The sequence below is a fragment of the Mus musculus genome, chromosome 6 (genome assembly GCF_000001635.26).
Source record: "Mus musculus strain C57BL/6J chromosome 6, GRCm38.p6 C57BL/6J".
Taxonomy (NCBI): domain Eukaryota; kingdom Metazoa; phylum Chordata; class Mammalia; order Rodentia; family Muridae; genus Mus; species Mus musculus.
This window is the reverse complement of record NC_000072.6, coordinates 71,119,694-71,190,922: the sequence shown is the minus strand read 5'-3', so window position 1 is coordinate 71,190,922 and position 71,229 is coordinate 71,119,694. Positions and strand designations below refer to the sequence as shown.

The 71,229-nt window shown below is 45.3% G+C and overlaps 2 protein-coding genes and 2 long non-coding RNA genes across 5 annotated transcripts; 1 reads left to right on the top strand and 3 right to left on the bottom strand.

The window, feature by feature from the left end:
* Positions 1-32,954: 32,954 nt before the first annotated feature.
* Positions 32,955-36,818, bottom strand: Gm38827. Its single transcript, XR_869168.1, has 3 exons — positions 36,789-36,818; positions 35,596-35,706; positions 32,955-33,329 (listed from the first exon to the last, which is right to left on the bottom strand). It is a non-coding gene; the product is annotated as a predicted gene, 38827 (long non-coding RNA).
* A 416-nt stretch (positions 36,819-37,234) lies between these two features.
* Positions 37,235-42,334, bottom strand: Gm30391. Its single transcript, XR_377755.1, has 3 exons — positions 42,253-42,334; positions 37,791-37,842; positions 37,235-37,384 (listed from the first exon to the last, which is right to left on the bottom strand). It is a non-coding gene; the product is annotated as a predicted gene, 30391 (long non-coding RNA).
* Positions 42,335-46,542: 4,208 nt separating this feature from the next.
* Positions 46,543-62,757, top strand: Thnsl2 (threonine synthase-like 2 (bacterial)). 2 transcript variants are annotated; one of them, NM_178413.5, is made up of 10 exons: positions 46,543-46,632; positions 49,171-49,238; positions 49,469-49,703; positions 50,980-51,174; positions 52,120-52,272; positions 56,612-56,842; positions 58,900-59,048; positions 59,150-59,275; positions 61,560-61,711; positions 62,071-62,757. In NM_178413.5, exons 3-10 carry the CDS (start codon positions 49,481-49,483, stop codon positions 62,291-62,293), a joined length of 1,452 nt encoding a protein of 483 aa, NP_848500.3. In that variant the 5' UTR covers positions 46,543-46,632; positions 49,171-49,238; positions 49,469-49,480; the 3' UTR covers positions 62,294-62,757. The 2 variants fall into 2 exon arrangements, with proteins under 2 accessions (NP_848500.3, NP_001029101.1); NM_001033929.2 differs by lacking the exon at positions 49,171-49,238.
* Positions 62,758-65,921: 3,164 nt separating this feature from the next.
* Rpl34-ps1 (ribosomal protein L34, pseudogene 1) lies at positions 65,922-66,334 on the bottom strand. Its single transcript, NM_001199350.1, has one exon. It carries the CDS (start codon positions 66,311-66,313, stop codon positions 65,960-65,962), a length of 354 nt encoding a protein of 117 aa, NP_001186279.1. The 5' UTR covers positions 66,314-66,334; the 3' UTR covers positions 65,922-65,959.
* Between the last annotated feature and the right edge of the window lie 4,895 nt (positions 66,335-71,229).

The window sequence follows — 71,229 nt, the reverse complement described above, 5'->3', positions numbered from 1 at the left end:
TCCTAGTGTGACTTTCTTTTCCCTTTTCTCTGGCTCAGAAAGAGTTAAGAACCCCCAGCCTCTCTCCTGATCATGAAGGGGCCTGTGAAGAAAAGAACAAAAAGCCTGAGTGAGTAATAAAAGTCCTTCCTTAGTCTCTGCTGCCAAACAGCAGGTGTTAATAGCCAGAAGCCAGCAAGTTTTGGCCACAGAATAGAAAGGTAAAATTTAAGAAAGGTAAATATTACCAAAAGCAAGCAACTTTTGCCCTTGCAAAACCGGAAAACCACCAAGAGCACCTATTGCTATTTTCCTCAGTGTCTAGTGCCGTGGCTGGACCATGGCACTTCTATCATCATTTTACTTTATGTGTATAGATTTTTTGTCTGTGTGAATGTTTTTGCACAATATGCATGTCTGGTGCCCATGGAGGCCAAAAGAGAGCAGCAAATCCCTAGAACTGGAGTTTCAGGCAGTTATGAGCTATGTGAGGGTGCTGGGAATTGAACTGTGGTCCTCTGGAAGAGTTGCTAGTGCTCTTCATTGCTGAACCATCTTGCTTATCCCTCTCTTTCCTTCTTTCTTTCTTTCTTTCTTTCTTTCTTTCTTTCTTTCTTCCTTCCTTAATTAATTAATTAAAATATTATTGATGTGTGTGTGTGTGTACGGTATGAAAATGGGGGCGGCACACACGTCGCTGTGATCATGTGGAGATCAGAAGACAACTTTGTGGAGCCTATTCTCTCCTCCCACCTTTATGTGGGTTCTGGGTATTGAGCTCAGGTTACCAGGTCTGCACGCACCTTTGCTCACTAAACCATCTTGCTGGCCTGTAAATTTCTCTATTAAACACACACACACACACACACACACACACACACACACACACACACACACACGATAAGTGCATTCAACAGACAACCTTTTCTCTATACAGTGACTTCTTAGAACTGTCCTTGTCTAAAATGAGACCTTCTGATCATTGCTTTATGGTCTTCAATGTCTTCTTGACAGCCTGGGGTGATGTGGGAAGGGATTCAAAGAATGTGCGGACTGTTCTAATTAAAGAACACAAAATATATCACTAGCCTGACAGGTAAGGTCCCTATTTTGACTGCAAAAGCAAACACTATTTGTCCTCTGGTGTCTCTCTGTCCCTTGCCCTCTGAGGGTTGAGTGTTAGCCTAATTGGCTTCCAAGTTTGCATAACCCTTCAAGCAATCAGTTTCCAACTTGCCACACCTCCCTTCCCCTCTGAATTCCAGCAGCTGAGCTCTTGGCAGATAGAAGTGCAGCCTTCCTGAGCCTTGGTGGCCACACACAGGCATTCAACAGGCACTCTCTGCAGAAAGACTTCCTGGGGTCTCTGTGCCCAATAACATCCCTATTTACACCCCAACTTTTACTCTGTTCTTTTAACTCTATTATATTAATAGAGATAAAAGGATAAAGAGATGAAGAGTTGACTGAACACTTAGTACTTTCTCTATCTGAACTCTCAAAATAATACTACAAGGTAAGCATTATTTCTTCATTTTTTTTCTGATGAATAAACTATGTACCCGATTATCCACTCAACAAAAGTACCCTGATCTACTGTGTGAAAATTGTGCTGGGATTCTATTTCAAATCTACAAAAAAATTGTGTAGTAAGGACCATGAAGAAAATTAAAGCCCCCTTTTTTTAGATCAAATATAGTTGAAAAAAAAGTCTCAAAATGTAGGGACGATTTGAATTAAGAGTAAGGAAAAATTTCTGGTTGTGAAGGAGTCAGGATATCTTCATGAAGAGATGACAAGTCATTCAGAAGCATAAAAATGCCTGCTGCAGAAGTTATGTGTCAGAGATAGGAAGGCATATAGGAGACTGGAGGAGCTGGAGTGGGGAAGCTGGCATGGGAGCTGGAGACAGGGTCTCAGCAGATGGGAAGGAGGCTGCTCCCCCAGTACAGCGCAGATGCATAGAGACAGATAGGCATTTTTAGTAATGGCGATTATGGATTTGATCTAATTTATGTTAGAAAATATACATCAACTCGCTGTCTTTCATTTGTTTTTTGTTTGTTTGTTTGTTTTTGAGACAGAGTTTTTTTGTGCAGCCCTGGCTGTCCTGTTACTTGCTCTGTAAACCAGACTGGCGTCAAACTCAGAGGTCTGCCTGCCTCTGCCTCCTGAGTGTTGGGATTAAAGGCGTGCACCACCACCAGATATAACTCACTGTCTTATAAATATTATTTAGAATGAAGTCAAGTGTGCTTTGTCTGTTTGGGGCAGTAGAGATTGAACTTGGGGCCTCACATTTGCTAGGAAAGCAAATCTACCACTGAGCTATAGCTCATGTTCCCCTATTAGTGGTGCTGGGACTTGAGCCCATAGCCTTAGACATACATGCTGGCAAACAATCTCTGAGCTACTTCCTTAATCCCAAGAATAAGGAGCATCTTAGAAAAAAACTTGAATTTCCTTCCTTCTACTAGAAGATAGGTTCTTGACATAGATTAGGAATGTAATAATTTAGTCTAGTATAGAAAACACATTTTAATTAGAAGTTGCAAAAGAGCAGATTTCATTGATGAGATGGGTCACTAAAGCATTGAAAGACCAAGAAGAAGAAGGCTTGAGATGGAGTGTGGGATAGTGTCCTTGCTTCTATAGGCTTGCAGGTGGCTGTTGCCTGTAGGTGTGGATGCAATCCACATTGGTTAGGACTTGAATCATAAAAAAGGAAGCAAAGCCAAGGCTGAGAGCCATAGGCAATGACCAGGGTAGGGCATCTGAAGATATGACAGATTCTGGTAACAGGAGATTAGAACATAGGAACAAGCAGGAACCTTGGCCTGGAGAGTTTCTGCAGTCTTAACAGACCTCTTAGAGATCCAGGACAGGTGAGCATGAAGGGATGGCAGGAGTTGGATGCAGCCTCAGAAGTTTCATGTGGTCACCATGGTGATGTTTGTGCCATCTGCTGAGGGGCACAGTGGAAAGAGAAGCAGCCAGCCTCTCTTTCCCCATCTCCTGGAAGGATTTTCCTCTCATATCTCTTATTATAGAGCCGTTGTTTGGATTGCCCTCTTCTTCAACAATACCCAGCTTCACATCTTTTCCTTCTGGTTGTCAAGGTGATTGGTGGTCGGAGGTTCCGTTCTGTTTCCAACCAGAGGCTTTATGGTTCAGGGTATTCAGGCAGGCTCAGTGAGTATTTGAGGAAACAACTTTTCCTCAGCTTCCGTTAGCTTCTGCAGATGATTTTTCCATTGTCAGATATTCCATACCCTTCACATCCCGAGGTCGGGAGCCAAAGAGACATTGAATGGTTAAGAGCACTTACTGCCCTTGAAGGGGACCCGATTTGGTTCCCAGTCTTCATGTTGGGTGGCTCACAACTGCCCGTTACTCCATCTCCAAAAAAATCGGACCCTCTTTTCTGGCCTCTGAGAGCACCTTTGTGTACATGTACACATAGTTAAAAATAAAGCAAATATTACAGAAAATAAAAATCTGAGAGCCTATACCAATGGCCCAACAGAAATAGCAAAAGACAGATGAAAGTTGTTAACAGGTCTGTTTTGACTTTCCTCCCTGCTTCACATCTGTTTTAGGGTATTATTACTATTACTATTATTATTATTATATTTTTTACATTTCAAATGTTATTCCCTTTCCTGGTTTCCCCTCTGCAACCCCCCCCCCAACCTTTCCTCTTCCCCCTGCTTCTATGAGGCTGTTCCTCTACCACCCACCCACTCCCATCTCAATACCCTAGCATTCCCCTATACAGGAGCATTCAGCCTTTACAGGACCAAGGGCTTCCCCTCCCATTGATGCCAGATAAGGTAATCTTCTTTTACATATGCATCTGGAGCCCTGAGTCCCTCCATGTATACTCTTTGGTTGGTGGCTTAGTCCCTGGGAGTTCTGGGAGGTCTGGTTGGTTGATATTTGCAATAAAACACCATGACCAAAAGCAGTGTAGGCAGGGAAGGACTTGTTTGGCTTACACTTCATTAAGGCAGGAAGTCAGGACAGGAAGTCAAACATGGCAGGAACTTGGAAGCTGGAGCTGACACAGAGGCCATGGAGGGATTCTGCTTGCTGACTTGCTCCTCATGGCTTGCTCAGCTTACTTTCTTGTAGAACCCAGGATCATCAGCCCAGAGTTGGGCATCACCTTCAATGGGTTAGGCCATTCCACATCAATTACTAATTAAGAAAATGTTCTACAGCAGTGGTTCTTAACCTGTGGATCACGACCCCTGTGGGGAATCAAACAACCCTTTCACAGATATTTACCTTATAATTTATAACAGTAGCAAAATTACAGTTATGAAGTAGCAATGAAAACAACACAAGGAACTGTGGGAAAGGATTGCAGCACTGGGAAGGTTGAAAGCCACTGCATCCCAGGCTGGCCTACAGCCTGATCTCATGAAGGCACTGGGCAGTTTTTCAAAGGAGGTTCCCTCTTTTCAGATGACTTTAGCTTCTAGGTGACATAAAGCCAGCCAGCAGAGCATCCCTCAACCGATGAGATTCTGTGGGTTCCTAAATGTTTAAAGAGCTAGCAGTTTTGGAAAAGAAGTTCTTACAAATAAAAAGACACAGTTGCTATTCTTTGCTTTTGGCTTACCAGTATCTGATTGGAAAGGTTTTAACTTGTGGGAAATAAACCTACGAATTAGTCAAGGGTCCAGTGTGAAACTAGAGACAGTGTTTGAGGGTTTGTAATAATAGTTTTGTTTGTTTCCTTTTGCCTATTATATATCACTTTCTGAGGGATTTGCATGCCTCATTATCTGTATCTCTGGGGCTTAAGAATGTTGAGGAAGGCATTCAGGTCATGTATGTTAAGTGGCTGATTGGATAGATAAAAGTAAATCAAGCACCACAAACCTTGCTTTCAGGAGCCTCCTGTCAGGATCCTTGACTACCTATGGGAACAACAACAACAACAACAACAACAACAAAAGCCTTACAAAGAGTAAAGATGAAACAGAAATGAGATCTATGAGAAGCCTGGAGTCTACTCAACGGCATCTTTATAAACATTCATGGAAGGGTTGGGGATGCAACTCAGTTGGCAGATTACTTGCCTATTATGCATGGAAACCTGGGTTGTCACTCCAACACAGCATAAAACCAGATACGATGGCACATGCCTATGCCATGGAGGTGGAGGCGAGAGGGTCAGAAATATAAGGTGTCAAACAGCATTTCATAGACACTCTAAAACCCATGCCTTTGGTGTGCAATGTTCTCAAGAAATAGCAGAGACAATACAGAATTCCATGGCATATACAGAACTTACAAAATGTGCATTGCCCAGAGAGGGTGGTGAGACAGATCACACCACTGGCTGATAGGCGTGGGTATGAGGATCGTTTTTTAGTCATGTGGACAGCTCTGGCCCAAATTCTTCATTTCACTGAAGCCTTTGACAATTCCGTTAAATTTCAACCACATTTTATTTGACTGAACTATTCCCTGATAACTTAAGAGGACCAGGGCTGTCAGCCCTCTCAGCCTTTGCTGATAATATCCTGGAACGGAGTTAGTTTTCAAAACCAGGGCAAAGGGAAACCTCAATGTCTTGAGCAAGAACAGCAATGCTGATTCAAAGAGGGAAGCAAACCTTTATTTACAGAGATGTATGCCCTGGCAGGAAGAGCCAACATTCAATGGTGAACTTTATCCTACATGGCAGAGCTTACCAATTTTCACCTATGCCCACAGGAACAGCCAGGATGTGATGACTAACTTTATTGTCCAATATTACCCAGGCTCACTCACATCTAAGCACCTGTTTGGCAGACGAGATGCTGACAATTACCCCATCTTAGCAGAGAGACTCGGCTTTGAGGGAAAGTATGTTGGCTGAGTTCACACCCTCCTGAGGCAGCAGAGAAGACAGACCTTCTGAGAGCTTTCTCCAGAGGCCTCTACTCCCTAACAAGCCTTCATTCCATAGTTTCGTCCTGAACAGAGGGTAACTGTTTGTATTTGAATGAAGGACACTTACCTGGGATTTGGAGATGTCCCTTTTGTCTTAGTTAGGGTTACTATCGCTATGATGAAACACCATGACCAAAAGCAACTTGGGGAAGAAAAGGTTTATTTGGCTTACACTTCCACACTGTTGTCCATCATTGAAGGAAGTCAGGACAGGAACTCAAACAGGCCCAGAACCTGGAGTCAGGAGCTGCACTAGGCATAGCATGTCTACTCCACGACCATCATAGAGTAGACTACTGAAGCCTGCTAGTCTTGCCAGTGAAGCAAGAACTACACAGAGAGAGTTAGATCTATGGCAATGTTAATGTGACCACAACACTCTATATGAGGGTATGGGACCCTCACCTAGGACTCCAGCCAATACACCCTTCTTCTTCTTACATGATCTTGGAGACACTAGAATGTACATACAGGAAGTAGAAGGTAACTCAAAGTGAGACTTTGTGATGCAATTTCCATGAAGTCATTATCAGTGATGGGGTGAGACTTTGTGGTGATGCGAATGTTTGGAGGTCACTCAAGTGTGGTCCCTCACCTATGGCCTGTAAATAATCCCAATAAACTCACTTGTTCACCAACCTGGACTTCACTGTTTTCCAAGTTTTACTCTGGTCTGTTGTTGGTGCCCTATCTAGGGTGAAGAAACATTTGTTCACATTTCCCAAAGAAAAGTGAATTCAGTAAGAAATTTTTGTTGAATTGTAAATATTAAGCCTGGAAGCTTTGAAGTCTTTCTTGTTAGAGCCAATGCGGTTATGAAGGGGCAGAGCTTATGTCCAACTCTCTGAGATGACTCTTTCTCTCAAAATTTCTAAAGGCTCGAAGAGAATGTTCTCACTCTATGCACACTGAATGCTGTGCCCATCTTCCATGTGTGCACTGAGTTATGAAACTAAGTTTGCTTTTGACATTTTTTTTTAGTATTATTGCTACTATGATATGACATAGTAGAGGGGAACAAGTGACAAGTAAGGGGCTACAAGCATGTAGATGTCATAGAATGACCTTAAGGTTGGTTCTTTCTTTCTACGTTTATGTAGGTTCTAGGAGTTGAACTCAGGCTGTGAGTCTTGTACAAGAGTTTTCCCTTCTGAGCCATCGAGTCAGTCCATCTTTGATATTTTTTAAGAATGGCACATTTGCTGGTCAGAATACTTGCCCAGAGATAGCACTTCCACCAAAGAATGGATACCAATTTCTTCTATATTTTCAAGAACAGTAAACTTTATATCCAAGTAGCTTACAAACGACTCTATATCCAAATATCTTCAGAAATTCCTCCCTTTTCCCCTTAAATCTTTCTGCCTTCCCGAATGGCAAGACAGGTCAACAGTGCATGCCCAGTGAGTGACCCGAGTTCAATTCTCAGTTCAAAAGTAAAACCATGTGCAGCGGTGCACATCTGCAATCCCAGAATGCCTCTGGTGAGATGGGAAGCGGGACGGGAAAATTGTCTGGTGCTTCTGAGTCAGTCAGCCTGGAGAATGCCATGCAGCAAGAGAAGCAACAAGAGAGACTGACTGCCTCAGGGGCAAGGTTTCCTTCCGTTGATAGAACCGACTCCGAAAAGCTGCCCTCTGACCTCAACACAGGTGTGTGACACTCCGCATCTCTGTATACTCTAATAATAAATACAAACTTACATGTAAGATAACACCCTGCCTTGCCCCTTTCTCAAGCATGCACATCATTTACTGTGGCTGAGGAGTCCATAGCATCACTCTGCTGGTCCCAAATATGGTTGGTTGGTTTTTAGAGCCTCTCTCTGATTATTCTTTAGGTTGATATAAATATGTATTGAGGAATAGATGAATGGAGAGAAGGGAGCATGTAAAAAGTAAAATTGCATGCAGTGGTGCATATCTGCAATCCGTTTCTGTATGTGTAGCCCCTTCCCCGATTTGCCGTTAACTCTTTTTTTCTTTTTTTGGTTTTTCTGTGTAGCCCTGGTCCAGACTGAGCAAAAGAAGATCAGGGAGTGCAGACTCCTTATTCCCAGAACTGTGCCCAAGTCCCTGCAATGGCTTCCTGGGTACCAAATCTCACTGAGCTGGTGCTCTAAAAGTACCGTGGCCCTTGTTGGCTTCCAGTACTGAGGCTCTAAGGCATAAAGTGCTTTCTGACATTGACTCTGCATTCATGCAGAAGAGACACAAACCTCCTCCCCACCGTTTCCAGACATCACCCTTTTCTCTGACCCTAATGAGCAACTGAAGGGTGTCACAGTCATAGAAAGAGGCTTAAATCCACCTTAGAAGGGAAAATGAATGCAAACAAGATACAAATCAGCAAACCTCCCTGAACTTCATCAGAAAGCATGACCAAGCCCTTCCTTCCAGGGATGGCTCTGTGGAAGAGGTTGGAGTCTGCTGGAGAGATGCCATGAGCATCCTGGGACCTCTCTAGGGAGCTTTGGAAGGTGCCCACTTACCCTGCATCTTGATCTCCGTCTTCTCCATTCAAGTCTCCATCAGCCCCCTGACTTAGGAGACTTCCCTACCACTCAAGCGAGCATATCAAGACTGCCTCTTGTTGGACGCAAGCTGTCATATCTTCAGTGACTCTTGAGAGGGATCTCCATTCTCTGCCCTCACCTGCATCTCCATTCTCCTTCCTAGACTTATGAAATAGGCATCATGAAAAATTGAAAAGTGAAGGATTGCAGCTACATTTAAACATCATAGACTCCTGGATACATAATCCTGGGGGGGATCAACCCTGGCTGCCGTCTGAGGTCTTTGGGAGCATGGATGGAGATCAACCATCGATATTGTTGAAAGGATCAAGACCTGGGGTCCTAGAGGCTAAGAAGCAGTTTCTCTCTCCTGGAGTTGCTGTGCAAAAGTTGAAGATATAGAACAGAGAGCTTGGAGAGTGGCTGACTCATTCAGCTTTTCATATGTCTGGTACCTTAATGGTGAAATGTGGGGCTAAACATAGAAATCAAGTAGCCCAAACTTGCATTCATGGATGACATAAGAGACCGAAGACCTTAAAAGCCTCAGTTTCAATGTTCCAGCCTTCTTGTGTGTTGACGCTGGTATTTGAAATCTGGGGTCTTATCTCCCACCCTAAACCTGTTTCCTACACAGGCTTAGTAATGCCTCACATGCTTGGAGTCACTTCCTAATCCATCTCTCTCTACTCATCATCCATTCAGAGACAATTTCCAGTCTTGCTCCTAAACCAGCAGAGAAAGAGATTTCCTGCATCATCCTTGCCAGTAGTTGCAGTTGTCCCATCTTTTAAAATATAGCATCCACAGGATGTTTATGCAGTGCCTTCCTGAGGTTTTGATTCATATTTCTACAAAGCCTACTGATGCTGCACATGTTCGTGTGTGTGTTTACTGGCCACTCGTGTATCTGTTGTGGGGAAAAGTTTACTCAAATTCTTTCCTTGATTCTAATTTTGTTTTGTTTTTAATTTTGAGTTAGTTATCAGGGGGCCTTCCTATATTCTAGATAGAGTTTTGTTTTATCACATACATGACTTGTAAATACTTTCGTTCATTTTATAAGTTGTCTTTTCATAGTCTCAGTGGCACCATTTTGAGTATAAAAGATTTAATTTCCATTGTTTTCAGTGTTTGTATATTTTTTTGTATTAGTCCAGAAACTACTGCCTAAACCAGTATTTTTATTTTAAAAATGTATTATATACATTTTTGTTTATGTAATTTTTAGTGTGTGTGTGTGAGAGAGAGGTGGGGGGGCTCAGTTGTGGAGATCAGAGGACAACTCGCAGGAATTGGTTTTCCCTCCCATTGTGTGGCCCTGGAGGTCAAACTCAGACACCAGTCTTGGTGGCAAGCACTCTGCTCACTGAGCCATCCTGCCAACCCCAGATCATCAACTTTAAAGGGTACATTCTCCCACTGGTTTTAAATGTCTGTCTTTCTAGTATTTACTATTTTCCTCTTTGTTTCCCTGCCTTTCTTCAGCTGCCTCTTTTTTCCTTTTGGATTGATTACACATTTCATTTCCTTTTTTATCTGCTCTGCCTGTAAATCATCTATGAGTCTTCATTAATCTTGTGATTGCCTTAGAGTTTAGAGTACACATCTTAACTTATCACATACTACCTTTGAATCATAGTGTATATCACATGTGTGGCATAAAAGGTTTGAAGCTGTACATTTCTACTTCTTCCTTTTAGACCTTGATGAAATTGTGGTCACACTTTACCCTTATGTATATACTGCACGGTGACTGATGTTGAAATAGCTAATCATCTTTTAAAGAGATTTAAATAATAATTAAAATGTTATCACATAATTGCCATCTCCTCTGCTGCTCCCTCCCTTGTATGGGGTCAGACTCCCACCTGGCATCATTTTCCTTGTGAAAGGACTCACTCTTTGCTCCTCAACCCATTCCATTCATTGGAAATGGAAAGAATGCTTCCAACCTCAGCTTATAAAGCCAAACTCACCCTCTGATGCCAAAATTCAGTAAAAGCATAGAAAAATTATAAAACCCGTGGATCAATTTTCTTGATGGATATAGATGAAAAAGTTCCTAATAAAAATATTTGCAAACTTACTTCAACGATGTTTTGAAAAGATAGCACACCCTGATAAAATTTACTTCTTCCCAGGGATACCAAGATGGTTCAACAAGGCAAATCAATCAACATACTTGTATTACTTATTTATATACTTAATGACATTATTTACATACTATATGTACTATATAAGAATTAAAGGAGAGATTACATGCTCATCTCAATACATTCAGGAAGGACCTTTGATGGAACTCATTCTATGATCCAATCCTGGAGGAAACTAGAAACCTGGAAGACACAAAGATTGTATTTCAGCGTAACAAAGGCTATAGATGCCAACTCTGAATTGCCAATATTATAACTGAGTAAAGGAAAAGACTGACTTTCCTCTTAAAAATGACACAAGACCTTGGGATATGTCTTACCTCCTGTGTTGAAGAAATGAGTCTGCTCTTGCAGAAAGTGCTTTTGTATCAGGAACATGTATACTAGGCCTTGTTCCTGTCCACAAGCTGAGCCCTGTGTACATAATCTAGACTGTTTTCCTAATTTCTGCACTTTCATATTGTATTTTTGCAAGATAACATATTTGCAAGATGACTAACTTGATCTTTGCCTAAATCCAATGCATGTATAGGAAACTCACAGAGATGATAATGTAAATCTCGAGGGTGAAGGTAAAATACATAGGGGGCAAAAATTAAACCTGTATTTTTAAAAATTGACCAAAATCTATTAGACAACAAGTTAATGTGTGTAATGCTAAAATTTTGAGGGCTTTCAGATTTCTCTAGCTACATTTTCTGAAACCATAAAATTTCCAGGTTGTTTGTTTGTTCGTTCACTCATTTGTTTGTTGGTTCATTCATTTGTTTGTTTGTAATCAGCCCTTTGTACTTTACTGTGTGTTCTTGTCATTGGTATTAACTCCTGGGATACTACTGCCTTTGTGTGTCTTTCCCTTTGAGATATGTGATATGTAAATGTGATAGAGTACAATTTGTTGTAGTTTTGTTAATGTATTTATTTCATTCCTGTTTGCCTTATTTTAATTATTGATACTTAAGTTGTCAAATACTAGACATGCTTTATTTATGATATATTTCAGGTTAGATTTATGTTTATTATATGTGGACGTAAATATAGATTTGGTGTTTTACTTGGGGTAGAGGGTCACTCTCTGAATTCTTATTGGATTCAGTGCAGGGATTCTTAGCTAGAGCAGTAAGTCCAGAGAAAGAACTAAGGGGGTGGGGCACTGGCTCAGTAGGTAAAGTTCTTGCCACTGAAAGCTTGAGGACTGAGCTAAATCTGCAGCATGCACATGAAAGCTAAACACATTGCCATGTGCCTTGAATCCTAGCATGGCGGACTCAATCCCTGGCTTCCTGGTTGGTCAGTCTATCAGATCAGCAAGTTCCAGGTTCAGCGAGAGACCCTGCCTCTAAAAGTAAGCTGGAGAATGACAAGAAGGCACTTGACTTTGACCTTTGGCATCCAATTGCATGCACACACATGCACATACACCAGCACACATGTATAAACCATACACACATAAATATGTACACACGCATAATATAGAGCTGGAGAGATGACTCAGTGGTTAAGAACTTGCTGCTCTTCCAGAGGATACAAGTTCAATTCCTAGCTCCAACACAGCAGCTCACAACTCCAGGTCTAGAGAATCTGACACCCTCTTCTGACCTCCAAGTGCACACATGCAGACATTCAGACAAAACACCCATACACACAAAACAAAACGTTAAAACAAAGAAATACAAAGAAGATACAAGGCCAGACTTGGAAGTAAAAGCCTAATACTAGAACTTGGGAGGACCATAAGTTCAAGGCCAGCCTCTGCTATGTAGTGAGACTCTGTTGTAGCCTCCCTCAGCCTTGAAGCAGGCTGATTCAGACTTTGCTGCCACTGAATATGAGATCATCTGGGCTGTAGCCTTCCACCTAGATGGCTCTATTGTTCTGTCACCTGCAGCTGCTCTTCTCTGAGACTCTGCTACCTGCTGAGAGACCCTTGAGACATTCCGGAGACACATCCTATCCTGTCCTGGGTAGCCATGGACAACAATTCAACCCTGGTGTAAATGTAACCAAGGAGGTGAAAGACCTCCACAGTGGAAGCTATAAAACCTGTAGACTAACAGAGCAAAAGAGAACCAAAGACTAACCCCATAGCTACAGTCACCAGATTCTCAGCAAAGATGTAAAAAACGCTGGGGGGAAAGATGGCCTCTTCAGCAAGAGGTGTCAGAAATCTATGTATAAAACCAAGAGCCCAGCCTCTCACCCTGCCCCTTAACATGCCTTTCAAAATGGGTCATAGAACTTAATGCATGGCTGGAAACTTTGAAACTGCTAAACTCTAGCAGCTAAAGGTAAACAAAGGGGTGTTGGGGATTAGTTCTAATGCTTTGATTTAATCAGGAATCTGTGTGTCCAAACACGGAAGGTCCTTGTCCCCAATTGGTTTTTGATCAATCAATAAAGATGCCAGCAGCCAATGGTTAGGCAGGAGATGAGGCAGGACCTTTAAATTTGCATGGGCTAGGAACTAGGAAAAAGAAGAGTCAAGAGAATTGCCTTGAGTCAGGAAGAATGATGGATATAAGATTTTGAGCTGCGGAGGGAAGATCATTTGAAATGTAGGAGGGAAGGAAAAACAGCCCCCAAAAGGGCTGCCCAAAAGCATCTTAGGCAGCAAAAACCAATGTGCCTCACAGAAGGTAACAGGACAGCAAAGTTAAGGGTAGATTTAGAAGATGTTGAACCAGGAGTACGGGAGAGAAAAGAATGCTAGCCATGGGAAGACTAGATCTGCCCAGCCTTTGAGGAACCAAGCCATTTCAAAAATAAGCTAATGTGTATGTTATTTTCATTTGTGGATCCAAAGAGTTCCTAGGCGGGTGGCTGGAAGTGCATGACCCAATGTATGCCAAAGTGGAATAGGTTAAATTTATGCTACAGAGAGGAACACTTCAATAACTTTGTGAGCATTGCTGCAGTGGCTCAGGAAGCAATAGTGGGAATTGGCAAAATTAATTGCAGAAAATGTGAAATCTTCTGACCTCAAAAGAAGCAACAGTCCCAGGGAGGTGTCAGACTACAGAACATGGAAAGTCTGACAGGAAACTGTTATTTGAAACAAAGAACCAAAACAATAACAAAACTCCAAAAGAACAATCAATTCAGTGAATAAGCGCTCAACTTATTTAAACAGCTTTTAAAAAAATAAAAGAACAAACAACTCATAGAGGAACTTTTCAAATATTAATAGTGAAGATTCAAGTTCAACATCTAGAAAATACAAATTCAAACTATATTGCAACCTTGTCCCAGGAAGAATAGGGCAAAAGAAAACTAAGCAGATGTTAGTAAGGGTTCCAGAGAAAGGAAGCCATTATGTCCTGCTAGTGGGAATGGAAATTCTTAAAACCACTGTGGGAATCAGTTGGTGCTGGAGAGATGATTCAGCTGTTAAGAGCACATCCTAGTCTCTTCCAGAGGACCTGAATTTAATTCCAGCACCCTTGTCTGGTGGCTCACAATTGTCAGTAACACCCTATTCTTGCCTTTATAAGCATTGCTCGCATATCTGTGTGCAAGTGAGCAAACGTGCATGTGTGCATGTACATACACACACCATTTTTTCAAAACATATAAACTCAAACTGAATGTTGAGTTCAACAGACGAATGGATAAAGAAAATAAACCAGAACCTGGGAGATAAACGCAGAAGAGTCGAAAGTCCAGTACCACACAGGGCTCCACGGTGAATTCAGCTTCTAAGGCTACACAAGGCCCCATCTCAAAAAAGAAAAGAAAAAGAAAGAAAAGAGGAAAAGGAAAGAAAAGGGAAGAAGGATCATCATATTAAGTGAACTAAGCTAGATGTAGGAAACAGTATCACATGTTTTCACTCATATATGGAATACAGATTTTTTTTTTTTTAAGGGAAGTGTAAGAGGAAAGCTATTAGAGAAGAAGAAAGAGGCAAGATGGGAAAACAAGAGAGGAGACTGGGGAGCGAATATGAATAAAGCATGCTCTCTGTGTCTCCCCCATCTCTGTCTCTCTGTCTGTCTGTCTGTCTGTCTGTCTGTCTCTCTCTCTCTCTCTCTCTCTCTCTCTCTCTCTCTCTCTCTCTCTGTGTGTGTGTGTGTGTGTGTGTGTGTGTGTGTGTGTGTAGATGGCTCATTAGATAAGAGCAGCTGCTACTCTTACAGAGGACTTGGTTTAGTTCCCAGCACCTATGTCTAGTTTACAACCACCTGTAAGTCTAGTTCCAAGAGATCCAGCGCCCTCTTCTGGCTTCTCAGAGTAGCTGCATGCACATGATGCACATACAGAAAAGCAGGCACACACATTTTTTTTTTTAAAGGAGCATATTTGGGACAAAAATACACAAAAGAACCTTTTACTTCTTAAAGTATAAAGCAGTTATATATGAGTCCTTCCAGTTTTTGTTTGCCTGATACAATCTGTATTTTGTCTCATTTCTGGGAGATCATCTCACTACTGTAGAATTCTAGGTTGTTGATGGTGGTTTTCTCTCATTTCTTTGAAAACAAGCTCTAGGGTTCATGCTGGTGCTGTCCCCAATGTGAAGTCTGCCGGTATCTCCACTGTTCTTTCCATGTAACATGCCATTTTCCTGTTTCTATAAATACTTTTCTCATTATCATTAGTTTTGGACAATTTAATTTATTATGGGCCATGGTACAATTTTCATCTTATTATTTCTCTCATGTTAACAGTTTTAATAAACTCTAGAGGAACTGTTGAATAACTCATTGAGTAAAACTGCCTTCTGTCAAACCTGATGACCTGGGTTCAATACCTGGGCACCACACAGTAGGAGATGGGAGTTGGCTCCTGCGAATTGTCCTTTGACTGCGAGGCGCTTGTGCATGCACACACACATATACACACAAGTAAGTAAGATATAAACAACTAGATGCAAAAAATCAGGTTACTATTTTTCAAAATATTTATTCCTGTTTTAGCCTTTGAAAGCCCCATTCGTAACTCTAGCACACTGCTCAAATCTCAGCTCGCCAATGCTTTGTTTTCTAATTACAAGTTTCTTTGTGTCTGGGTTCATATTTATTTGCCTCTTTGGGTTCATTGGTTTATTATTATTATTATTATTATTATTTTGCAATTTCTAATCTTTGAGTCCCATACAGTTTAATAAAATATTTTTGTGTGTATGTCCATATGCACACATATATGTGTGCACATATATGCCCACAGAGGCCAAAAGGGGACGTCAGTTGCTTTAGATCTGGAGTCACAGGCAGTTGTGAAAAACCCAGTGTGAGTTCTAGAAAGTGAAGTGTCTTAAGTCCTGGGCATCTCTGCAGCCCTCCTCCATTCATCTCTTGGCTCAGGCATTGAGGCATTGCAGTTTTTGTCTCTAGACATTCTGAGAGATGAGAGCCGTAATGCCTCTCAGAATTGTCCTGTCTCTGTGCAACATGTTGAACATATGGATTTTGAGCAGCTGCTTCGATGTCTCTGTCTTCTACCATCTATATCAGCTGTGGGAAAGCAAAACCAGCCACATTTATCCTTATTATGTATTTGTTTTTCTGCTAATTTCTGACCGGATGCATATAAGTATCAACATTGGATAGTGGATACATTTTTGTACTCTCATATATTCTTGGCTTTTATCCTGGGATGCAGCATAAGGCACCTTTGTATCTTGCTTTTAACTTCATAGGCAGGTCTGGGGAAGTGCTTTGCCTAGGGCTGATTACTCACAGGTGTGACTGTTGACCAACCACAAGACTTCTGTATTAGTCTGGGTTCTCTAGAGTCACAGAACTTATGGATTGTCTCTATATAGTAAAGGAATTTGTGGATGACTTACAGTCTGCAGTCCAACTCCCAACAATGGTCAGCAGCAGCTGTGAATGGAAGTCCCAGGATCTAGCAGTTGCTCAGTCCCACACAGCAAGCAGGCGACAGGAGAAAGAGTGTAGAGTAGAGAAAGCGTAGTGTAGTCTGTAGCTACTGTTCTTCCCAGGCCGTAAATGCTCCATCCTCACTTTTGGGCAGCAGCACTGCTCCTGATCTTGTGTGGTACTCTCTAGTTCCTTTGGTTGGTCTTCCTACTAATTAAGGGCACCTTCTGAAGGACTCTACCCATGCAGTGTTCTCCTCTCCAGGACACTGCCCACTCACTCTAACTCATTCTTCCTGGATTCTCATTTTGTCTCAAATCAGAATTCACCATAGTCTGCACAAGTCCTCAAACTGTGCCAAGGGAACTAGAAGCTCCCTTGAGACAATGAGCTAAGCTAAGCCTCAGGTTCTGGTCACTTACTGAAACTCTCAGAGGTCAGTGTTCTACATGACATCATGTCTGGTGGCTTGGAAATTGTTCTCTCATGTATTTTGTGAGTTCTTTGCTTTCATGCACGGAATTTTATTTTGTCTAGAAACAGTAATAGTAGTAGCAGCAGAAGCAACGGTGGTTGCAGCAATAGCACAGGAGTAATGGTAGTGGCAATAATAGTGACGGTGGTAGAAGTAATGGCACAGTAGTAGCAGTGGTAGCAGCAATAGCATGGTAGTAATAGTGGTAGTGATAATAAAGTGGTAGTGGTACAGTAGTAATGATGTTAGTTAGTAATGGCATAGTAGTAACGGTGGTGGTAATGGCATAGTAGTAATGGTGGTAGCAGTAATGGCAGTCATGAGAGTGTTTCCTATTCTCCACTCCTCCTTACATTATCTTCAAATGGCAGCAATTTTATCTCTTCCTTTCCAATTTTCCTCTCCATCATTTCTTTTTCTTGCATTATTATCTGCGGAGCCATGATGCAACAGTTAATGGTGCACTCTTTGTCTTATTCTTAATTTCAAGTTTCCTTAATTTGAGGTGATCTAGGCTTGCAGCCCCTTTGCTTTGTTCCCTTTCACTGAGATCACCAGTTCAACGGACACTGCTTCCTGTGCTCTTTGGCTGCTCCCTAACTTGGCAGATACAACCAGGTTGTAAATATCCATGGTCTTTGTCAAGATAACCTAACTCTTAAGGGAGAGCTCAGCTTTTCTGGGAAGAGGTAGGACAGACAGTCTGCAGGTGTGAGGTTCGAAGGTCTTTAGCCATCTTTGTCAAACCTGAGATGACCTTGCGGTGGAAGTGGCGGCTCTGCTTTGGGATCTTCAGAGGCTTCTGATTAAGTGCTGATTTCAGGCTAGCCCAGTTCCAATCACAGGAGTCACTGCTCCGGTTGCTTCTCTAATCTCAGGGAGATTAATTAATGATCCAAGGCTCCCAGCCAGGTGGCCAATGGTCACAGGGCTACTGAGCCATCTATGGGGGACAGACACACAACCCAGAACAGGGCTCCTGGTCACAGTTCATCATTGCTCCAGCGTGGAGGAGGTAGCCACGCTGTGTGTGTGTGTGTGCGTGCGTGCGTGCTCTCATCCCCAGCCCTAACTTTACCCAGTTAGGCTAGTACATCAGAATCAGTTTGTCACCTGCTCTTAGGCCCTGCCTGTTCTGGTGTAGTTGTTTATGGTATTGTGTAATCACCACTACTGCTGCATGCTATGTTCATGTTTATTTTAACTTTTACAAGCCAAGTACTTTGGAAGATAATAGTGATTCATGAAATTAAAAGCCGTTGAAGGAGGGTAGGTATATTAGCTTGCTAAAATGACCCTCTCACCTTTCTGCCCAGATCTCCTCACTCCTCTACATCTCTACTGTCACTTTACTGGAGACAACAGATACCAGTAACAAAGCGAATAGGTAGCAGGTCCCCAGACCTAGATGGAGGCACCCACAGATCAACTTTTACTTTCCTCGTAGATGGGGCCTTCTGAATGAAAATGGAATGGTTCTCCTTCCTGCCACTTTCTTGCCCACAGTGGCTTTCCCAGCCTCGCTCTCATCACACCCATCCTTTCTCAGACACACCCTGAGCCAGTCACTGGGGCGGTTGGCCTCCACATCCCTCTGGTTTGCCTATGTTTTTCCTTTTGCAAATCCTACTGAAATTTCTCTTTGTCCACACAGTAAGCTCCTATTTGTCCTTCAAGATCGGGCCTGGAGACCTCTGCCTCTGCAGACATTCATGATTTCCCTTGTGCCTGTTCCTGCAAGCAGGTCACATGTGTGAGAACCCAGTGTCACCATCCAGCTGCTGCTCCTGTGATAGTTTCCAGCATCTCTCCTTTTACATTGACAGTCACCTGCTGAGACACCTCGAGTCCCTAGCTAACAGACTTCTTGGTGCCAGGATCTCTCATCTAAAAAGTGAGTTATCTCAAAACGGGCATTGATGACCATACATCCTGTTCCCCATTCCTGTCCCTTACTCTCCCTTGTCCCCAGGAAGGTGTACAGAGACCCCACTTCTGCCACATGAACTCGGATTCCTCTCTTCAGAGTCTCTGCCATGTGTCTGTCCTGGGACTGGGCCCTGAACTCCCCTGTCATGCTGTTGCCTTTCTGTCTTCCTGTCTATGGCAATGATAACTTTTATAATAAACTCCTTACTCCCATTTGAGGGTCCTTCTTGACTCCTCCTCTGAAACCCTCCACATGTATTTCCTCTCTGTGCCAACAGCATCCCTGATTCATCTCCTGCTCACTGAGGATGGAGCTTCACTTGATGAGTGAACTAAACTTTTTCAAAACCTCTATCACCTGCCTATTACCTAATAATAATAATATTACCATTTGGGATCCTGAAACTGCTGCCTAGATTGAGATGTTCTGATAAGGACACATCCTTTGAAAATACCTTTTCTAAGAGACTGCCACCACCAGTCTACAGGACTCTGAAAGAGGAACAACCGAATTGTATAGAAACCTTCAGATCGGACCCTTCTAAGTCTTCTGTAACTTTCTCAACCCAACCCTCCACCCAAATTCAATAAGCAGAGAGCATCCTCAAACTCATGGTTCTCCTGCCTCACCCTTCCCCCACGTGCTTGCATGACAGGCATGCACCAGCATGACTTGTATAGAAATTAGGATTCTAGCCATTTGGTGGTTTTCAGCTATAGGCACACCTATCTTCATTACCTTTCTTCTGTCTTTCTACCCTGGATCATTCTTCTCCATTCTGCATCATCTTTACAACTTATAAGACATTCATGAAAGAGCCTATACTTTTAAATTTAATGTTCATTTAAAAAGAAAAAAGAGAGGGGCTGGAGAGATAGATGGCTCAGCGTTAAGAGCACTGGCTGCTCTTACAGAGGTACTGAGTTCAATTCCCAACAAACACATGTTGGTTCACAACTATCTGTAATGAGACCCAATGCCCTCTTCTGAAGGCAGCTACAGTGTACTCATATAAATAAAATAATAAATAAATCTTGGTTTTTTTAAACATCACAACAGACTCAGCTCTGTTTTCTCCCCTGCTTCCCACCATGCAAGCATCTGTAAGGCAGAGGCCGACCGACACATTCAGCTCCAACTCCCCATCCTCATGGGCAGCATGCTGTAAATGTTTCATGCATATCTGGTCAGTGACTCACATCACAAAATAGTCAGCAGTGGATAGTCACCAGCGGATAGTCACCAGTGGATAGTCAGTCAGCAGTAGATAGTCAGTCAGCAGTGGATAGTCACCAGCAGATAGTCAGCAGTGAATAGTCACCAGTGGATAGTCAGTCAGAAGTGGATAGTCAGCAGTGGACAGTCAGCAGTGGATAGTCAGCAGTGTATAGTCAGTCAGCAGTGGATAGTCAGCAGTGGACAGTCAGCAGTGGATAGTCAGTCAGCAGTGGACAGTCAGCAGTGGATAGTGAGTCAGCAGTGGATAGTCAGTCAGCAGTGGACAGTCAGCAGTGGATAGTCAGTCAGCAGTGGATAGTCAGTGAGCAGTGGACAGTCAGTCAGCAGTGGATAGTCAGTCACCAGTGGACAGTCAGCAGTGGATAGTCAGTCAGCAGTGGACAGTCAGTCAGCAGTGGATAGTCAGTCAGCAGTGGACAGTCAGCAGTGGATAGTCAGTCAGCAGTGGATAGTCAGTCACCAGTGGACAGTCAGCAGTGGATAGTCAGTCACCAGTGGACAGTCAGCAGTGGATAGTCAGTCAGCAGTGGATAGTCACCAGCAGATAGTCAGCAGTGAATAGTCACCAGTGGATAGTCAGTCAGAAGTGGATAGTCAGCAGTGGACAGTCAGCAGTGGATAGTCAGCAGTGGATAGTCAGTCAGCAGTGGATAGTCAGCAGTGGACAGTCAGCAGTGGATAGTCAGTCAGCAGTGGACAGTCAGCAGTGGATAGTGAGTCAGCAGTGGATAGTCAGTCAGCAGTGGACAGTCAGCAGTGGATAGTCAGCAGTGGATAGTCAGTCAGCAGTGGATAGTCAGCAGTGGATAGTCAGTGAGCAGTGGACAGTCAGTCAGCAGTGGATAGTCAGTCACCAGTGGACAGTCAGCAGTGGATAGTCAGTCAGCAGTGGACAGTCAGTCAGCAGTGGATAGTCAGTCAGCAGTGGACAGTCAGCAGTGGATAGTCAGTCAGCAGTGGATAGTCAGTCACCAGTGGACAGTCAGCAGTGGATAGTCAGTCACCAGTGGACAGTCAGCAGTGGATAGTCAGTCAGCAGTGGATAGTCACCAGCAGATAGTCAGCAGTGAATAGTCACCAGTGGATAGTCAGTCAGAAGTGGATAGTCAGCAGTGGACAGTCAGCAGTGGATAGTCAGCAGTGGATAGTCAGTCAGCAGTGGATAGTCAGCAGTGGATAGTCAGTCAGCAGTGGACAGTCAGCAGTGGATAGTCAGTCAGCAGTGGATAGTCAGTGAGCAGTGGACAGTCAGTCAGCAGTGGATAGTCAGTCACCAGTGGACAGTCAGCAGTGGATAGTCAGTCAGCAGTGGACAGTCAGTCAGCAGTGGATAGTCAGTCACCAGTGGACAGTCAGCAGTGGATAGTCAGTCAGCAGTGGATAGTCACCAGCAGATAGTCAGCAGTGAATAGTCACCAGTGGATAGTCAGTCAGCAGTGGATAGTCAGCAGTGGATAGTCAGTCACCAGTGGACAGTCAGCAGTGGATAGTCAGTCAGCAGTGAATAGTCAGCAGTGGATAGTGAGTCAGCAGTGGATAGTCACCAGTGGACAGTCAACAGTGGATAGTCAGCAGTGGACAGTCAGCAGTGTATAGTCAGTCAGCAGTGGATAGTCACCAGTGGACAGTCAGCAGTGGATAGTCAGTCAGCAGTGGACAGTCAGCAGTGGATAGTCAGTCAGCAGTGGATAGTCACCAGTGGACAGTCAGCAGTGGATAGTCAGTCAGCAGTGGATAGTCAGCAGTGGACAGTCAGCAGTGGATAGTCAGTCAGCAGTGGACAGTCAGCAGTGGATAGTCAGTCAGCAGTGGATAGTCAGTCAGCAGTGGACAGTCAGTCAGCAGTGGATAGTCAGTCACCAGTGGACAGTCAGCAGTGGATAGTCAGTCAGCAGTGGACAGTCAGTCAGCAGTGGATAGTCAGTCACCAGTGGACAGTCAGCAGTGGATAGTCAGTCAGCAGTGGACAGTCAGCAGTGGATAGTCAGTCAGCAGTGGATAGTCAGTCAGCAGTGGACAGTCAGCAGTGGATAGTCAGTCAGCAGTGGATAGTCAGTCAGCAGTGGATAGTCAGTCAGCAGTGGACAGTCAGCAGTGGATAGTCAGTCAGCAGTGGATAGTCAGCAGTGGACAGTCAGCAGTGGATAGTCAGTCAGCAGTGGACAGTCAGCAGTGGATAGTCAGTCAGCAGTGGACAGTCAGCAGTGGATAGTCAGTCAGCAGTGGACAGTCAGTCAGCAGTGGATAGTCAGTCACCAGTGGACAGTCAGCAGTGGATAGTCAGTCAGAAGTGGATAGTCAGCAGTGGTGCTTTCCTCCTTGCCCCACCCTGCAGGGATAATCAGCGCCAGGGCAAGGGAAAGAGACAGGAAGAATGAGAGCAAGTCAATCATACTGATCAAGCTCTGAAAACTTTATTCAGGAGTGGCAATATAAGCATAAGCAAGAGGAAGCTCCAAGGGAGGGGGGAAGACCCCGGGGGCTCTCTGAAGGTCAAGTGGCAATCTGCAGCTCCTGGAACCAACGGTCACAGTGTCCTCTTTACCCACAAACATTCTTACTGTTATGACCATAAATGTTCTCTCAGGATTGTTTATGTAAGCTAGAAAATATTCACAAGGGCCATGACTGAGGTCATGGCTCCTGTCACCTCTTCCTGGGAATTAATTATGCAGCTTCCTAATTTCCCTATTGCTTCCTATTCCACTGAAATATATTTGCAATTCAACATTAGTTATTACGTTTGTGTTTACACAGATGTGTGCATGCCTACATCTGCAGTGTGTGTGTGTGTGTGTGTGTGTGCGCGTGCGTAAGTGTGCACATATGGAGACCAGAGCTGGTGACAAGTGTGCTTCTCACCACTCTCCATTTACTTCTTTTGAGACAGGATCTCTCAGTAAATCTGGAGCTCCCACTTTTGGCCAGACTGGCTGGCTGTGCACTCCTGGACTTTCCTTGTCTGCCTGTCCAGCACTAAGGTTACAGAAATAAGCCACTACACTCAGCTTTTATGCTGTGCTGGGGATCTGAACTCAGGGCTTTCCTGCTGGCAGAGCAAGCACTTTTCCCACTGAGCCATTGTCTCTCTCCAGCCCCAGGAACAATCGAATGCTTTTAAACAGCATCTTTGTAATTTTTTTGTACTTCATTTTTGGGGGGCAACAATGGATCACTCTTTAGTAGCAAATCTTCACTCATTGAACTACAAAGCAAAGAAAGTCCCCAAGAAAGACTGGAATTCAGTGGCTTTCAGGATTGGCGAGGTGGTTCACTGGGTACAGGCATTTGCTGCCCAGCTTGACAACCTGAGTGGGATCCCAGGATCCACTGGTGGAGAAAATACCTGATTTCCATGAGTCCTCCTTTGGCTCCCACACACATTTTATGACACACACACAGACACACACACACACGCACACTACACACACACACACATACCACACACATGTGTACACACACACACACACACACACACACACACACACACAGGGTTCGTGCTGGCATTTAACTGTAAGTTCAGCACTATAGAGTCTAAGGTCAGACCAGGTTGGGTTGGACTCCAGAGTGATACTGTCTCAGTCTCTGTGTGCAGACAGACGGCTGTCTGGTCACTTTGCAGAGACAGAGATGGTATTCTGGTGACAAGAAACTTAATCTTTATCTACTACAATGTTGTGTTCAGTTTTAAATAATTCAAGCGTTTTGGGATGTCATAGCCAATAAAATTTCTAGTACACTTTGAAGTTTTTTTCTGTTTCTTCTCTGCTGGGTTTATCTCAGGCACTATTTTGAGAACGACTACACAGTTCTACACGAATTTCATCATCTCCAATTGACTCACCAAAACCAGTTCCCAGGCTGGCCATGAAACACCTGTTGCCAGCATAATTGGCTATGTGATGCCATCTAGTGTCAGTAAATGTAACCACTTCCATTTATTTCAGAACACAAAACAAGAAGGTACATTCCAGATGTCAGTATCAAGCTACAGAAAAGAGCACACTACACGTGACACTACGTTTGGTAGGATGTGCTTGTGCTAAGAGCTAAGGCAGTCAGTCAGGGTCCCATGTGCCCCAACCTTCTTCAAACTCTTCTGCATAGCCAAGAATGATCTTGAGCTTCTAGTTCTCCACCTCCAGAGTGTGCATTACAGGTGTGCCCCAGCACACCCAGTCTATGATATGCCGGGTTCCATGTACACTAGACAAGAACTCTACCCACTGAACTACACCTCCAAGTCTCTTCTGCTATTTTAATCTCCCATTCATTACCTGTAAGTCCAGCAACCTTACTGATTTCTAAAGCAAGAGGAACACTAATACGTCTGGTCAGTGACTCCACTTTGTCTTTTTCGTCTTGACATAACCAGAACAAGATCAAAACTAACACTGAAAGACTCCGAGAGGAGCCCCTCGCTCAGGCCTCAGGACAATAGCGGACACCCAAGAACTCACGACAGACCGAGCTTGTTGCAAACCACATGAGGCTTTATTCGGGGAAAGCCAGAGCTCTGGGGACGACTCATATCCCACGCAGGGGCAGAGGAGTCGACCTCGAGAGAAAAGAGTTCCCAGTTTTTATAGGCCCTCAGGGGGGAAAGGAGAAGGGGGAGATTAGGGGATTTCCAGATCTAAACAATGTCTATTCTCAAGAAATGGGTATGGGAGGGGTACAAGGAAAGAGTCTAATGAAGGTGCAGCAATGGGCACACACCTGGTCAGAACATTGGCAGACACACAGGTTCAAGGAGTGGCCAGAGCATTGTGCACCTCTATTTTTCTAAATCAGTGAAGCTAGTTCTGCTAACACTGACGTCTATCTTGCCAATTTCAGGGCTTCTGTGTCCTTTTACATTCTGCGAGGATCTTTCAACACCTTGCATTGAATTAGCCACATTCAGAATCAAGATTTCTTAAGCAGGAGGCTTCCTTTCCTCACAGGCCTGCCTTGGCTGTAACTGGTTAAAAAGACATCAGCTTTGGGCAGGCCTTCCATACTTGGGCCCCTCTTGTTTTCACCTGAAGTCTTTCCTTTGTCAGCCTCTTTTGCTTTCTTTGCTGACTTCTGCCAAAACATCTCACAGCCATGGTCACACTGGCCATTCCAGACCATCATACTGGTGTCCTCGCCGTCAGCTTTCCCTGTAAAAGGAATGGGGGAGATGGCCTGATAATAAGAAATAAGAGCCGGGCGGTGGTGGCGCACGCCTTTAATCCCAGCACTTGGGAGGCAGAGGCAGGAAGATTTCTGAGTTCGAGGCCAGCCTGTTCTACAAAGTGAGTTCCAGGACAGCTTGGGCTACACAGAGAAACCCTGTCTTGAAACAAACAAACAAACAAAAACAACAAAAACACCCCAGAAAGAAAGAAAGAAAGAAAGAAAGAAAGAAAGAAAGAAAGAAAGAAAGAAAGAAAGAAAGAAAGAAAGAAAGAAAGGAAGGAAGGAAGGAAGGAAGGAAGGAAGGAAGAAAGAAAGGAAGAAAGAAAGAAGGAAAAAGAACACTTGGAACTGAGACCCCAGCAACATTTCTTATGTCATGCTAATGTCAGCAGGATGTGTGTCAGGGGGGAGAGTCCAACCTACCCTGTGATTCTAACATAGTCCAACATTTTATAAACTTCAGACTGTCACTGCTTACATTCTATTTAACAACTCAAACCAGGGTATTGGGCAAAAGCACTTTTAAAAGTTAAGAGAAATTTAAGTACAGCTTAATGTGTGTGCTCTTGGAATGAGGCTAAGAGACATAGTTGGTATAGGTTGTTCTTGAGAGGCTGCTCTGTGCACACGAAGCAGTTGCTTCAGGCAAGCGGGGGTAGGGCGGAAGGCTAATACCTCCCCTTGGGCTTATATTCTCTGACTCTGTTTATCCAGATCCCAAACCTAGGTCCTCTTTCTAGAAGCTTTCAGCATGTGATAAGTTGGGGATCTCTACAATAAAAGTATCATTATTTCGATAGTGAGAGCAGGCCATGCACCTCGCCCTGGCATCCAGGTAGAGCTGACCTTGTTGGTGGAGGCATCTGGAAGCTTTTCCTCATGGCCGGAGTGAAGAAGAGGCAGTCTACCCCTTACCAGCTGCCCCAGGCAGGAAAGCTGGCCTCAGGCAGGAAAGCTGGCCCCGCCCCTTGCCTCAGCAAAGAGGAGGAGGTGGCCCTAGTGGCCCAGGCTCAGGAAAACAGGACTGCTGACCAACTCAGCTACCACCCAGGCCCAGATCAGTGCTTTGAGTTGGCCCACACCAACATCTACACCGTCTGCAGTGATCTGAATATGCTTGGCTCTGGGAAGTGTCACTCTTAGGAGATGTGGCCTTGTTGGAATAGGTGAAGTGTGTCACTGTGTAGGCGGGCTTTGAGGGCTCCTAGTGCTCAAGCTCCGCCCAGTGGAGAAAGAGAGCTATAGTTGGTAAACTGTTAAACCTCACTGTGCTCTCAGGAGGTACACGCACGGCTCTGCACCTGCTCAAGAGCTCTGGATTTGAGACTGAAAAGACACACACACACACACACACACACACCCTTTATATTTAATAAGCCTTAACTTGCTCAGTGGTTGGGCACTTCCAAACCTCCCCACAGCTAGCACACACTCCTCTCTAATATTCCTGAGTTAACATTTTCTGAACCTATATTTTATCTTTGCTGCCCTGTTTCCTTCTGGGCTGCCCTCCTATGGGACCGCTTTCCCTTTGCACCTACACTTCCGTCCTCTTACCCTTCTGCTCCTTCGTGGCATGGCCCTTCCTTTGCCCCTCTCATGGAGGAATCCCTTCTTCTCTCCTGGGTGTTTCTTCCCTGGAAACCTTAAAAATCCTGCCTCTGTCCCTCTGCCCAGCCATTGGCCTCTGGATATTTATTGTTCAATCAAAAACCAATTGAGGACAGGGACCCTCAGCGTCTAGACATGGTTCCTGTGTGATGTTGGGAGCTTAATTAAGACAAAGCATTAGAACCAATCCCCAACAGAGAGCCTCCCCTGAGTGCTTGTAGAAGTGAGTCTTCAGATCAAGATGTAGAACTCTTGACTCCTCCAGCACCATGTCTGCCTAGATGCTGCCATGCTCCCCGACATGATGTAATGGAATAGACTGATCCTCAGAAAGCCAGCCCCAATTAAATGTTTTCCTTTGTAAAAGTTGCCTTGGTCATGGTTTCTCTTCACAGCCATGACACCCAAACTACACACCACCTATAAACTGCTCAAGTGCATGAAGGGACCGGTCATACAGATCCAAAGCCACAGGATCTCCAAGACACAGGGCAACAACAGGATATTGGAGAGTCCTGATGAGGATCCAGTATTTATACTGTAGTAGAAGCCAGAAGCCTTTAACCAGACCCCATAACTCATTGCAATGAACATTTGCAAGCAAAGCTGTTTGGGCAAAAGGGCATACTGTGTGGCACACCAGAGCTTCCACAGTGAGCTTCCTTTCCTTTGGTGGGGGAGGTCGCAGTGGCAGATGAGCAGGATCAGGGTGCATGATGTAAAGCTCACAAAGAATCAATAAAAATATGACGAAAATGACGATGATGATGGTGGTGGTGGTGGTGGTAGTGGTGGTGGTGGTGGTGGTGGTGAGACAAAGTCTTTCTACGTAGCCCTGGCTGCCCTGGAACTCTTTATGTAGACCAGGCTAGCCTCAAATTCACAAAGATCCACTTGCCTATGCCTCCCAAGTTAAAATTATTTTTGTGTATGTTGTGTATGTGTATGTGTGTGTTTATGTATGAGTATAGGTACATGAATGTCACCACGTGTGTGTGAAGGTCAGAGGACGCCCACAGATATTGATTACCACCTTCTATTTTGTGATTGGGTCTCTTGTTCACAGGACATACACCCATAGGTGTAGTGAGAGTTTTGGTTTCTTTGAAAGACACAAAGATATTACAGAAATATGGTTTGAATTGGCTCATTTCCCCGGCAGAGAAATAACCTATCACAGTCTGCCCCATGTTTCTATATTGTTGGTCAGCTAAGAGTAGTTTTGACAGGTTTAAATGTTCAGAAGACTCAAGAAGTGGTGCCAGAAAGATCAGAAGCCTAAAGCTATCCTTGGGCTACATAGTTAGTTCAAGCCCGGCATAAGCTACGCGAGGCTCTGCTTCAAAATGAAATGTCAAAATCAGCAATATCTTATGGCATGTGAAGCATAGTCATTCAAATTCCGGTGCACAAAGATAATTTTTTTTAGTGTTCAGACATCCATTTGTACACTGTGGCTGCTTTTGTGCTGTGAGAGTGGAATGGAATTGTGTGGGGCTGGAAAGCAGAGGGCTGCTCTGCTGAAGGATTGGAACTGTTCCAAGTGGGACACGGTGTGCTACAGGGTGTGCGTGAAATATCCCAAGGGACACGTAACAGTGTCACCTCTAACATGGAGAGGGCAGTCCTTTACCCAGGCCACCTGGGGGCACTCTCCACCTTGGCTACCAAAAGACACCATGCAGGCAGAAATGGCACATCTTGTCCAATGTTGTGTCTGAGAACTGGGTTCATTTGTTATAGCTGCCACTGTTCCACTCCCAGCTACCTCTCCAGTACCACATCTGCCTGCATTCTACCATGCTTCCCGCCATGACAATAATGGACTAAACCTATGAACCCTAAGCCAGTCCCAATTAAAGGTTTTTCTTTATAAGAGTTACAGTGGTCACAGCAATAGAAACTCTAAAACAGGGCACATCCTCATCCAAGTCACTATGTAAATTCTAGTTCTGATTTCTTTCTTACTTGTTTAAAGGTTTATTTTTATTAGGTGTGTGTGTGTGTGTGTGTGTGTGTGTGTGTGTGTGTGTGTGTGTGCGCGCGCGCGCGCTTTAGGAACCCTCTGACATGGGTCCTGGGAATTGAACTCTGGTCTTCTGGAAGAGCAGTGTGTGCTCTTAACAGCTGAACACCTCTCAAATACCCTGAGTTTTTACAAAACTACAGAAACTTGTTCCTTAGACACACACCTCACAAAAGATCACTGTTCCTCAAACTCTACAACATTTGGGAGAATGAGAGAAAGAGCATGAAGAAACTCATTTACAAAGCAGGAGGAAAATCATCTCCAAGGGCTGCTACATGTGAAACTTGAGACAGGGGGAGATGACATGTGGGGCTATCAAATTAGGAGGAGGTGGTTCTCAAACTGTGAGGGGAACCAGAAGCTAAGCATATTGGCTAAAATGTATAACACAGGCTAACTAAAGCTGGAGAGGCTGCCATTGCAGGGACTAGAATCGTAAAGGTCCGTGAGTTAAATCAGCCTGCTCCTTGTTTCTGCATAGTTGGTCAGCTGAGAATGGTTCTGTCACATTTCAAACGTTCAGCAGACTCAGAAGGTGGTGCCAGAAGGATCAGAAGTCCAAGGCCATCCTTCAATACATCGATCAAGCCTGAGTTACATAGTACTGAGTATATTTACTCCCTAGTTCTTTACAGGAAGTTTGCTGATTGCTGATGGAGAGTGGATAACAATGTTAATTAGACATGTCGTTATATGAGAGACAATGAAAAGCTAGCATCGTGACTGCTTTTCCACAGAAGCCACATTTGGATCCCGCCAACAACATTGGGCAGTTCACAGCCACCTGTAACTCCAAGACCAAGGGGTCTGAGACCTTCTTCTGGCTTCCTCTGAAACCTATCCAGGGTATAAACATGCATACAACACACACAGAAACATAGACATACAGAAAGTAATTGGTTTTTTTAGTAATTAGAAAGTGGAATATCGTTTGTTTGACAGTCAGTTCCTGACTTTTAGAGCCTGTCCATTGGTCACTAGTTGCTGCACTCATGGCAGTAGCTCTCCCTGACCCCTGTCCTGAGACACCCTCAGACCCACTGTATAGCCTCTTGCTCCAGCTTCTTGCCTGACAGGGAGAGGGTATGACAGATAATCTATAGAGTGAGCCACACTTGGCATTCCTGTCTAGGACACTGAGTCAGAGGTCTGTACCCAAGGGGAAAATGACCTTCCACATTTGAGCTACTAGAGTGACAGAGATCGTAATTATGATGTCAGAGGATCAGCGTTCACTGAAATCAACAGCACACACACACACACACACACGCACACACACACATACACACACATACAATCAATCAAAAACAGTCTCACTGATGGGAAGTCATCAAGAAGAAATGTTTCCAACACAAAGTTCACTTAATTAATTGTACATAGTAAAGACATGAAATGGAATGTTATCTAATTCTCTTGCTGCTTCTCTTGAAAGCATGGTCAGAAAGTGAGAAAAGAAATCATGAAATATTTTCCTGATGTTGGATATAAAACAAAGTCATTTCCCCAAATGGCTCCAAATGTGTTAGCACACAAGACACCCCAACATTTCTATAGGAGCAGAGGGACACTTATCATTTGCTCTAAATCACTATGCTGGGTCTTTGTCATGTCACTTGCTCGTGCAGTCCCAGAAACCATTGGATAATTTTCTACACCAATGACCACTGTACCAAGACCATCCAAACCATCATCTCAGCTTGTGGAAGACAGCAGTTCCTGCAGCTTACTGGTTAGTGCAGAGGCAGAAGGAAGCCCTGTGGAAATTAATTACAGTAACACCCCAAGTGAGAAGCACAATGAGATAACCTAACTTTGTCTATAATATGCCCCTCTTGAGTGCAGGTGCTTCCTTAATGGGGACAGTTGCTCCAGGAGTCACTGAGGCCCCAGGAGGGGAAATGCAGACCTAATAAAGTCTTCAGACATCTGTGGACAGAGTGATTCTGCATGTAGTCCAAATGAGATGCCAATATCTGTATTACAACACAGACGGAAAAAAGGAAATTTTTACTTGTCATCATTTGTCAGTTTTATATTCTGAGGATTCTCCCTCAGTGATTCTGAGCCATTCCACCATCCAGACAAGGCTCTCTGATGAAGTGCTAACAGGACATACACTGTCAGAAGGTATAAGTTCTTTAATGCACCAGTGTGGAAACTGAGGTGCATTTTATTGGACAGAAACAAGATAGTGGAAGAAAGAAGACAAGTGTTGGCTTTTTCCATGCCTTCCCCAAAGGCAGGAACAGGCGACCAGAATGATGTAAGGAAATTTGGCCTGACTGGTGCTGGACTTGGAGCGGGGGCATTAGATTTTGAGATACTCTTGTTGGTCATGAAAAGCAGAGTTTTGGTGTCCAGTGAGCCCTCATCCTCCCCAACTTCTTTCCCACAAGACAACTGTCAGCAAATGCCCTGTCTCCTAGTTCTCTCTGTCTGGACTTTGGTATCAGCCTCTTTGTTTGTAGCCTCTGCTTTTCTCTCACCCATCTCATCTACACTGAGGTGACAGACTATCATAGATCAGAGCCTGAGGTGTATCACTCCTTGAAAACCCTCTGATGGTTCCTATTGTGCTGGTGGCTGCAGGCACCTGGAAAGATGGAAGCACAGCACTGTCCTGGAAGTGGTGACTGCTCTCAACAGAATTTGTATTTAGCTATCATAAGCTCGCATATTGGGCTTGGACAATGATTCCTTTTACCTAAAGGAACACTAGGGTTGCCAGGCTTGCAAAATTGATCTCTGCTTTACCTTTCCTCCCCTGCCTTCTTTCTCTGGAGGTCACAGAAAGTGTCAGGAGCATCTATGTTCACATTTTATCCCCTTTGTCCCAGCTCCACTTGTCTGTCTCCCTGGGCATCCTCTGGGCTGAGGGAATCCCTTCATTCTGCCTCCTCCTGTCTGTCGGGTGGGCTCTCCATGTTCTCCCTTAGGCTACAGAGCTTAAGGTTTGGTATTTGCCCCTGGTGAGTTTTCACGTTGCAATGGTATAAATGATCTTTACATTCTGAAATAGGAGTGTTTATCAGTAGTACATGACTTGTGGGTTTTTTTTTTATTGTGACTATTTTGTAAGAGACCACAGTTAAGCGACTTTAGACTTGTAGAATACTTGAATTTTTAAAGAATATAGGACTTATAAAGTTGGATTGTATTTTCTATTGTGAGATAAACATGAAACTGGGAACAAGGAGTATCAGTTTATAGTTTTATTTGCTTGTGTGTCAAGTTGACAAAGAGTGAAGTTTTTAATGACAGGGTAGATCCTTCCATTTTGTCTCAGCTGGAGCCATCTTCAGTTTAACCTGAGACTGATCCCATTTCTACCATGCTGTGGAAAGTTTCATGGTAAAGCACCCAAATTTATTCTAGAAATGTGAAATGTCCCAGCTAACTGCATGTGTTTGACTTCTGTTAAACTGCTTGCTTGCTTGCTTTACTTCCTCCTACAGCTGCCAACCAGCGTCCGCTCTCGACCAGCAAGAACTACACGACCACCAGTCCTTCTAACAACAGTTTATTCAGCAAACTTCAGTCTTCATCTCTCTCGCTTCAACTTTCTCTCTCATCTTTTTCTTTCTTCTTTCTTTCTCTCTCTCTCTCTGACCCGGGCCTCTCACTCTTATATACTCTCAGCCCTCATTCACTCACGGCAGGCCACATCACCTCACCAGGCAGCTTCAGCTAATCAGGGCAGCAGGGGCATATCTCCATCAAAATGGATTCACCAGTATCCTGGTGCACCTGCGCAGGTCTCACGATGGTTGTGGCTTATTTTCAGGTGTATGAGGAAGTCAAGTGCAAGTCATAAGACTTAGCTGCAGTCCCTGGCGCCTTCTTGGGACTGCTGCCACACCCGCTCCTCACAGTTTTTCTGTTCTTTGTTTTTAAAAGCTCCCTGTAAAATGCATTCATGGCTGCTCTATGAAAAGTGTTGTGGTGGAACCTCACACATACACACACACACACATCGTGAATCAAGATTACAAGAGACTAGTAGGCGGGACTTCTGGGTCAGGAAGAGGAAGAAGGAACTCAAGAGAAACAAACAGCCCTTTTGGGCGGTGGGAATGAGGGAGGCAGACAGAATATAGGAAACCAGAGGCTGTTGATTTGAGTGGCAGATCCACCAGGATCCACCATTTGAGGATTTAATATAGATCAGTTTGTAGAATTAGGATGCTAGGTTCTGCACCCAGAGATTGTGTTACCTACTGATTCTAAACTAAGATTGTGTGGTGTTTTTCTTCACGCGGAACTCACCTGGGTTCCAGAGAAAGGTACAGCAAGCAGCAGAGCATGGTGTGCGAGAGTATACCCCAGTCAGCTGCAGGAATATGGAAGCACAGGGGCAGAGGTGGCAATGGTCAGCCACAGGAACTTGACGAGCTGGGAGAAGAGCCCAATTTTGGAGCTCTGGAGAGGCAGAGCCAGTGTGGGCGAGATAGGCCCTGGCTAAAAGGAAGGAATGAAGTTTCAGCCTGCCCACAGGGCTGGAGATAGACCCAAGGCTGCCAGCCTGTGCCTAGCTGCCCACCGGGCTGGAGACAGACCTAAGACTGCCAGCCTGTGCCTAGCGAGTGTTAGCATGGGATGCTTATTTAATAGTTCACACAACAAAGTGTTTCTCTCTAGCAGTTGCTAACACTGAATACAAATTCTCAATTCAGATTTTGGTCTCAAAGTGGTCTTTAGGTTTCTACCCTGAAACATTTTGATTATTTTAATTGTCAACACAGTCTAGTACCACCTGGTGGTAAGAGTCTTAGTAAGGGGTCTTCTAGGTCAGCACAGCCTGCCCGCATGTCTGATTTTAACCATGTTAAAGATGGGAAGTCTCAACCCAAAAGTGAGCAACACTGCCCCCTAGGCATTGGATCCTGAATTGCATGGGAGGGGAGAAATGGATCAGAGTACTAGGTATGCATGCATTAATTTCTCGACACCCTTGGCTGTGGATCTGAGCAGCTGTTTCTAGTTCCTGACACTGTGACTGCCCTGCTGTGAAGGACTTTACCCTGGAATTGCAAGCCAAAATAAATCCCTTCCTCTCCACATTGTTTTTAGCTGTGGTGTTTTATCATAGCCACAGAAGTGAAACTAAAACTACCATCAAAGAAAAATAGTAAAAGATAATGAAACCATGACTTTTCTGGTTAATGGCACTAAGCAACAGGGATGGTTAAGTCAGCACAACACCCTGTAATTAGTGAACCACCAGGGTCAGGCAGCAAGAAGACTGGCAGGCGGGTGGGTGTGCGTGTGTGTCCAATGAGGCTGCAGCTGGGCTGAGAGGCCAGCCGGAAAGGATATAAAAGGACTACAGTGCATGAGTTCAAGCCTGAAAGCCTCCTCCTCTCTTCCTGTCCTTCATGTCTTTTCTCATGGGGCCTTCTCTATTCCAAGACAATTCCCTCCCACTTGCCGCATAGTCATCAAAATCGTTAAATGCTGGATAATTGTATGACTCTGCTCAACTGCAGCCTCCTCCTTTACACTTGGAAACTTGCTGGACTTGTTCAAATCCAAGACCATCAATTAGAATAATGTTTCTCAACCTGTGGGTGGCAACCCCTCTAGAAGTCAAAAGGCTTTTTCACAGGGCTTACCTAAAACCATTGGGAAACACAGATATTTACATTATGATTCATAACAGCGGCAAAATTACAGTTATGAAGTAGAAATGAGAAATGATGTGGAAGTCACCACTATATTAAAGGGTTGCAACATTAGGAAGGTTGAGAACCACTGATGCTAGAAGGTTCTAGTTGATCGTGTATCACCATATGATGGCTTGTATCCTGGGTGGACATTGATGCCCCAGAAAGATGATAGCATGAGGAGCTTCAGACTAACAGCGATAGCAGCCAACAGTAGGATGTGCTTTAAAAGCCCAACACCACACTATACTACACTATCCTGCAATACTACAGAGACTGCAGTCTCTGAAGTTTATAGAAGAAACACTTTAGAAGTCCTCTTACCCACACATGCACTCATTGCCAGGACTCTTTAACTGCACTTGCTATGGGAGGGGTCATTGCCTTTGGAGCTCTGACAGCAGAACTTGCTGAGTGTGTTGTTATGGAGAGCCTGACCCCAGCACGGATAGCCATAGCCACTCGGGATGCTTTCCCTGCTCAGCCCTTCTCTAATGGTGCCAATAGCCTTTGCAAGACATAATAGTGGGGATGAAGGGCGTGACTCAGATAGTTGAGTGCTTGCCTATCATGCATAGACCCCAGAAGTCCTGAGACATAGGCCATAAAATGGGTGTGGCGGTACATGCCTATCAACACAACAGGTGGAGTTAGGAGGATCAGAAATTCAAGGTCATTCTTGACCTCATAATGAGTTAAAGAATAGCCCAGACTACATGAGACTGTGTCTTTAAGGGAGGGATGTGAGGTACCTGTGAATCTTCACACATCCAAGCAGAAAATGACAGAAGAGTAAATTTGTTTCTGGGTTAGTACAGTGGAGCTGAGGCAGCTCACCCAGATGCAGCACTGGGATGTTAGCCATTATTTCCTTCTGTTCCGACCACCCCTAAGCTGCAAGTGATCTTGGGACATGCTAGAACATACAGGAAGTAGAGGGTGAATGGAAGGCAAGACTCCATGATGTGGCTTCCATGAGGTCATTACCGATGATGGGGGTGGGGTGGGACTTTGTAGTGATGCTTTATGGGTCACCCAGGTACCTGTAAGTAACCACTTACCCACTGGCTGAAAAACTGGACTTCAGTGAAATCCTTATTTTGTTCTGTCGTTGGTGTCCAATCTGGGGCAAACATGGTTTTTGTACATATCTCCCCAGGGAAACAAGCATACTGTGGGTTATAAATTTGAAGGCCAATGAATCCAATGCAAAGTCTTTCTTGTCACACTCAACAAAGCTGAAGGGGTGGAGCTCCCACCTGCCTTTCTACCATACCTTCTCACACAATTTCAAAGGTTCAAAACAGAATGTTCTAACTAACCACTAACCACACACTAACTACTGTGCCTATGTCCCAGCGTGCCCCAGCTGGGAAACCTTCATCACTGACATTCTCGAAGCATGTGACGATGCAGACGACAAGTCTCTATGGAGCACCCGTATAGCTGCAGCTGCTCCAGAGAACTGACAGCCGGGCCTGCCAGATCCTCAAGAACTATAAGGCCTGGATCTGGATCTGAGTAGCTTAAATCTCTGTTTTGCCTATAAAATATTACCCTTTCTGCCTGCTCAAATATACACTTCATTTCCATATACTGATGTCCATTACAATCCTCAGATATTGCAAATGGGTGCCATTGTGAGTTAGAGAATCTCTCTCTCTCTCTCTCTCTCTCTCTCTCTCTCTCTCTCTCTGTTTTTCTCTCTCTCCCTCTTCCTCCACTCATTACTGATTAGACTGATGTATTTCCTGAAGGATAGATAGATGGACGAGGTTCTCTGATCATCTTGGCAGCTGTCTTAGTTTGGATTTTATTGCTGTGAAGAGACATCATGACTACAGCATTTTTCCCTTTCCATTAATTAATTAATTCATTTACTTTGCATCCTGATCACAGACTCCCTCCTCCCAGTCCCTCCTTCTCACAGCCTTTCCCCCATCTCCCCTTTCCCTTTCCCTTTAAGAATGGGGAGGTCGTCCCTGGGTATCAACCCAGTCTGGCACCTTAAGTCACTATAGAACTATGCACATCCTCTCCCACTAAGGCCAGACAAGGTAGCCCAGTTAGGGAAACAGGATCCACAGACAAACAACAGAGTCAGCGTAAGCCCCTATTCCAGTTGTTTGGGACGTACATGAAAACCAAGCTGTACATCTGCTACATACGTGTGGGAGGCCCAGGTCCAGCCCTTATATGCTATTTGGTTGGGACCACAGCAATTCTTACACAGGAAAGTATTTAATTGGCTTACAGTTCAGAGGTTTAGTCCATTATTGTCAGGGCAGGAGACATGGCAGCATCCAGGCAGACATGTACTGAAGAAGGAGCTGAGAGTTCTATATCTTGATCTGCATGCAACAGGAAAAGATTGTGTCTCACCCTGGGCACAACTTAAGCATAGGAGACCTCCAAAACAAACAAGAGCACACCTACTTCAAGAAGGCCATACCTCCTAACTACACCACTCCCTATGGGCCAAGCATTCACACACTTGAGTCTATGAGGGCCATACCTAATCAAACCTCCACAGCAGCAAAGATGCCCCTGAACTTTCCAATCAACTGCTTTTGGCCCAGACTAAGTCCAGGAAGCCCGAGGGGAGGGGCAAACCCCTTTATTCCCAGAGCCTCAGATCCAACCCAGTCACCTTGGTGGCTTCTGAATCTTACCAGGCTTATGCTGTAGGGTGTGGTACCAAGGACCGGACCCCTGCTGGGTCCCCAGAACTGAGACTGTAAGGCAGCAAGCAAGTGCTTCTTGACATCGGCTCTGCCTCCATACAGAAGTGACACCCAGCTCCCTGCTGCTTGCAGTACACACCACCTGTCTCAGTCAGGGTTTCTATTCCTGCACAAACATTATGACCAAGAAGCAAGTTGTGGAGGAAAGGGTTTATTCGGCTTACACTTCCATCCTGCTGTTCATCACCAAGGAAGTCAGGCCTGGAACTCAAGCAGGTCAGGAAGCAGAAGCTGATGCAGAGGCCATGGAGGGATGTTCTTTACTGGCTTGCTTCCCCTCGCTTGCTCAGCCTGCTCTCTTATAGAACCCAAGACTACCAGCCCAGAGATGGCACCATCCACAGGGGGCCCTCCCGCCTTGATTACTAATTGAGAAAAGGCCCCACAGCTGGATCTCATGGAGGCATTTCCTCAACTGAAGCTCCTTTCTCTGTGACAACTCCAGCCTGTGTCAAGTTGACACAAAACTAGCCAGTACACCACCCTTTCCTCTGAACCCCATGATTACTTACCAGGACCAACTGAGAGGTGTCACACAGTCAAAGAAGGAGACTTGAATCTACCCTAGAGGGGAGAATGAGAGCAAACAGGGAAATTGTCAGCAAGCTTCTATACTTCATCAGAAAGCATGATCCAAGCCATTCCAGGGGTCACCCTGCTAAAGAGGTAGGAGGTAGCTGCTGGAGAAGTGTCATGAGCACCTGGGATCTCGACAGGGCTCTTCCTTCCCCATCCTCCAGTCCCTTTGGAAAGTGCCCACTGGCCCAGCAGATTGGCTACTATCTTCTCCATCCAACTCATCATCAGCCATCAGCCCCCTGACTTAGGAGACTCCCCTACCACTCAAGTGAGCATACTGAGACTGCCTTTCATTTTGTATTCCATTCCCAGACTCAAGCTGCCACATATGGACTACTGCAGCAGATGTCTTCAGTGACTCTTAAGACCAAGTTCCTGTCTTAGTTTTGTTTTCTGATGCTACACTGAAGCAACATTACCAAAAGCAACCTGGGATGGAGAGAGTTTATTTTGTTTACACTTCCACAGTCCAACTCATTACTGAAGGACGTCAGGACAGAAACTCAAGCAGGGCATGAACCTGGAGGCAGGAACTAAAGCAGAGGCCATGGAGGGGTGCTGCTCACTGGCTTTCTTCCCATGGTTTGCTCAGCCTGCAGGCCAGGGGTGCCACCAACCACAGGAAGACCCACAGTAATTGAGAAAATGCACATAGGCTTGGCATTGTCTCAGTTAAGCTTCCCTGTTGAGGGATGTCTTTTGTGCATTGTATATTCGAATGCTGATTTTTGTACCCAGAGATCCAGTCCAGAAATGATATTGTCATTATTATGAGCATTTCCTGACTCCATATTTTGTAAAACATCATTCTCTGTCATATTCTGATTGGTCAGTAAAGAGCTGATCAGCCTATAGCTGGGCAGGAGAAGGCAGTCAGGACTTCCATGCCCAGAGAAAGCCAAAGAGAGAGAGTCTCAGATGGAAGGAAAGAGTAGCCTTCAGGGACCTGGGAGTCACCATGAGCCATGAATGAAGAAGGAGACCAAGGCAAGACAAGATGGCAGGTAACCCACACATGGCTGAAAAGTAGGCTGGGAAGTAGGCCAGGCCAGCTTAGTCGGGTTAGAATAGATCAGAATCTGCCCTGCTTAGTGCCTGAAGCTTTTTAATAAATGGCACAGGTTCCTGTGTCATTGTTTCAGAGACAGAGTGAGCATAGAAAAGCCTAGTACTTTTACAGTTCCTTCTTCCAAAACGACTTGTGTGGAGTAGACATAACACTAGTCAGCACACCCTCCGTTCTCTACCTTCATCTGCACTCACACTGTTCCTAACACACACAGCAACAGGTACCGTGATAAACTGAAAAGACCACATCTACATTTATACACCATGGATTCCTCCACACACAGTCCTGGCTCACACTAGTCTATCTCCTTCACCATTTACATAAGAACCAATTTGGTTTTCTGCCCGTACTACAAATAATTATTAGGCATTTAATGTTTTCTAGCCAGTACTTTGCTCACCGCTTTTAAAAATAAAAATGAGCAGGCCTTCCAGAGACTTCAACTGAGCACACACAGACAGATACAATAAGGCCAGGCACAAATCCTCACATCAAGGCTGGGCAAAGCAACCCAGTAGGAGGGAGTAAAGTGTTCCAAGAGCAGACAAAAGAGATGGAGACACGCCACTCCCATTGTCAGGGGTCCTCCCGAAACACCAAGCTACACAATGATAACACAGGCAGAGGACCTAGTGCAGACCCAAGCAGGCCGTGATTGCTTCCTTGGTCTCTGTGAATCGCCACGAGCTCTGCTTAGTTAATTACACGGGCTGTGGTCTCCCAGTGCGACCCTGCTGGCTCCCACAACTCCACCCCCTTCCCTTACGTGGGGTTTCCTGAGCTCCAAGGAAGGAACCTGATAGAGAACTCCAGCCTGGGTTCTCTTTGCCTACTCTTTGGCTGCGGGTCTCTGCATCCACTCCCATCGGTTGCCAGAAATAACCTCTCTGACTAGGCACTGATCTGACCCACTCCCCAGCTCATCTGCATCCTAAGACTATCTGTATGCAGACAATCAGGGGGCCTGGGACCGAATGCAAATAGCGACACTTTGACTTCCTTTCCAATTTGTATCCACTTGGTCTCCTATAGTCGTCCAATTGCTCGAGCTAGGACTCCAAATACTATCTTGAATAGATATATATAGAGTGGACAGGCTTGTCTTGCCCCTGATTTTAGTGGAATCACTTTGAGTTTCTCTCCATTTAATTTGATGTTGGCTATAGGCTTGGTTGAAATTGCCTTTATTATGTTTAGGTATGCCTTTTGTGTCCCTAATTTCTCCAAGACTTTTTATTATTAAAAAAAAGTGTTGGATGTTTTAAAAGACCCTTTCTGTATCTAATGAGATTATCTTGGTTTTTTTTCCCCAGTTATTTTATATGGTGAACTACATTTTCTCTTTTTCATATATTGGACAATCTCTGCATCTCTGAAATAAAGCCTATTTGATCATGGTGGATGATCTTTTTGATGTGTTCTTGTATTTGGTTTGCAAGTATTTTATTGAGTATTTTATATGTGTATATAGTGTATCTTAGTTACAACTCCCCTCTCCTCATGTGTGTGTGTGCGCGCACACACACACACACACACACACACACACACACACACTCCTTTTGTTTTGCAGGCCTCTATAGGCATCTTATGTTCTCCAGCTGTTGCTCACTCTGGATAATCCTGCTAGGTTTCTATCATACAGGGTTTCTCTGAGGATGAAGTGAAGGGAAATGGTCTGATTAATAAGAAATGAGCCCATTAGTCTCATCAGAAGGAGATACAAGGAATAGATAGCCCTGGAGAGGAGACCCTGAGCTCTGCTTGTTACATTAGTCAAATATGGAAGGTCAACCGACCCGGTGAGAACAAGAATGTTAATCACAATTTATAGGCTGTTGCTTATTCACAATTGCTGCTTAGCAACAAACAGTGGAGGAATAGGGAAAAGTGATAAAAGATGCTACATTTGGGGAGCAAGAAAAACATGAAGTGCATTATTACTGATGAGTGCAAGCCTGGGACCTGGCTAGGAGAGAGGAGACTAGACAGGAAAGAGAGCTCTTAGGGAAAAGTTGTCCATTGCTGCTAATTCTCCTGCTTCTTGGAAAGTATTAGAACTTCTCTGATTTTTAAGTCCCTATGGAAGATTAAAATTCTTTTTAATGTACAAAATCCCATCACCATTCTCCAAAGGATCCCACTCAATCCCCCGCACTCCCCCACCTAAAACCCCAAACTGGAGCTGGCCAAGGAACACCCGTCCCACGCACCTTTGACCTTGTACTGCCATCTGGTGGCAGTTAATGTAGCCACCTCCATTCTTGCCAGCAGAGAAGGTGTATTGCAGGCTGCCGGTCAGTACCACATGAGAGAGAAGAGTGCAGCTCTAGACAGCCCCAGTCAGGGATCAGTGTGATTATTTGTCCCACTTGTAATTTTCTCATTTTCCCTGTTCTATCCTGTTTCTCATACTCCAATGAGCTGGAACGAGGTAGTTAGGGCTTGGAGGGATGACTCAGTGGGTAGCGCCTAATGACCTGAGTTTGACCCCTGGAACCAACTTGGTGGAAGGAGAGACTTTCACCAACACTTCTAAGTGTTGTGCTCTGAGTTGTACATGTGTGCAGGCTTTTACACAAACACACAAATAAATAAATGTAATTAAAAACTAAAAACAAAACAACAATAACAAAACAACTGTTCATGTCTCTAGTGTCACATGACATAGGGTGACAAAGTAAGGACTTTGAGGGTATGCTAAGGCAGAGGAACATCTGATGTCTCCTAGGAAAGACAGGCGGCAGTCTGGGTACATACTTCATTAGACAGAGTAATTGCTTAGTATGCACGAGGCCCTGGGTTCAACCCACAGCACTGCATAACCCAGGTGTAATGGCAAACACTTTTAATCCCAGAACTCAGGAGGCGAAAGTGGGAGAATCAGAGTCCAAGGTCTACATAATGGGTGAAGGCCAGCTTCAGTGAGGGTCACCTTGTCTCAAATAGAAACGGAGTGGCTTATTCTAAAAAGGAGGAAAGTCAAGGTATTCTCCATCATCACAGCAGGTGAGGGCGAAGTGTTTCTACTAAGTGAGACTGGAGAAAGTGCTCAGGGCCACTTGGGCTCTGATAGTTAAGCCTTTGACTACTGAGTGCTGGGATCAGTCCTATTGAGGGGATAAGGGAACTTGGGGTGAACAGGAACTGGGAGTGTACTCACACAGAGTCAAAAATTGAGCCCCTGAGCTGGTTGCTGGAAATGCAGAGACGAAGGGTGATGACATTTCAGTGTGGTGGTTTTTTTCTCTGTGGGAGGGTTTGGGAGAAGGAGGGCAGGTGGGGTTTCCTAGCTTGTACAGGAGATGAACGGGGTTTGCAGGAGTTACCTCGAGATGTTCTGAAATTACAGATTCAACTGTGTGAGCAGGAGACGACTGTTGATGCCGAAAGTTCAGGTTCTGGTTCTGCAGTGCCCCCAAGCCACCCGTTGTGCAGTGGAGGGGGAGGGGTTTGCCTTGACCTTTGAGACTGCAGACATCACCTAGGAACTACACTGGGGAACAATGCAATCAAGACTACCATGGCTGATTAGAAACTGAAAGAAGAGTCCAAGAAATGAGAGACAGAGAAGCAGTGAACCCTGGTCACAGCAGCTTCCCCTCCCCTTTGGTGTCACGCAGATGTCTAGCCTCCTCAAATCACCATGTGAAAGATCTGGGTTCTGCACAGGTTTGCCATTCACTTTGGGAATACAAACAAAATACACTACTTAAATATGCTTAATTTTTTAAAAGACTTAATTATTTAATATATTCATATACATTGTACACTACAGGTGTCTTCAGACACACCAGAAGAGGGCATCAGATCCCATTACAGATGGTTGTGAGCCACCATGTGGTTGCTGGGATTTGAACTCAGGATGTTTGGAAGAGCAGTCAGTGCTCTTAACCACTGAGCCATCGCTCTAGCCCTGTTTAATTATTCTGAATCCTGTGGTTTCTTTCCATACTCTTTTGTTGTCTTGATGCAATTAAAGTTTTTGTTTTGCTTTCTTTTTTAATTATGTGTGTGACCTCAGAACTGAAATCAGTTTTGACAGCCTGTGGGGTGCTATATCTAAATTTACCTGATCGGTTTGGGGCGTGGTTGCCAATAAGGATGCATTGGTTTAGTTCTGTACTCCATTTTTAAATAGAGTTATTTGGTTCTCTGGAGTCTAACTTCTTGAGTTTTTTGTATATTTTGGATATTAGACGTCTATGGGGTGTAGGATTGGTAAAGATCTTTTCCCAATCTGTAGGTTGCTGTTTTGTCCTGATGACAGTGTCCTTTGCCTTACAGAAGCTTTTCAGTTTTTTGAGGTCCCATTTGTCTGTAGTTGATCTTAGAGTCTGAGCCATTGGTGTTCTGTTCAGGAAATTCTGGTGGTTCCTCATAAAATTGAACATAGTACTACCCGAGGACCCAGCTATACCACTCCTGGGCATATACCCAAAAGATGCTCCAACACATAGCAAGGACACATGTTCCACTATGTTCATAGCAGCCTTATTTATGATAGCCAGAAACTGGAAAGAACCCAGATGCCCCTCAACAGAGGAATGGATACAGAAATTGTGGTACATTTACACAATGGAGTACTACTCAGCTATTAAAAACAATGATTTTATGAAATTCTCAGGCAAATGTGTGGAACTAGAAAATATCATCCTGAGTGAGGTAACCCAGACACAAAAGAACACACATGGTAGGTAATCACTGATAAGTGGATATTAGGAAAAAAGCTCAGAATACCCACAATACAACTCACAGACCATATGAAGCTCAAGAAGAAGGAAGACCAAAGTATGGATGCTTCAATCCTACTTAGAAGGGAGAACAATATAATCATGGGAGGTAGAGGGAGGTGGGGACCTGGGGGTTAGAGAGGAGGGGGATGGGAAAACTGGGGCAGGATCAGGTGTGGGAGGAGACTGGGAAGAAGTAAGGAGAGTCAGGAAATTGAATGGAGGTTTGTAGCAGTGGGGGATGGGGAACTGGGATAGCCACTAGAAAGTCCCAGATGCTAGGAAAGCAAGAGGCTCCCAGGACCCAGTGGAGATGACATTAGCTGAAATACCCAACAAAGGGAAGAGAGAACCTGTAGAGACCATATCCAGAGGTTAGGCACAGCCCCGGTTGAGGGATGGGGCCATCCACCCATGTCAAAAATATTAACCCAGAATTGCTCTTGTGTAAAGGAAATGCAGGGACAAAGAGTGAATCAGAGACTGAAGGAAAGGCCATGCAGAGACTGCCCCACCTAGGGATCCATCCCATCTCCAGACACCAACCCCAGACACTATTGCTGATGACAAGAGGCACTTGCTGACAGGAGCCTGGTATAGCTGTCTCCTGAGAGGCTCTGCCAGAGCCTAACCAATACAGTTGCGGATGCAGTTGGAGGGACTGATGGCTCCAGCAGTATATATAGCAGAGGATGGCCTTATCTGGCATCAATGGGAGGGGAGCCCCTTGATTTTGTGGAGGCGTGATGCCCCAGTGTAGGGGAATGCTAGGGCGGTGAGGTGGGAGTGAGAGGATAGGTGGGGGAGCACCCTCATAGAAGCAGGGGGAGGGGGAGAGGTTGGGGGTTTGCAGAGGAGGGACAGGGGAGGGAGATAACATTTGAAATGTAAATAAATAAAATAAACAATAAAAAAGAATGCCTTAGTCAGAATATATTTTTATTTTTTATTATTTTATGTGTATGAGTGTTTTGCCTGCAGGTATGCTTGCATGCCTGATACTGATGGAGGTCGAAACAGGGAGTTAGGTCCCCTTCATCTAAAATTACAGATGGTTGTGAGCTGCCTCGTGGGTGTTGGAAACTGAACTCCAGAAGAGCAACCAGTGTTTTGAACTGCTCCCGTCTCCAGCTCTAGTCTGACTATTTGATATTATTACTGCATTTTAATAAATAGATGGATAGATAGATAGATAGATAGATAGATAGATAGATAGATAGATAAAAGACAAGAAAAATGGAAGAAACTCATTTATGGCTCCAATATAGAATATGAATACTACAGTTTACTGTGCAGCCTGCTCTCAAAGTCCAGCCTTCTTCCTGGAGTTCCTGTCTTGAACACCCCAGAGGCAGTAACCCCTAATGATTAACTTAGTTGTCTCCAGCCTTTAGCTCCTCTCCTTGGTGAGAAGTCAAAGTACACTTCACAGAAGAACTTTGGGCTCCCTCTGGGCCCCAGGGTGGTGCTGTCCTGTAGGCCTGCCTGAGCCAGGCAGGGAGGCTGTCCTTGGATGCGATTTCTTTGGGAACACTGTAACAAACACTGCTGACTTTTGTGAGTCCCAGTTTTCCTGGCTTCTGAATGGTTAAATGCACCTCATGGAAAGTACAGAAACACGTTGGAGAAGGTCCATGGCTGACCTGTATCCCTCAATAGGTTGGTGCCTCTGACCTCTGTCAACTCTATGGCAAGTCCCTGGCCCATTTTGTACTCAGAAGGCCTATCCCATATCCTGAGCAGGGACAGTCTCTCAGTGCCTTCTACCAGGAGACTGAGCTGGCTACTCAGGGGCAGCTTCACACACTGTTGCCTAGTGGATGGCCTGTGTAGGGGAGGACTAGACGGCAGGCAACTTGAATAAGCACAGGCCTCAGGAGGAGGAAGGAGACAGGCAAAGACCAGGCCAAGGCCAGGGCTAAGAATAAATCTTAGACTGTACTTGTCTGGTCCATCTTCAAACCTATGTTTATCTTGGAGCGTGAATGTAAATCCTGGGACATTTGATCATGTTTGGAGAAAAAAATACCCCAAATTCTTGCTTTTTTCCCTCCCTGAAAAATAAATTAGGGCCTGAGACTGCAGCTCCACTGGTAAGGTGCTTGCCGAGCCCACACAAAGTTCTGCTTCGATTCCCAGCATAAGCCGTTGGTAACACAAGTCTGTAATGTCAGCACTCAGGAGATGGAGATGGAAGATCGGGACTTCAAGATCATCCTTTACTGTATAACCAGCTTCCATGAAGAAGGGGGGAGAACATAGAGAAAAGGAAGGGGAGGGGGAAACTGAGTCAGACTTACGCTTCTATAGATAGTATTGTTCTATTAAGAATTTTTTAGCTAAATGATGCACCCATCTGGTGGATTTTAGCACAGGCTCTTGGATTTATGTAAACCAGAATCCTGAAAGCCAAAGGATGGAATGGTGGAAGGCTAAGTCCTTCTTCCCACATTGCCCTCTGATTTCTCATCTAAAAACAAAACAAAGCTTTTAATCCCAGCACTCGGTGGAGGAGTTAGGAAAGGGATGTGCAAAGACAGGCAGATCTCTTTGTGAGTTCAAGGCCAGCCTGCTCTACATACAATCTCCTGAGTGGCCAGAGCTACATAGAGACAGGTCTCTCAATAAGTAAACAAACAAATAAAAACAGAACAAAATGTCACCGTCTTTTATTCTATCGAGTCTCAGCGAAGATCATGAGTCTAAAAGAGAATCCAGAGTCTGAAAGGCACTCATTGAACACAAAGGCTAGTGTTCCGGTGTCTGCCTTGTCCCCCACCCGACCCCCCTACTCCTGTCTTCCAAGCTCTGTCTTCTACCCCTCCCCGAAGTCCCTTCTCCACTCCCCCTCCTCCGCCCTCTGTAGGAGCTCCTCCCCAGCTTTGGCTTTAAACTCAGAACCTCCGGCTCAGGGAAGTCAGAGCTGTGCGCGTCGCCCACTGGACTCGGGTCTCCAGGCAGCTCCGCGCCCCTACGGTAACCTCGCCCAGTTCTCTGCTGCGTGCCCCCCACCCCGCGCTCTCCACGGTGACACGTCAGATTTCTGGCTGCTGTCCTGGTCCCGTAGCTCAGCTTGGCTTCCGGGCCACCGTTTTAAAGCCAGCTGGGGCCTTAGGATGGCAGCAGCCCCAATAGCCCTAGCAGCCCGCGCGGGTGGAGGATTTCTCATGTTTTTCTCCTGCAGCCAGGGTTCGGCAGTGTGGGAGTAACCCGGAAACTCAGGACAGTGCGCTGTGTTCAGAGGGTAGGGATGGGGTCTTAGGGTTCGGCGAGCTCGCCAGCGGGTGTACACCGCCCGCCCTCCCAGGCCTTGCTTTAAACTCCAATCCAGGAGTAGTGATCTACCACTAGGGGCGAGACTCCATGCCTCCCCACCTCCGCTACCGCCGCGCCGAATCCCGCCCCAAAGGCGGGATTACTGTTATTATTTATCGTGGTTATTGCCCTGTCTCCGCTCTGGAATAAAATCCAGAAACGTTCCAAAAAGTAATTATCACAGTAAAGTACAGCGGAGATCTGAGTCCAGAGCCCTGACACAACAGTCTTAAAAAAAAAAAAAAAAAAAAAGTCGTTAGCTGTTTCTTGTAGCTTTTTCTGCGCTGTCCCTTGAAGTGATCTTTCAGAACCGACCGACAGCCCTTAATCCTGTGAGAAGCTTGGGACTGTTTGCTAATCAAGCCATCTTCTTATTCTGGCACATGCTTAGCTCAAGCCGGGCTTTCTTCACCTCTGTGCCTTGTTCATGTCTTTCTTGGGTTGCAGAATCCCCACCTCAGTGCCCGGGTATCATGTGGTCCATTCTACCGAGGACCAAGGACAGGGCTTTGGAAAAATGTTCCTCATAGCTCCACCTGCTTCTGCCCTGTCCCAGCACCCCCAGCCCTTTGATCAGTAGAACTCCCTGGCTGCATTTCCTTTAGTCAGGTCCAGAATCCTTATGCAGCAAGGATTTCAGGGCAGTTTGCTCTAACGTTGTTCACAGCATTCCAGAACTCCCTGCAGTTACTGAAGGCACTGCTAAGCCTTTGACCTCCTGGCCCTGCTTCTGCCTTCTGAGCAGCTGTGCCTATGTCCCATGTCATGGACTCCTATGTGGGCTGATTCCTGTGTCCCAGATTCCTAACGTCATTTCTGTTTATACCCATTGCCCAGCATTACATTATCCACCCTGGTTCTATTTGATAATATTCTTGGTTTCAGGCATGTCTAATGCATGTGACTGAGAATAGCTATGAATAGGGAGGCCCAAAACAAAATTCTAAGCTTACTTAAAACATTATGTGATTTCATGTATCTCTTGCTCTTATAACTTGATGGCACCATTCTGAGGCCTGAACTTTGTAGATAGCAAAGTTATGTTGCAATGTCAAAAGGTGGGACCTGCCTGGTTGATAATTTAGCACAGCCTTGCTTCTAAGCTGAATGCACGTGCATTTGTAGGCAGCAGAGTGGTGTGTGTCAGCTCACTGTGGACCCACAAGTGTCACAGACCTGGAGGAGGAAGCCACAACTTCAGGCCTGGAGGTGGAGCTTAGTGGCAGAGTAATTGCCTAGGATAGGCCTGGGCTCCATTTCCAGGGTCAGGGGAGGCCAAAGGGAAGGAAAGGGAAACTAGGATTCTCGGTCAATGTCAGATTTCCCCTTCTTATGGGCAGGGGTGCAGAAATGCCTAAGTGGTATTGGGAGCTATGTGTAGTCAAGTTGACAGGTTTAACCATGGAAACTATAAACTCTGCTGTAATCTCTGTCCCATTCAAATGATCATAGGGCCCTGAATCCATGCCAGGGAGCCAGAGTTAATTAGCCATGGCTAGAGAGTTTCAAAGACAGTATGTAGGATCCACTGCTAGCCTTCTAAATTAGGCTACAAGATAGGGTAATAGTTATTGGTGATACTGCCCAACCATCGTATGTATAGGACTAAGGAGTTTCTTGGGACATGGGTCTTGCAGTTTAAAAAAAATAATGCATACATGTATGTAATGTATTTTGATCCCTATTCCATGCCCTCTGATTCCTCCCCACTGTTTCCCCTCCCAACTTTATGTGGTCTCTTGCTTAAAAACAAATAAACAAGAAACCCCACTGAGATTATTTAGTACATGGGCATGGGGCCATCTACTGGAGCGTGTGTAGCCTCCGAAAGCCTGAAGAAAACTGACTCCCAGTTATCCATTCATGTGGGTTGTCTCCATTTCCTGGGTATTGTGAGTAGAACATTTATGATGAGTGAGCAAGTATCTCTGTAGTAGGATATAGAGTCCTTTGGGAATGTGGCCAGGAATGGTTTATTTAGATCATATGATAGATCCATGTCAAGCTTTTTGAGGACTCTCCACACAAACTTCTATAGTGTCTAAACCACTTTGCATTCCCACCAATGGTGAATAAATGTTCCCTTCCCCCCACATTCACACCAGCATTTGCCAGTCAGGTGTTCTGGTCTTTTCTTTACCAAGAAGCCTGTCAAAATGGCAGCTACCTGCTATTGATATGATCTTTCTCCATTCCAAGGTTTTCTTTGTTACTGGTAAGAGCTGTGACTCTCTTTGCCCAGCAGACTCCAATACCCACACCTCAAGGTAGGACACTCAGTGGAATTGTCTGTTTGGACCAGAAGGATCATGATTTACACAAGACTTGACAAAGCTGAGTTGAGACTCAGGTTAGGGCTGCCATCACCGTGTCTGAGATACATATCCCAGTGAGTGGTGGCTCCGAGGATAGGTCAGAGGACTCCGTATACTTAGCCTCTTCCTGTGGGGTGCTGGAAGCTTGAAGACCAGCTGCCTCTGAGACTCTCTCTTTGCAGGGCTCCAGGACCATGTGGTACACTAGCACCCGGGGAATGGCCCCACGGGTCAACTTTGAGGGGGCCCTCTTCTCTGGTTATGCACCAGATGGGGGCCTCTATATGCCAGAGGAGCTCCCTAGGCTGGACGAAGAGACCCTGCGTCACTGGAGCACGCTGTCCTATCGCAGCCTGGTGAAGGAGCTGTGTGCTCTCTTCATTGGTCTGGAGCTTATTCCAAGACATGACTTAAATGGTGAGGACACCCCCCAACCCCAACTCAGTGCCACATACTCCCTCCCTGAGTTGCAAGTTCATTACCCAACTCCTAGAAAATCCCTAGTTGCCTTTCTCAAACCTTGTAAGATTATTTCCTGATTTTAGAATTTCAGAAGTAGACTCTTCAGTTCCTTTGCCTTTCCTCCAGTGAGATGAAGACAAAATGACCTACTGAAATTTGATAATTATTTTTTTAGGTCAAGACTAAGGATTTTTCAGTCATCCCAAATGCTTGAGTGTTGATGAATGTCTCCCTCAGTCATCAAGACACCTAGATTACTACCTTGTCTTGCTGGATGTCCTGGGACAGGTTGTCTCAAGCTGTAGGGCTAAATGAATTTCCCTGGAGGATCTCAAATTAAAAGCAGATTTTGGTTCAATAGGTTTGGGTGTGTCTTGGTTATTTTCTATGCTGTGATAAGTCTCCATGATCAAGGCAACTTACGGGGGGAAAAAAGAGTTTATTTGGGGCTTACAGTTTTGGAGGGTTAGAGTCCATGTTCGTTATGGTGAGGAGCATGGCTGTAGGCTATGAAGCAGTAGCTGAGAGCTTACATCTTAATCTACAAGCATAAGGGAGAGACAGACAGACACAGAGAGACAGACAGAGACAGAGAGAGACAGGGAGGGAGATTTCACTGGTAATGGCACTGGCTTTTGAAACTTTCATCTTTGGGGAAGAAAATTAGGAGGTTGAAACGGTTTATTTGTTCTATGACTTGATCTTCTACTGAAATGCATGGTTATAGGGACAGGAGAGATGGCTCAGTGGTTAAGAGCACTGACTGCCCTTCCAGAGGACCTGGGTTAAGTTCCCAGCGTCCACATGGCAGCTCATAACCATCTGCAACTCTAGCTTCAGGTGATCTGGCTCTCTCTTCTGGCCTCTTCAGGCACTGTGCACATATGGTGCTTATGCATATGAGCAGGAAAACACCCGTTCACATAGGGTAAATAAAATTAAAATAAAATAAAAAGACTCAATAAAGAAATATACAAAATGAAAACTAGACATGTTCTAGAGGTAGTTCTGGTGTCTGGGGACTTCTAAAGAGGAATGTCTGAGCAGTTTAATACATGCCCTCCCAGATTTTTCTAGACCCGTGCAATCCTGTTCCTAAGTGTATCATTTAAGATCAGATTTTCTAGGCTTTTTAGTTGACAATGGGAGATAAACATTAAAGATTACAGAGGCAGAAGTAAAACTTGAAGAGCTAATACCATCCCCTTCTGTCCAATCTCTACCCTCACAGATCTGATTGACCGAGCCTTCAGCAGATTCCGCCACAGAAATGTGGTCCATCTATGCAAGCTGAAGAATGGACTGAACATACTGGAGTTGTGGCATGGGGTCACATATGCCTTTAAGGACCTGTCCCTGTCCTGCACAGCACAGTTCCTGCAGTACTTCCTGGAGAAGAAGAAGAAGCATGTCACCATTGTTGTGGGTGGGTGTTGGGAGGGAGCAGGAGTTTTTAGCCCTCCAGCTGGAGGACGCCAATGCACGGTATACCCTTGATTGAATCTTTTAAGGCTTATGCTATCAGTTTTTCTAGAGCAGCAGTTCTTATCCTGTGGGTTGCAACCCATTTGCAGATGGGGTCAAAAGACCCTTTCACAGAGTTGCCTAAGACTATCAGAAAACAGATATTTACACTACAATTCATAATAGTAGAAAATTACAGTTATGAAGTTGCAATGAAAATAATTTTACAGTTGGAAGTCACCACTACATAAGAAACCGAACCGAAGAGTCGCAGCATTAGGAAGGCTGAGAATTACTTTTTTAGAGGGTTTCTGACCTGTTTTTCTGTCACGGATTCTGTCTTAGTTACTTTTCTCTTTTTCTCAAGACAAGAACAACTTAAGGAAGGAGGTTTGTAAGTGCCGGTCACCATGGCGCTGAAGGTATGGTGACAGGAGCTTAGGGCATCTGGTCACACTGTTGCTACAGTCAACAGTCAAGAAGCAGAGAACATTGATTCTGGTCCTCAGATTTCGTTCTTGATTTCTTTTCATCAGGACCACACACAGCTCACAGGGTGGTGCCAGGGTCTTCCCTTTTCAGTCAATCCTTTCTGGAAATGCCTTTACAGAGGTGTCCAGAGGTGTGTTTCTGTGATGATCCTAACACCATCAAGTTGACAAGATTAACTATCACAGATCCCTTCCTCAGACTGCTGGAGTCTATGGATTCTTCTGGAATATTTTTAGGTGTTCACTATACTTGTCGATGTCCTGATTTTATCAGCATATCCAACGACCCTGGACTAAGTACTCAGCACCGATCTTTCAAGTATTTGAAAGCCAGTGTTGCTGCATTGGGCACCACTATTTTAAGGTCATTTTATTCTTTATCCCCCTCGTTCTAAAGGGAGGTGTCTCCTTTCTAGGAACTTCTGGGGACACGGGAAGTGCTGCCATTGAGAGTGTTCAAGGATCCAAGAATGTGGACATTATTGTTCTGTTGCCCAAAGGCCATTGCTCAAAGATCCAGGAGCTCCAGATGACAACGGTGTTAAAGGAGAACGTTCATGTGTTTGAAGGTAGGTTCAGGGACTGTGTGGTCCAACTCAAATGGCTGCATTCATAGGTAGGGCTAGTCATGTACTGAGGTGCCTTGGCTTAGCTCTGGGCAGGTTCCTGGCTTCACAGTCTTCTACACTAACTGGCATGGCTTTAGACTCACATTCACTGTGTTGAACTGTTGGAGCTGGTTCAAGTGTCTGTCTGTGCTACCTCTGTGAAGTTCCCACTTGCCTATGTCACATGGAGTCAGACATGCAGAACCATATCGTAAGCCAAGCAACGCGCTCAGTTCCAGGGTTTCAGAAATGTTGAGGGCACAAACATGTTTCATAATTGAGAGAATGTGTCAGGGCATGTTGGCAGTCCATGTCCTTCCTTAGAGGGCAGACAGCTAGGCCATACATGCAGATAACTGGGTCAAGTATTACAATAGGAAGCCGCCTGGTGCTGCTTACTACCAGTTCCATTTTGGCTAGTCGTATGATGAAGACTTCAGCTTTGTCATAGGAACAATAGCATTCTGTGACTGGAGAAAGGAGAAAACTATGCATTTCATGCTACACCAGATACCTAGTGGTTAGGAGACTGATAGTGGAGGTGAACAGAAAATGTTTCATCCTTCAGAGATTGACAGCAGTGGACAGGGGAGTCTGGGTGGAGCCGTGGCTCTATTTTCACCTTTCACCCTGCTTGACCTCACTGAGCTTGCATGGTTTTTTTTTTTTTTTAAATCACTCACTTGAAACACAGGAAATGTTCTAGCAATAAATACATATAAGGTGCTAGAGAGATGGTTCAGCGGTTAAGAGCACTGGCTACTCTGGTAGAGGACAGGGTTCTAGTCCCAGCACCCACATGGCAGCTCACCACTGTCTGTAACTGCAGTTCTAGTGGGATCCAACGTCCCTTTCTGGCCTGCATGGGCATTGTATACATGTGGTACACAGACATATATTCAGGTAAAATGCCCATATGTGTAACATAAAATAAACTTAAAAATAGATAAACACAAAAAGTAAAATTTCTTCTACAACTGGCCTGGGCCCTAGTATAATCCTGTGGTGGTTTGACTGAGAGTGGTCTTCATTAGCTGATATGTTTGAATGCTTGGTTTCCAGTTAGTGGAACTCTTTGGGATGGATTAGGAGATGTGGCTTTGTTGGATGAGGGGTGGGTCACTGGGGATGGGTTATGAGATTTCAAAAGCTCAAGCCAGACCCAATCTCCCCTTACACCACCCTCTGTCTGTGGATCAGATGTAAATTCTCAGCCACTACTCCAGCAGCAGCATGCCTGCTGCCATTCGTCCTCCCATGATGATCAAGAACTAACCCTCTGAAAGTGTCAACAAGCCCCCAACTAAGTGATCCCTTCTATAAGTTGCTGTGACCATGGTGTCTCTTCACAATAGAATGGTAACTAAAACAAATTGCAGAGAGGATATTTTTATGTTAACAGATCAACGCTGATGAGCAGTTCAAGCAATGCAAAGAAGTCTTGTCATCAGAGAGGCATGAATGCCCTTGGTCTGTTTTCTCAAAAGCCGAGAAGAAATCCCTCTGCTCTTCTTTGGCAAGCACTTGCACATTCCAGTGTAAAGTCTGTGCCTTGGTAATTGCCCACATCTGGCTGCATTTTCCTTTGGTCATTGTTAGACTTTAATGAACAATGTTCAGGCTCCCGAGGACCCAGCTGTTTTCTGTGTGCCAACCTTTCTAAGTCCTAGCATCAAAGTCAAGAACTGTTCTTTTGTTCTCCAGCCCTCCTCTCTTGCCTTGTACAAGATGTTCTGGAGGACTTTCATCTAAGGGCATGAATAGAATCTTCACCTGCGGCTGGAGAACATCACTCACCTATGAAATAGTGGCAGCTTTGTGGTTGTTGAGTCTAACATGTCATCATTATTGCTAGAGCTAAGGTGTTTCTGTTCTGTGTATGGTCTGTGCATCAAGGAAATAGTTCAATTTGTTTGTAAGCAGTACTGCTCACATTCTTTTTCTTCTTAGAGGCTTCAGGTGTGACTATTAAGAGGATGTGTGTACATTCAGGGGCTAACAGGAAAGATGTTTTCCCTTTGTGAGCTCAAGGAGTGGGAGTGGACCACATGGATGTTGAGTTTAAGCTTTATTAATTCATCATTTTTATTATTGTATGTGTGATGAGTAGATGTGTGCCTGTGACACATGACCACATGGAGGTCACATGACACAGGGACCACATGGAAGGCACATGACACCTGACCACATGGAGGTCAGAAGATAGTTTTGTAGGGGGTCATTCTTTCCTCCTACCTTGATACAGTCACCAGAGATCAAACTCAGGTTTCCAGGCTTCATGTGGTATATGCCAGGCTTATGCCATTGTATGTTGGAAGTAAAAAAAATTTACAGCAAGTTATAGCTGAGAGATTGCCTTGAGTCTCAGAAGAGATATTGGACTTTGGATTTTTCAACAACCTTGAGACTGATAGACGACCATGGGGGCTTTTGAAGTTGGACTAAAAGCATTTTGCATTATGATATGGCCACACGCCCATGGGAGTCTAGGAGTTGAATGTAGTAGTTTAAATGAGAATGGGCCCCATAGTCTTATATATCTGAGTGCTTGGTCCCAGTTGGTGGAACTGCTTAGGAAGGATTAGATGTGGCCTTGATAGAGTTGTGTCACTGGAGTGGACTTTGAAAAACCCATAGCCATTCCCAGTTCGCTCTCTGTGCCTTGTGCTTTTGGATAAGAATAGAAGTTCTCAGTTACTGCTCCAGACCCATGACTGCCTGCCTGCTCCCATGTTCATACAGCTACTGCTCCAGAACCATGACTGCCTGCCTGCTCCCATGTTCATACAGTTACTGCTCCAGAACCATGACTGCCTGCTCCCATGTTCATAGCTCTAAAGGGCTTAGACTCTAACCCTCTAAAACTGTAAGCCCCCAAATATCTTCTACAAGTTGCTTCTGTCAAAGTGTCTTTAATAGCAATAGAAAAGTGTCTTACTCGGCCACCTGGTTTATAAAAGTAGCAATTTCCATGTACACTGTGTGATCCCTAAGCATCGAGTACTTAGTAGACTCTAGATGCTTATTGGTTATAGTTTTTTAAACTGGAATTAACAGAAAATCCAACTGAGACTATCTGAAAGAACAGTTTATAGCTTCTATAACTGAGATGTCCAGGGGTGGAGTTGGCTGTCACCTGGTTGGCTCTGAGACTCAACATTACGATCAGGAACCCAGGTACTTCCCAATTTGCCCTCCTCAATCCTAGGTTCCTTCCTCTTGAGGCCACAGTATGGAGACTTGAGGTGACCAAGTTTCCCTTTTCCTGTGGGAAACTTCCTTAAAGGCAGAAGCCATTTCTCAAGCACCCCGGCAACCATCCTGAGTTTCAGTGGCCTGAGCTTCTCACATGTCCAACTTGGACTGAACTCTGACTCCATGGGCTTGCCAGGCACAGATTGACTTGACCTTGGCAAAGGAATGGGGCCACCACTACTGAATCAGATTGATTGGGGTTACAGCTGGTCTCCCATCTGTATTGCTGCATTATAGTGATGAGAAGAGAAAGCGAATGGCTGTCTTGGTACTTTCCCCTCATAGTCGCCCCTCCCACCCACTCTTGCTTGAGGTATGGATCCAATTAGAGAATTAGATACAGGTATCAGGTAAGGGTCAATACTGGTACAGTTACTGAGGCAGCTAGACTGGGGTGCTGATATATTTAACTAATGAATAGTTTACCCAATAATTCATCTCATAAATTAAACCAATGTACATACCTAACTTCAGGGAGAACTTCTGCTGAAGCAAGCTTACCTAACACATAGGAGCAGGGGCCAGGACACCTACACTTCACCCACAGGGGAGAAGTGACCATTTTCCCCCAGCCCCAGTAGGGGTCTGTTGTATAAACAGTCTCTCCTTCCTTCCAGAAAGACATACTCTTTGCAGAACAGTAAAGGCTTGGAATACAGGGAGAATTCTTTTCCCAGTATCTCAGAAGGTTGACATTTTATATCTGACTTTATAGAATGCAAGACCATTAGAAATGGTTCTGACCACATTTTCTTTTCTCCCAAGTGAGGACAAATACTTAGGGTCACAAGAACAAGAGACTTGGGTTCAATCCCTAAGGAGCTTACACGGAGCCTGGAAAGCCAGGCTAAATAAAACACGTCAAAGTGAAGGAAGCAGAGGCTAAACTAGAGGGGGGAGGATGGGCGGAGCCTGGGAGGGCCCCCCACCCCTAGCGATGGTAGAGGATGGGCGGAGCCTGGAAGGGCTTCCCCACCCCCAAGCTGGGAGTGAGTGCCAGGAGCTTCTGGTGCTGAGAGATACCCGCTTCTCTCTCCCCTGGCAGTGGAAGGAAACAGCGATGAGCTTGACGAACCCATCAAGGCCGTGTTTGCTGATGTGGCCTTTGTCCAGAGGCACAATGTGATGAGCTTGAACTCCATCAACTGGTCTCGGGTCCTGGTGCAGATGGCACACCACTTCTTCGCTTATTTCCAGTGTACACCATCCTTGGATACGCACCCCCTGCCCACAGTGGAGGTGGTAGTGCCGACGGGAGCTGGGGGTAACCTTGCAGGTAAGGAGACCCTGGGATGCAAACGGACTTTGCAAAAAGCACCCAGAGAGACTGAGCGCTCAATCCTGGGAAGTTTCAGTACCTTCGCCTGTGCTTGCACAACCCCTAGTAGACAGAACTCAAGGCTCAGCCACCAATCATAGCTCAGTGCCCTTTGCTTAAATTTGCGCTTGACTCCCAGCTCCACCCACTGCCTGCTGAGGGGCACCCGCCTCGTGCCATGGGGACCGTGTGAGACAGCAAGGGCGCTGGCATCAGGAGTCAGGCCCTGGCTCTGCCCGTTACTAGCTGAATGGTTGTTAAGAGTTTCTCAGACTCGAGGCCTCAGCGGATCACGTGCTCAGAGCTGCCTGTGAGGAACAAGTCTGACTGAGGGTGCACATTACCTTTGTACAGGGCAAGTGATGTTCCCGCACCAGATACTAATGAACAATCTCAAGCATTAACTATATATAAACCAGGAGATATTGCTCTAAGTGCTCTTCCTGGGTTAACGATTTCATGGGACTAGAACAACACAACTGTCTCCTGTGTGCGTGGACAATTAGTTCTAGGACCCCTGTAGACACTGAAATCTGCAGAGATTCAAGTCCCATGTGTGAATTGTCATGGTGTCTGCATATAACCTATGTATTTACACTTATGTACTTTAAATCACCTCAAGATGATATCGAATAACTAATACAATAAGTGAATGTTATCTAAATGGTCATTCTTCTGTTTTAGCTAATAATAGTAAGAAAAAATCTCATCATGTTTAATACAAATGCCTTTTTTTTTTCTTGAGAAGATCTCACTATGTAGCTTAGGCTGCCCTAAGGCCCTTAGACTACCCTTAATAGTCTCCATCCTCCTGCCTCAACTTCCCAAATGCTGGGAACATAGAGTGTATCACCATACCCTACTTTGCATAGTTTTGATTCATGGTCAGTTGACTCTGTAGATGCAGAAGACTCTGTAGATGTATCCAGGGTCCACGTGTTCTATTCTTACTGTTTTAGAGTGAGGAACAAGACACAAAGACAAGTTAACTTGCCTCTGTTTACACTGGTTGGTAATGAGCTACGTTGACAGCCCAGGTAGGCTTGAGTCCACATCTTTTCAAAGAGGCAGTGGTGTTAGGGTTTCTGGTAGCTATGTCCCTGCCATTGCTTCTCAAGGCACCAGGGACAGAGTGGGTGAGATGAGAAAAGCATCCAAGTGGTTAGGAGACTTCCTGACTTCTTATAGGAAGATAGAGGTGACTGTGTGCTGGCAGCTAGGCAAGGAAGGGGGCTATCCTCACTACTCAGAGGGTGACATCCAGTGTGCTTCCCTTTCTTGTCACCTTCCAGCTAGCGATGCCACCAGCTATAGCACCTGGCACAAATAAACACATGGGCAAGACCTGTGGAGGACATTCCCATCTTGGATTTCTCCATAAGGACCTGTTTGACCTTAGTCTTTGGGTCCTCCTGTGCATCCATTTTTCCTCATTACTGAAGGACATTGTAATGCTTCCATGAGGATCAAGTGACATAAGAGTGTGAATGGGCTTTCCAAAATTAAGTGTGATATTAATAAAAACAATCCCCTCTCCAAAAAAAGTAGGGAACTAACAAGAGGACTCAGTAGGTACAGTGTTTGCCACACAAGTCTGAGGGCCTGAATTTGGATCCTTAGAGCCCACATAGATTGTAGTAGTGCATATCTGTAATCTCAATGTCCCAACAGCAAGGTGACAGAGACAGGAGAAGCCCTACAAGCTTGTGGGTCACTAGCCTTGCATATCAGCAGTGAACAGCAGACATCTTCCTAAAATAAGCTGAAAGGCAAAGACCTAGACCCTGCATGTTGGTAGGATTTGGGCAAAGCATTTCAGTCCATAGCACCTTCAAGATGGTAGGGGTTGACTCACAAAACTTTAGTGTATGTTAGTCCCTAGTAGGTGGCTGAAACATAGAACAAGGCACAGTGACTATTCGACTTCTCTTCCTCTTCTCTCCTCCTATGTCCCTCTTCCATTCTCATGTCACACAGCAAAAAGTTAAAAAACTTTGCCTTCTTGTGTCCCCAAGCTGGGTGCATTGCTCAGAAGATGGGCCTGCCTATCTGTCTGGTTGTGGCAGTGAACCGCAACGACATCATTCACAGGACTGTCCAGAAGGGAGACTTCTCTCTGTGTGAGGTTCTCAGAACAACCCTGGCATCTGCTATGGACATTCAGGTGGGCCTCCGGGGAGAAGAACAGATCTGGCCAACTGTTGGTGGGGCAGGACTGGGTAAGGGTTGGAATGAGGGTGCCTAGAACTCCCACTCACCATTCAGGTTCCCTACAACATGGAGAGGATCTTCTGGCTGCTCTCTGGCTCTGACAGCCAGACAACAAGAGCCCTCATGGAACAGTTTGAAAGAACCCAAAGTCTGCAGCTACCCAAGGACCTACATAACAAGGTTGGTAATCAGTCACACCCTAAGGGGTTAGTTGTAGGGGTCTCTGCAATTTCCACAGTTGGAGTGACCTCAGAGAAAAGCAAGAAGCAAGTTTTGTTCAACAGGACTCAGTAGGCAGTGTTGGTTAAAACTTCTAGAGTCTGATCTCTAGTGGCATATTTATTTATTTTAGGCATATTTCAGCACAGCACAACATGGTGAACATTATTCTTGTGATGATTAACTCAGTCCTGTGTGCACAACAAAGCATATATAAATCTTCTTGAGGAATAAAGAAAGCTACATACAGAACAGATCTAAATACACCAAAACTTATTGTAAAGTCCATAAAGATTGGTTCTTTAGGTTGACTGAGAAGGGCCTGGGGGAAGGGCCAGTGCCAGAAAAGTCTCTACCACACAGAGCAAAGGTCACCAAGCTCACAACCAAATCTACAAGTCTGCATCCAGCCTTCTAGTTAGATGGCAGTTGTTGCATGAAACAACACCATGTGATTAACATTCCAGGTTCCCCTGGTACTTAGCTGTGAGCACAGAAGACCTCTTTCTGTGCCTCCTACAGCATCCCATGGAGGAAGGAATGGGTACAGCCACAGGACAGACTTGGGGTTTGGAAACCTGAGAGAGGGAAGGGGACACCTGGTTTTAGGGCATCGTCTGTGAGCCAGGAACCTTCACGGTTAACACTGACTGCATGAGGAGAGTCGGTTGTGAAATGCTAAGCTGGTCTTTATAACTGCAGTGCTTCCGTTTCCTCCTCTGTAGAGGGAGGATGAGAAGAACCCCTGTCTCGTAAGGTTGCTGAGAAATTTAGGTCAAAAGATAAATGTAGGCACTTTAGATACTGTTTGGAATGCACAGCTCCCTACAGTTACTATTTCTATGTTTATTTATTATTGTTGTTAATTTCCAATAATAACAACATCAGTACAGGGACAAAGCCATTCTGCCCTTCAGGTACAGACAGAAGCCATACCCACTGCTGACCTTTCTCTCCCTCCTTTGTCCTTGTCTCTGTCTCTTTTAGAGAAGGAGAAACTTTATTTAGTTAATAAATAAGTTTTATTTGCTTTAGAAAACTGGTTAGAAAGCATTGCCTGGTGGCCATTCACTGGGAACCCAGAGGTGGACCTGGCCAGAGTCCATCTTCCTGGCCAGTATTTAATTAAAGCTTGATTCAAGTGGGGCGGGGGCCTGGAAAAATGACTCAGCAGTTAAGAACAGTTAAGGCTGCTCTTCAGAGGTCCTGAGTTCCACTCCCAGCAACCACATGGTGTCTCATGACCTTCTATAATGAGATCTGATGCCCTCTTCTGACCTGCAGACATACATGCAAATAGAGCACTCAGCTGGCTGGCTGGCTGGCTGGCTGGCTAGATAGATAGGTAGATAGGTAGGTAGGTAGGTAGGTAGGTAGGTAGGTAGGTAGGTAGGTAGATAGATAGATAGATAGATAGATAGATAGATAGATAGATAGATAGATAGATAGATAGACAGATACACAGACAGACAGATACACAGACAGATAGAGTGAAACCTGATGATACACAAAGTTCTAGAATGTGCTCCTTCTTGCTTTCACAGTCTGACTTTATCTCAGTGTCTTTCACTTGAGGAGGATCCTTATTTACCACCTTGGCCTACCCAATTCCTTTAACTTAGTCCCTTGTGTGACATAATTGTCCACGGTTAGAGTCCCTCCTGAGGGGTTCTTCTCAAAACCAGACACAGTTATCTGGACTGAGCTATTCTCTTGAAGACTTCTCTCTTTTAGAATATATACTGCTTTAAAAAAGAAAAAGCTTTTCATTATTTTTATTTAATGTGTATGAGTATTTGTCTACTATAATTAAGTACATGTAGGGCATTTGCTGTGTTGTAAGCATGCAGAACATCTTCAGAGACTGACCTAGCATACCAAGCACACTCAGGGAGCCCTGAGAAGGGAGTCTTCCTTTGTCTGTAAGTACTAGCTATCCCAGGGGAGGTGCTCCTAAGCAGAGTAGGAGCTGACAAGGTAGTTTTCACACCATAAATGTTTGGACACCCATGACTTGTATCAGGCTGTAGAACAAGACTGTGTGTTAATTCATCTGCTAAATACATTGAAACGTACCCAAAACGTCTACAAATCCTTCTGCTATGTAGGCCCCAAACTGTAATTGTCTCAGAACTCATGGACTGATTTTACTGTGAGTTCCTGGTGTGGCTGTGTATGCAGCAGGGGTCTGGTCCTTCTGTGATTCACCAATCCCAATGTCCACCCCTGCCCTGTGACCTCTCAGCTTTCAGAGGCAGTGACATCTGAGTCTGTGACTGATGAGGCCATCACCCAGACTATGGCCCGCTGCTGGGAGGAAAACCAGTACCTACTGTGCCCCCACTCGGCCACAGCGGTGAACTACCATTACCAGCAGACTGACAGTGGACAGTCCAGGTACCAGCAATGCAATCTGGGGCACTGGGGGCAAGCCTCTCCCCCAAGCAGGGCATGCAAGACTAAGGATAGTGACATCAGTAGGCGTGGTGGGTTCTGTACCCAAGAACTAGAGCTGTGCTTAGAAGAGGTGTGAACTGCATCCCAGGTCATGACAGGGATGATGGGTGAACTGGGTTTTTATTGGGATACTTTGCAGGCTTACTATATAAACTAGTTCAAGGTATTAATCATGTCTTTGTCTCTCTCTGCTCTCTGCCCTACTCTGCCCCTAACCTTTCCCCTGGTACTCCTTCCTCTGTCTTCTCCTTTCCCATCCTTATACCTGTTCTCTCCTGTCCTACCCCAATCCCCAATAGCATCAGGTGCTGCCTGGCCTCTGCCTCAGCAGTCAAATTCCCAGAAGCAGTCCAGGCGGCTGGGCTGACCCCAGAGACTCCCGCAGAGATCCTGGCCCTGGAGCACAAGGAGACACGCTGTATCCCAATGCGGAGAGGAGATGACTGGACACAGATGCTGCGGGTCACCATTGAGGGCCTGTCCCAGCGGTGGAAAGATTGTGTAGTGAACCCCTCAGAATAGCCAGGCTGGAATGGGATTGAAGACTCTTGTCCCAGGGCTGGCTGGGACAAGATGTCTCAGTAGTTAGGAACTCTTGCTGCTCTTCCAGGGGACCCAAATTTAGTTCCCAGTGCCCATGTCAGGTGGCTCACAACCATCTATAACTTCAGCTGTAGGATTTTGACACCTCTGTAGGCAGTGTACTTGTACACAGATACACATACCAATATGTGATTAAAAATGATAAAGGTAAGGTGGGTGTTTTGTTTTGTTTTGTTTTGTTTTGTTTTGTTTTTTAGTTTCTTGTTCCAGCTGGATGTGGTAGCACATGCCTTTAATTCCAGCATTCAGGAGGAAGAGACAGACAGGTCTCTGCAAGTTCTAGGCCAGCCTGGTCTATATAGAAAGTTCCATGGTAAATTTGTGTCTTTAAAACTCTGTATACTCTTGTCCCAAGGAGATGTGCCCTTGCTTCTGGGGAAAGCTACTACAGTTCTTTCCTGTTTCCTTGCCTTTGTTCTATAAGGGGTAGAGTGAACTGGGGTAGAGGGGGCTGATGTTGAAAGATTCATCAGTATCCTTGCCTAATATGCAAGTTTCAGGGGCTTCACATGGCCAGCCTTTTGGACATGGGGTCAGCTTCAGCTCAAAGGGGTCAGATCACAGCCCTGTGACACAGGCCTGTTCACCTACATACTGGCCTGGGTCTTAGCATCTCTGGCTCTCAGTGTATTCAGCCACCAAACCAAATTCAGAGCCTTGGTTCTCCTGAACTTGTTTTTAACCTGCTGAAGCATTGGGGATGTTCCTCTGTTAGTTGGATGGAGGCTCTGAACGGCTCTTGGGCAGATCAGAGCTGTAGGTTGAATGTAGACCCATTGGCCTCTGAGAGGTGATGCTGAGGCCTGGGTCACATCCCTCTGCTGCACCAGGTTGGCTCAGCAGAGCAGGCAGGGGAGCAAGGAAACCTGTACTGATGGTGTGGATAGAAGTTGATCACTAAATTGAAGGTTGTGGAGAACAGAAAGTCATGGTGGCATCAGTGTACCAGCCAAGCCAGCTAGCTTTTCAGTTATTTACGTTACTGGGCTCAGATCTTATGGGCAGCAGGAGAGATTTCAGGCAAATGCAGGCCCACAAATAGCAGTAGCAATCACCATGCCTTGGATAGTGACCTTCCCTCTAGAAAGACAGAAGTGAGTAGAGGAAATATTTTTGGCACTAGAAGATGCTACTGCTCCACCCTATGGCTGCTCATCTACTGGGCCTCAGGAGCATCTTCCCTCAAAGGTCTGAGAGTGCTGGCCATCCAGGACCAATCTGATTGGTGTGTCCCACCAGAACATGCCAGATTACATCTCTCTAGTCCTGAGGGGAAGGCTAGAGAGAACCCACTACTAGAAAAATAGCCATTGAGAACCAGTATTCAGGAGGGAAGAATAGGAATACTGGACCTATTGGGGTGGGGGATGGTAGGGCCATGCTAAAGGAACAATAGTGACCCCTTACAGGCAATATAGCACATCACAGTTCCTGGAATACTACCATCCACAGTATCAGACACATGGAACCACTAGGGGCCACTTACCAAATGAGTGTGACAGATTAAATGCTCAGGGGCCACCGTACTGCTTGAGACCTATGACTATGTCTTACTATCGTTTTGCATTTGTGCATGTGCTGTTGGAGACAGGGTCTGTTGTTCACTGCTGCCTAGGGCAGTCTAGCCGGCCTGAAGACTTCCTGGGATCCCTGTCTTTTCCTCTCGTCTTGCTGCAGGAGTGCTGGGATTGCACACTGCCTCATCTGGCCTTTACTTGGGATCAGGGGATCCAAATTTAGGTTCTTGGGCTTGCAAAGCAAGTACTTTACCCTCTGAGCTCTCTCCCCAGCCCTTTAACTTTTGTAAAACAAAACAAAAGAACAACAACAACACACTGCTGACCTCCTTCTTCAGTGACAGGGTCCTGAGAGAGGACCGGGATATTAGAAGATAAAGAAGGTAATCAAGCTTGTGAGCAGGAGGTCTTGCACAAGCTATGCCTTATGCCTAGCAAGCTTATTAGAAAGTACAGCATCCTATACACTATTTCCAGAGGAGATAAGGGACAGAGTCAGCAGAAACTATAATACAGTGGGACAAAGTCACATGAGGCTTATCAAGCAGTGTTGGAGAAGGGGAGCCCAAGGTGCCTCAAGAGCAGTACAGACTGAGCACACACTGTCTCAGGAATGATAACCCCCAGTCTTTTCAGGGGGGAAGGCAAGTTCCTAGGAACGGAAGCTAACTCGTTTGAGGCCCAGGTCTCAGCCCCAGGCTGTCCTTGCCAAGTCAGCTCCTGAGCAAGGACAGAGAACTAGGTTCCTTTTGTCTTTTCATCGGGGCCTCTGAGAAAGCCTTGGATCAGTCTGGCTCTCAGCACAGACCATCCTGGGCACTGAACAATTGTTTGGCAATTTTCAGATACTTTTGTAGAGCAAGAGCCCTGTGGGCACTATTGAGGTGGTTCAGCAGGCAAAGCCCTTGTGCACATGTCTGGTCACCTGAGTTTTGTCCCTAGAACCCACATAAAGGTGGTAGGAGAGAATCTACTCACATCGTATACATGCAATAATAATACATACAAGTAAACAAATTGTAAGAGGTCATAACGTTTTCCTAATATCACCTACAATATGTCCGTTGCTGCTTTACAGAAATTAATTCATGGGATCCGGATGGCAGTGTGACAAGTCCATTTTACAAAGGAGCCAACTGGGATTCTGGGAGATGATGGCTTTGAGTTCTGTGTGAAGTGTTCATTGAAGCTACTCTGGAGAGCCAGTGGGGTTCCCTTGGGTTTCCAGCCTCCTCCTAGTCTCCACTCCTCTTTGCCCCCCTTTTCTTTATCCCTGGTCCCCCTCACCTGTCTTTGCTTTGTGTGAGAACCTGGCTGTGCTTTCCTAGACGGCCCACCTCCTAATAGTCCCACCCTCTAAAGGCCAGGCATTGAAACACATGCATGTGTGGGGGCCTTGTAACAGGTGCAGTGTCAAGATTTAAAGCAGAGCTTGGCTGCTAGGCCACCTGTTGAGGGTCACTTCTCCCTCATCTCTTATCTTCCTATTGTCTCTGATCCAAGGCTCACTCCTCATCAGGGATCATGTTGCTTGTAAAACCGATTCAGCTTAAGTATCTCTGGTTCAGACCCCAGCAGCGTGTAAGCAACCCTGCAAGCAAAGGTGAGCACTCTCTGGCTCCCTTGGGGAAAAGAAGCCTTCCAAATCCACTGGAAAGCCTGGCAATAATTCTCCCAGCCAGCAGAGGGCAGCAGAACACATCCAAAGTCCTTGCTTTAAAGTAGGTGGGGCTGGCCAATCCAACCACACTCCTGTCATTGCTCATGGGCAAACCACCTGTCTGACTTTATTTTCTGAAGTCTGGGGACCCTGAAGGTTTGAGGGTTGAACTTAGTACCTTGCACATGCTAGGCAGGTGCTCTACTACTGAGTCATATCTAGGCTTGTCCCAGAGGACAACCTCAGGTGCTGTTCAGCAGGCTCTGCCCTGTTTTATTTTATTTTTTTTAGACAGGCTCTTTCATTGTTCTGGAGCTTTCTTTTTTTTTTTTTTTTTTTTTTTTTTTTTTTTTTTTTTTTTTTTTTTAGATCAAGTCTTGATTTTTATTACTTAAAAAATGTGCATATCTATTTTGCTTTCTGACTCTGTGCTTGTGCCTTCAACACTTTCACAACGATTTTCTGCTCCTCAATAAGGAAAGCCCGCTTGATCCTGTCACGGACACACTTGGCACACATGGAGCCGCCATAGGCCCTGCTGACGTGCTTCTGTGTCTTAGACAGTCTCATAAGGACTTTGGGCCGCACAGCACGAACCCCTCGAAGTCTGCCTGGGCACACGCCACATGCGGATTTAGGTGCTTTCCCAACCTTCTTGGTGTAGAGGTAAACAATCCTGTTGCCAGGGGTTCGAGACAGCCTAGTTTTGTTAGAGGCTGTGTTGTAGGAAAGCCTACGGCGGTATGTCAAACGCTGGACCATCCTGAGTGCCTCTGAGCACCGTCCCCGGAAGAGTTCTGGAGCTTTCTAAGCAGCAAAGCTGGTTAGTCAGCAAGTCCTGGATTCCATAAAAAATAACTTAAAAATTTAAAAAAATGTATTGCATCTTATTATTGGTGCCTCTCTCTCTCCTTTTAAAAGTTCACATATGCCTCGTGTGTGTGTGTGTGTGTGTGTGTGTGTGTGTGTGCCCTCGCGTGCGTCCGTCTGTCTGTCTGTCTGTCTGTCTGTCTGTGATTTCTGAGAGAGCAATAGTAGCTGGAGATGGGGAGACCCAGTAAGCAAGCCCATGTCTGTGCAAAGGCCAGAGGAGGAGTCAGGTGTCCCATTCTGTGACTCTCCATCATATTCCCTTGAGGCAGCATCTCTCATTGAACCTGGAGCTAGGCTAGCAGGGAGCAAGCCACAACCATCAATCACCTGTCTCCACCACCAGAGAGCTGGTGTAAAACTTCTTACTGACACGCTTCCGTACTGCTTCAACTAGGAAAAGCAGACGTAAACACAGAATCAAGAAAGTCAAAATAACCTTGTCACTGTGTAACACGCATGTGCTGGTACCAAGACTGTGGTGGACTCCAGCAGTGTCCTCCCGGCACATGATCATTGTGGGTGTCTATTGATAAGCTTTTCTTCCATTTGTGCTGCAGGAACACCCTAGTCACAGCAGCTGGGAGGTCATTTCCCTTCTCTCAGAGCCAGCTTAGCCCAGTGCCTCAGCCTCCTGTGTGACAGAGTTTCTGGCTGGTGATTGTGGATTCAGATATAAATGCAGACACTGAAATTATGCAGTGACTTGATTTTTAAGTCATTCAGATGGATCTAGAAAATTATTTGAAAAAAATAGTGTACAAACTCACACACATGAAATGCATTGCTGCTGGAGAAGTGTGTGTGTGTGTGGTGTGGTGTGTGGTGTGTGTGTGTGTGTGTTTAGGCCAGAGAACAACCTCCTGTGTTGTTCCTCAGGTGCTGTCATTTTTTATTTATTTATTTTTTTTGACACAGTATCTCATTGACCTGGAGCTGGTTGGTCAGCAAGTCCTAGATTCCTGGATTCCCTTTTGAGAAATCTCTCTCTCAGTCCTTACTTCTTATAGGTGAGCAAGTTGAGTCTCAGACAGGACCTCTGCCTTAGCCTTAGTACACAGATCATCAGGGTGGGGCAAATGAGATCCAGTGTGCACAGCCATTTCTCCTGATAAGACCCTCAGTCAGTCAGAACAGACTTGGTTCTGGAGAAGGAGCCTGGGTATGGATTCTTGAGGGAACAGTCATGGTAGTGTGGGGACTTCCCTGGAGGTATCTAGTCACCAGCTTCCAAATCTGAGGAAATGAGAGAGTACTGGTGTGCACAGCCCCTGGGAAAAGCCGACGACCCTACCACTCTACATTCAGATTAAGTGCAGGTTGTCTCAACTCCATGGCCTTCCATTCCTATGGTTGTCACCTGGTTCTGGCCCTTACGCTACCAGAGAAAGCTCCCCTGGACTGGCTCTGCCTCAAACTATAGGTGCATAGGTGCAAGATGGAGAAACATGGAGCAGATGCAAATACCTTGTCCCCATGAGGATGGTGGAGCAGAGAGGGCATGACACCCTTTGTTCCCTGAGATGAGCAGTACCTGGGGGGAGGAAATAACAAGACTCATATTTAAAGCCAGGTTAGTTACATTTGAAGAGGAAGGTAAGGTGGGGGGTTTGATGAGATAGCTAAGTAGGTAAAGATGCCCCCTCATACACGAGAGAGAGAGAGAGAGAGAGAGAGAGAGAGAGAGAGAGAGAGAGAGAGAGAGAGAGAGAATTCTATAAGAGCAGGGGTCATCAGAAAAGACACTTTAGTCATTCTAAGAGCTGAGGTTAGTCCCATGAGGGTCCGGAACACACTGGTCAGCTTTGAGCACTTATGTGAGACCTCAAAGCCCTGCCTCCACAGTGACACACTTTCTCTAAAAGGCTATACCTCCTCCAATAAAGCCACATCTCTTAATAGTGCCACTTCCCATGGTCCAAGCCTAGCCAAACCAACCCAGAGCTGAAGTGGGTGGAGCTGGGGTTAAATGATGGGATGAAGAGACTGAAAACCTGCCCCTCAAACGCTAGAAGGACCACTTTCAAGGAAGTTTGGAGTATGGGAATGACACGAGAAAGAGTCACCTGGGAAGAGGCCATCCCAGCCGAGGGATCGCCCTATCAGATTGGCCCATGGGTATGTCTGTGGGGCATTTTCTTGATTAATGATTGATGTGAAATGGGCCACCGCTTGGCAGCTGGTCCTGGTTCATATAAAAAGCAAGCTGAGCAGGCTGTGGAGAGCAAGATAGTGATTGGCTCCTCCATGGCCTTTGCTTTCGCTCCTGCCTTGGCTTCCCTTGGTGGTTAACTGTGTAAAATGGAATAAACCCTTTCCTACCCAGGTTGCTTTTGGTCATGGCAGTAGGAAGCAAACCAGGACACAGGGTAAGTGAACATACTGGGGTCGGGCCTTGTGTGGGCCTCAGCTTGATGAATAAAAGGATTGGAAGAAGTGGGTAAGCATGCCTCCAATGCTCGGGTTGGTCCTTATCATCTCTAAAAGGACTTCAGTCTTCTTGGCATTAGGCGTCTGCTCTCCTGGTCTCAAGTTGCAAACTGGTAATCCTGTGATTTAAGTGTTTGCTCTTGACAATTTTCAAGTTCTGTGTGCGTGGTTCTTAGTCATGGTCCCCGCATTGCACTGTAGATCTCTTGAACCTGTTTCTTACAAACCTTAGTTTTTTGAAGATTGGCAAGATGGCTTAGCAGGTAAAGGTGCATACTGCCAAGACTGGCGACCTGAGTTCAAGTCCCAAGATCCCCAAGGTGGAAGGAAACGGAAGAAATCAACTCTACAAAGTTCTGACTTCCTCATGTGTGCTACAGCTCCTGTATGATACATTCATAACTGCACACTTATATACCCACAGCCCTGCCTGGCACAAATGAATAAATGTAATAATAGAAGTTTTAAAGCACAGTCTTATCATTTTCCTAAGACAAAGAAAGCTTGCTGGGCTGAGAGACGGGTTAAGAGCACTTGCTCTTGTTGCAGGGAACTCAGATTCGGTTCCCAGCACCTGCCTTAGGTGACTCCAGTTCCAGACGACCCAATGCCCTCTTCTGACCTCCTCAGGTACCTGTGCACTCATGGTACACACACACACACACAACGTATATCATACATACATATACCCAAGCATGCATACATATGCATAAAATAGACCTCATTCTCCTTTCTGACTCTATCTGTATCTTTCTGGGCACTCTCCCACACGCCCCACGACATCTCAGAATTGCGGTGCACTTCTCTATGAAATGGTGGGGTAAAACCCCATGCTCTCTGCTTCCCTTCCTGGTTCAAATCGGAACAACAAAAATCAGTCACAGAGGCATAAGCCTGTAACCCTTGCACTTAGGATTCAGAAGCAGGGAGATCAAAAGTTCAAGGTCACCCTCAGCTACATAGGGAGTTGAGGATAGCCTGGACTACATAAAATGCTATCTTTTTAAAAAAATAGGAAAGTATATTTTATCTGGGTATGGTAGTACATGACTGTAATCTTAGCACTTGAGTAATAGAGTCAGGAGAATGATGAATCTGAATAGAGATGCAGGCCAGCAGAACTATACAGTGTGACCTTGTCTCAACAAACAGAAAATAAATTTAATCATTTAACAATCAGGTTTATGAGGGTTGCAGACACGTTCCATCTTGCCTCATTTTATGCAGTACTGGGATGGAACCCAGGGCCTCTTATATCCAAGCAATCACTCTGGTGACGTGAATAAGAATGGCCTCCCATAAATTAATATTTGAATGCTTAGTCACCAGGGAATGGAGCTCTGAAAGGATTAGAAGGATGAGGAGGTGTGGCCTTGTTGGAGGAAGTGTGTCACTGGGAGTGAGCTTTGGGATTTCAGAAGTCCATGCCGGGCCCAATCTCTCTCTCTGCCTACAGGTCAAGATGTAGCTCTCCAGCACCTTGTCTGCATGCAGCCTTGCACACCAATATGATAATGGACTAAGCCTCTGAAGCTATAAGCAAGCCCGCAATTAGACATTTTCCTTTATAAGGGTTGCTGCGGTCACGTTCTTCACAGCAATAGAACAGTGGCTAAGACGTACTCTTATCAACTAAGCCATATCTTCAGCCCCACATTTTATATTATGTATATTTTACCACATTTTAAAATCCAATAAGGCTCATCTCAGTGTGCCCTCTATCAGGGAGGAGTAGACAGGCAGAGTGAGCAGTGGGGCTGTATTGCCAGCTCTTCTGTTTCCTCTGGCTGGCCCAGAGTTCCAGATCAAAGACCCCTGATGACACAGCTTCCTCCAAGCCCTGTACTCAGTTGTCCTACCATGCTGGGCGGGGGGCGGGGGGGGGGAGGGGGGGGGAGGGCACAGGCTCCATCTTCTGTCCAGCCCACTTGCCTCCTCCTGAGGATGGGGCTTATAGATCTGCAAAGACAGGACTCCTGCAGGCTTCCTGTAGCCAGGGCCAGAGCTGCCTGGGCACGCCCTGCGGAGGGGAATCACCTTGCCCTGAAAAAAAAAAAAAAACCTAGGCGAGAGAGGGAGAAAGCAGTACAATTAAAATCTTAGTGTATGAATAATTACGTTTTAAAAATCCCCACTTTTTTTGAAACATCAAAAGGAATTCTGCAATAAGAGGTTTAATTTGCAGATTTAGCGGCATTTGGCAGGTTAAAAGTAGGGGCTGAGAAGTGAGTAAGCGTGGGATTTGGGGCTGGAAGAAAAGAATGGGAGGATCTGTTTGGCCAGAAATCCGGCTTTGAGCTCCATCTGAGCTCCCCAGCCTCACTTCCTCTGCCTACAGCAACCCTGGGACCCGGCTGCTGGTTGGGGGTGGGGGGTGG

What these genes read in the sequence shown, in the direction of transcription:
- Rpl34-ps1 (NM_001199350.1), bottom strand. Translation starts at nt 66,313, where the DNA reads ATGGTCCAGCGTTTGACATACCGCCGTAGGCTTTCCTACAACACAGCC.
- Thnsl2 (NM_001033929.2), top strand. Translation starts at nt 49,481, where the DNA reads ATGTGGTACACTAGCACCCGGGGAATGGCCCCACGGGTCAACTTTGAG. An exon ending in AGCTGGGGGTAACCTTGCAG is followed by an intron (nt 56,843 to 58,899) that starts GTAAGGAGACCC and finishes TGTGTCCCCAAG; the next exon opens with CTGGGTGCATTGCTCAGAAG. An exon ending in ACTGACAGTGGACAGTCCAG is followed by an intron (nt 61,712 to 62,070) that starts GTACCAGCAATG and finishes AATCCCCAATAG; the next exon opens with CATCAGGTGCTGCCTGGCCT.